Source organism: Triticum dicoccoides, chromosome 2A (assembly GCF_002162155.2).
Source record: "Triticum dicoccoides isolate Atlit2015 ecotype Zavitan chromosome 2A, WEW_v2.0, whole genome shotgun sequence".
In the NCBI taxonomy this organism is placed as follows: domain Eukaryota; kingdom Viridiplantae; phylum Streptophyta; class Magnoliopsida; order Poales; family Poaceae; genus Triticum; species Triticum dicoccoides.
This window is the reverse complement of record NC_041382.1, coordinates 234485911-234557999: the sequence shown is the minus strand read 5'-3', so window position 1 is coordinate 234557999 and position 72089 is coordinate 234485911. Positions and strand designations below refer to the sequence as shown.

At 46.0% G+C, this 72089-nt stretch overlaps 1 protein-coding gene across 1 annotated transcript; it reads right to left on the bottom strand.

Annotated features, from left to right (window-relative positions):
- Positions 1 to 46664: 46664 nt before the first annotated feature.
- On the bottom strand, positions 46665 to 52587 carry LOC119354339 (L-ascorbate oxidase homolog). Its single transcript, XM_037621072.1, has 8 exons — positions 52171 to 52587; positions 51946 to 52055; positions 48595 to 48865; positions 48357 to 48459; positions 47927 to 48272; positions 47449 to 47814; positions 47289 to 47367; positions 46665 to 47170 (listed from the first exon to the last, which is right to left on the bottom strand). The coding sequence occupies exons 1-8, from the start codon at positions 52318 to 52320 to the stop codon at positions 46958 to 46960; spliced, it is 1638 nt and encodes a 545-aa protein (XP_037476969.1). The 5' UTR covers positions 52321 to 52587; the 3' UTR covers positions 46665 to 46957.
- Positions 52588 to 72089: the final 19502 nt, after the last annotated feature.

Below are 72089 nucleotides of genomic sequence, written 5' to 3'. Positions count from 1 at the left end.
ACAAAACTCCCCCTTCAAAGGCCGGTCTACTACGTGTCCACTGTCCTCACTCCATGAAAATCACGGTACCCGCATTATCAAAAGATTGCATACGCGGTATTCATGGCATCCCGGAAGCTACACATTACTTTCAAGAGTGTTCCATAACAGTAGCCTCGGAAGTACCACTCAACGATATTATCAACAACCGCGACGCAACGGGTCGGATCACAAAATGGGCCATCGAGCTCCTCCCGTTTGATATAACCTATAAGCCACGGCGAGCTATTAAATCGCAAGTTTTGGCCGACTTCGTCACAGAATGGACGGAGGCCGAGCTCCCTAAAGAGTACGACACATATTCAAACTGGATCATGCATTTCGACGGCTCCAAAATGTTGGCCAGACTAGGGGCCGGCGTCGTCTTGACGTCCCCCACAGGAGACACAGTTCAATATGTGCTCCAGATCATGTACACGGACTCCAACAATGCAGCCGAATATGAGGCCCTCCTACATGGTCTCCGAATGGCAGTATCCATGGGCATCCAATGCCTAGAGGTACGTGGGGACTCAAACCTCGCGATATCCCAAATAAACAGAGACTTCGACGCCAAGGATCCAAAAATGGCAGCTTACCGCAACGCCGTCCTAAAAATGTCAAATTGGTTCGAAGGGTTGGAGTTTCATCATATAGCCCGAGAAAACAATCAGGCAGCGGACGTCCTGGCACGCATTGGAGCAAAACGCGATGTAGTCCCCCCCAACATCTTTTTAGAAAGACTGTTCAAGCCATCCGTAGCATGGGAGGGGGAACCCGCAGATAATAGCCCGGACCTAACCGCACCACTCGACGCCGAACAATCTGACATAATTGGAGGCCCTGCCACCGAAATTACACCTTTAGCCCACGTAATAATGGCGGTCATCGCCCCATGGACAGAACCGTTCCTAGCCTACCTTACTAGGCAGGAACTCCCAGAGGACCAAAACGAGGCACGTTGCATAGTGCGGCAATCTAAAGCCTATAAAGTCCACGAGGGAGAGCTTTATAAGACAAGCACTACCTGAGTCCTTCAAAGGTGCATCTCTGAAGAGGAAGGGCGGAACTTGCTGGCTGAAATTCATGCCGGACTCGGTGGCCACCACGCTGCAGCTCGGTCCCTTGTAAGCAAGTCTTTCCGTACGGGCTTTTACTGGCCGACGGCCCGAGCAGACGCTCAGGACTTTGTCCAACGATGCGTCGGCTGCCAGCTTTTTGCAAACCAAAGCCATATGCCACCCACCGCCCTCCGAACTATCCCCATCACTTGGCCCTTTGCGGTCTGGGGGCTTGACATGGTTGGACCCCTTAAAGGCGGAACCCACAAGAAAAAATACTTACTGGTCATGGTGGATAAGTTCACCAAATGGATAGAAGCTAAGCCTGTTAAGACGGCCGAATCCGGACCTGTGATAGACTTCATATCCGGGGTTGTACACCATTACGGCGTCCCCCACAGCATCATCACTGATAACGGCACAAACTTCACCTCCGATGAGGTAAAACTTTGGTGCAAAAACATGGGCATCAAGCTCGACTATGCTTCCGTCTATCACCCACAAACTAATGGCCAGGTCGAACGTGCAAATGGTCTTATCATGAGCGGCATTAAACCCAGACTAGTGCGGTCCCTCAAGGAATCTAACACGCACTGGGTAGAGGAGCTCGACTCTGTACTCTTGGGACTGCGGACCACGCCGAATCGCACCACCGGATACACACCATTCTTTATGGTGTACGGCGCAGAGGCAGTTCTGCCCTGCGACATAATTCATGACTCACCTTGAGTGCGCATGTACGAAGAAAGAGAAGCCGAGCTCGATCGGCAGGACAACTTGGACGCCTTGGAGGAGGAGCGTGACGTGGCAAAAGTCCGTTCCGCATTTTATCAACAGCAGGCTCGAAGATATCAAAGCAGAGAAGTACGGGCCAAAAATTACAATGTTGGCGAACTAGTTCTACGCCTGCCGGATAAGAAAAAGGACAAACTCAAGCCCAAGTGGGAAGGTCCATTCATAATCGACCAAGTCCTGATTGGTGGAGCATACCGCCTACGAGATGCGTCGGATAACCGACTCGAGCCGAACCCATGGAACGCCGCCCGTCTCCGAAGATTCTATGCCTAGCGCCGGACTCTGTGTTTGTCTCCTTCCTTTGTCCATTTTTTACATTTTCCGTCTTACATTTCTCTCCTTCCCCTCTTTTCTCTTATAGCCCTTAAAGGCTCATTAAGTGACGCGCTACCCGCGCTCATTAAACCTGGGGGCTTCTTTAACAGAAGCTTATTTATATGGGCTTCACGCCCAACACATGCGTCAAACTTCCGCATGTACCTTTTCTTCACCATTATATGCATCGCTATGACTTAAATTTTGGCCAAGCTGGGTTGCCTGGCTCCTGTGCTTACCCCTACGTTCCCGATTGTTCGGCTAGGCGGTAAAGGGAGCACCTCTGCGATTGTTACTGCCGGATCAGCCGGATGTGTACCTCAGACTGGGTGAAGCCGAAAGCTAGCATTCTTAAGGGAATATTCGGTCGGTGAACTAAAAGACGACCTTTTTTACTTATTTATATACATGCCCCCAGATGATTTTCCTGCATTTGCAGTCTGGACATGCACTTTAGGGCATGCCTCCCAGAGAAAGGAACCCCTAATGGAACTATTCTCTTTGGAAGATGTTTCTTACTAACCATGTAATATAACATAACTAGTTGGGCACTTGTCTGATAAAGCACTAATGACCCCTACGCCTGGTCTCCATGCATACCCCGGTTCGTACATAACCGGTAGGGTGTTCGGACACACTCCGGACCGTCAGGTCCCGAGGTAGAAGCGAAAAGGTCGGCAATGACAAACGATCTACAATCCGGCTAGAAGGCATTACACATGTCAATTAACAATTACATAGTCACTCTGACTGATTGTATTCCTCTTCTATACCATCTAACAGGCTGTCTAATTTACAGTCCTGTTGGGAATACTTTGCGGCCAATTCTACTTGGCCGTATACTAACCATACAGGAATCTCCTTCCCATCAGGCCCCACAGGTCCGAATTCGGCCATGTGGTTTGGGTCAGACCTCGTAAACCGGGTCTTCACCATGGCCCAGGCCTCCCTAGCACCTTGCCGGCAGGCCGATATCTTCCACAACCGGAAGCGCCGCCGAGCTGCCTTAAGCTTCTCCGCAAGCTCTCCAAGGCCCTCGGGCATGGAGTGGGACGGCCATAAGGCTTGGGCAACGCCTCGCGTTGCCTGCCGAACTCGCTCGTGCAGTTGCAATAGCTCGGGAAGAAGGTCACCCGTAGAACCGGGCATCTCCTCTGCAGGACGACCTGTTAGCATACCTACAGACATTACTCTGTTAGTCGACTTCCTCGCAAAACTCTTTTTTCAAAAGATTCGCTTAAGCACTTACTAAATATGCCGCGTCGAAGCCGCTGATTCTCCTTAGTGGAGTCCGACAGCTGGCCACGAACATCTCTAAGTTCAACGTCCAGCTTGGTGTTGGCATCCTGAAGATCATTCTTCTCTCGCCTCACCTTTGTCAGCGTACTCTCACCGGCCTTTAGCCGGCGTAAGAGTTGTTGTCTCTCCGGATCGAGTCCGGCGGCATCTACAATATGATTTGTCAGATTTGCACCCACGCCACAAAATACTAATCTTTCGAAGTGTATCTTACTAGAGGGGGTCTCTTTGGGCTCCCCTGCCGCGGCTAGTGCGGCCTCCAGTTGGGCTTTGCACTCTTCCAGCTCCTGGGACAGTACGGTATTCTTCTCTGTAAGAACATGCATAACAAATGATCCTTAAATCAGTTACTCTAACTGTTTCAAGTCTCGGGGGCTACTGGTATATATATATTTGACCAAAATTTTCTTACCCGTATGTCTTCTACATACTGCTCCGTGGCTCTGGCTAAACCATTTTGAGCGGCACGGAGGTACGCATCTCCCGAATTGAAGGCATCTAACGCCTCTTGGGAGAAACAAGCGTCGCGAAGAACTGTCCGGCAACGCCTGTGGTTCATGGCACTCTCCACCTCAGAATTCGTGGCAGAAAGCCTGTCCGCATCCTCTGTCGGAGGAGCGTCCGGTGGGCGCCTTATGCTCGCCTCCGCTTCCGGGCCAGACGTTGGAGCCTAGCTGGTGGAGGCGCGATTGGCAACCTCTCCGGATATAGTCCGGCGAGGTTTCTTTGTCCTGAAGATAGCACGAACGTTAATATGCCCTGAAGAAATAACACCAGGGAAATAGAGGGTGCGCTATACCTTTGCGCCGGCATCTCAGCCCGGACCACATTCCTTTTTACCCCACGGGGCCCTGCGGCCCCTCGTTGGCTAGCCGCTGCAGGTTCGGCCTCCCGCCTCGGAAATCTCCCCTGCAAAACGCGGTTGTCGTCAGAAAAACTGAAATATGTGAGAATGGAATCCTTCTCAAGGGGATGAGGCTCCGGTCTCTGTCACCTGGGACGTCGGGATTAACCCTGGGTAATCAGCCGTAATGGCCACCAAGGTATTGTCCTTGCTTAGCTGATGGAACACCCCGTCAATAAGCTCCACCGATATGTCCGGATCCTCTTCGGAGTCCGGATCGAGGGACCATTCTGGATCCTCGGGCTGTGGAGGACGGCTGTTTATATCCTTTACCTCCTGATGCAGTTCCTGCGTTGAAGTCGTTAGACTTATATATTTAATCATGGGAATATAAAACGAACGGGCAAGCACAATTGTCCACTTACCCAACTTGGAGGGTTGTACATAGTAAATCCGCCCTGCGGGTTGACACGGCGGAATTCCTCCTCTTCTCCCTTGTACAAAGAGGATAAGATCTTTACTAGAGCGGTAGCTGAGGCTCGCCCCTTACGACCGTAACGGGTGGCGTCATCCTCCCCATTAAAATCCCGCATGGGGTGGCCTCTATATTGAAGTGGCTGCACCCCCCGCATGATGCATGCGACCATGACTCCAATCATGGTTAGTCCGGAATGAGCCAATAGTCTTATCCGGCCCATCAAGTAAAGGACGTCTCTGTCGCTTTCTCTCTGAGATCTCCGCAGACGCCAGCTCAAGTGTTTCTTTAATGGAGCATTGCTGAACTCAGGGAGACCGACCCGGATAGGGTTCGGTAGCGGGACATCATCTATATAAAACCATTCCGAAGGCCAGTCCTCGGACGCCTTCTTTGGGGTCCCGGATAGGTATCCGGTCCCGGCGATGCGCCATACTTCGGCTCCGCCCACTTGATATATAGACCCCTCTTGAGAACGGGGCACCAGGCAGAATATCCTCTTCCACAGCGCGAAATGAGCCTCAACACCCAAAAATAGCTCGCGAAGGGCGACGAAGCCCGCGATATGCAATATAGAGGCGGGCGTGAGATTGTGCAGCTGGAGGCCGTAGAACTCCAGAAGCCCACAGAGAAACGGATGAACTGGAAATCCCAGTCCCCTTACTAGATAAGGGACGAAGCACACCCGCTCTCCCTTAGAGGGATTGGGGGTGCTCTCCGCTTGTTTTCCGCCATTATAGGTGGCGAGTCCGGCTCGGACCGGGACCATATAAGCTTGAGGGAGAAATCCCTTGGCCTGAAGCGACACTAACTCGTTGTGCGGGACGAAGCAACTCTCCCAGTCTCCGGGTTTAGGACTGGAAGGGCGAGGGGAGGAGCTGCGAGGGGAGGAGCTGCAACGGCTGGCCATGTTGGAATGGACCTTTGCTGGAGGCGCTCCGATGATTACTCACGGAGAGGAGAAGGTGTGGTTTGGATCTGAATCCCCATCCCGTTAAATAGGCGGCTCGTTTATGTGGCTAGGGGTGTGGATGTAAAAACGCCCCGGCTTTTTCGCATTCATTTGACACATGGAAGACGGCCATTATTGGGCGTGGAAGCCAAGGAGCGCTACATTACAAAAATCGGACATTATTCCTACAGGAACACAGAATTTGGAGAAGAACCCGCCTTGCAATGCCGAAGACAATCTGCGCGCCGGACTCGTCGTCATTGAAACCTGGTTCGGGGGCTACTGAGGGAGTCCTGGATTAGGGGGTGTTCGGATAGCCGGACTATACCTTCAGCCGGACTCTAGGACTATGAAGATACAAGATTGAAGACTTCGTCCTGTGTCCGGATGGGACTTTCCTTGGCGTGGAAGGCAATCTTGGCGATGCGGATATTCAAGATCTCCTACCATTGTAACCGACTCTGTGTAACCCTAACCCTATCCGGTGTCTATATAAACCGGAGGGTTCTAGTCCGTAGGACAACTTCATCATACAACAATCATACCATAGGCTAGCTTCTAGGGTTTAGCCTCCTTGATCTCGTGGTAGATCTACTCTTGTACTACCTATAGCATCAATATTAATCAAGCAGGAGTAGGGTTTTACCTCCATCGAGAGGGCCCGAACCTGGGTAAAAACATCGTGTCCCTTGTCTCCTGTTACCATCCGCCTAGACGCACAGTTCGGGACCCCCTACCCGAGATCCGCCGGTTTTGACACCGACACTTGTCATCATTAACAGGGTTTACTGTAGCATAACTATCGGGGTGTTACAAATCTCCCCCACTACAAGAAATCTCGTCCCGAGATTTAAGAGGTGGAGTAAGGAGGGAAGTTCTGGTTACGAAATTCTAATGGATCTTCTCGGTCTTGGTTGCTCTTCTCTGAGGGGTTGTTCCTTCTCGTTGATTTCTTCGTTCCTCTCCATCAATGCATCATGATGAAGTTGTCATTCTTCCTTTTGGACCTCTACCGTAATTACAAAGGGAAAAGGGGTAACTTCAGAAGAACGGACCTCTACAAGGTTGCTTATCTTAGGGGTAACTCAGGGGAGGTAGCGTAAAGTATCTCTCAAGTGGAAATTTGAGAAAACATCGAGAGTAAGTAAGAAGGTATCATAAGAAGTCTCGAGCGGGCAGGCAATCATTTGATACCTAATCCAAAAGTGAAAAGGGATTTAGAGCAACGAAAAGAATATTGTGTCTGATACCAAAATAGATCGCTAGTCGTGATTTAAAAACGAAGCCAAGCGCGAGGAATAACTTTTGGAAAATAGGGATGTATAGAAGAGTCAGGTTTTGATCCTGTGGAACTGTGGGTTAGGGACCCACCATGTGGGATAAAAGTGGAAAGGGCGCTGACATCTTGCACGATCATGTAAGTAAGGCATGTCAGGAGATAGCCTGTCAGTTATGTCGGCAACAACGTCGGTACCAGGGGCGAGGGACAAAGAGAACCATCCTCCCGCTCGTTGAATAAGGCGGACCAATAGGCAAAGTTCTCGTCCATCGGTGGTTACCAGAATGTCATCAACAATAGTAACAGGTTCTTACTGACAGAGTTGTACACCGAGGTGCTTACAAAAGCAGTGACTTATTACTTCTTAGATCATATAAACCTCAAGAAGGTTAAACAAAACAATGGAAAGGAAAATGTGATTATCAGACTAAACAGAACAATGGAAAGAAAAATGTGATTATCCGACTAAACAGAATAATGGAAAAGAAAATGTGTTTAAACACATAATTCAGGGGGTATATCCTTCCCAAGGACAAGCAGCGCATGATATCCATGACAGGATATAATTGTAGAAAACCCTTTAGGAAAGGGGAGAGAAATTTCATGACATTACCCATACAACGGTGTTTGTATAAAGAAAACTTAGCATTGTGCTTCCAATGCTCTTGTTGAGGTTTGAGTACCACAGTCATGCTTACAGATAACATTGGCATGGTCTTCATGCAAAGATCAGACTTTGGATACACAAAGGATTCATCAAGAACAACATATAGAACAAGTCTTTCAATTCCCTCATGGAAGAATGGTTCACCTTACTAAAAAGGAAACTATAACAACAGGTCCTACGGCCAGGTGTGCTAGGCACGACATCACCTTACTGGGTCACATAAAGACCAATGTTATAACTCTTGGAAATATGTTCCAACCATCATATTTGACCGAGATTCAGATCTAATTGGTGTCAGGATAACTCGGACTCAGGATGCCTGAGAAGAAAGGTGCAACACAAATTGTCGAGATGACATTGTAAGATTCTCGGGAAATGGACTATGGAAGCGAGTTCCTAAACAAGAGTTCATCATTAAACCAAGTTGAGGATGAGGAGGTGGCTGATGGACTCAATGACAATTCATCGAGACTTCCCTAAAGATGGATTTCCACAGCTATGTGAACAAGGAGATAACATTAGTCAGATCAAGTAATATAATGTTGTAGGCTCGAGGGAAACATACACAATTGAACAACGATAGAAAGGTGCACCAGGAAATCTAGACTAGGTAGCACGATCAATGTTTGAATGATGATTCAACAAGCAATAGACTTAGAATGAAACCATCAACCAATAACTTCAAAGAATTAGGGTTGCTAGAAGTTTAGAATTTACACAGCACAGACCATTTGTTGGTATTCTGGTTAGAAACAACACGGGGACCAAGGAATGAACGGATATGGCAAGAAGTATCACCTGTATCAAGAATAATTAAGAGGTGGTGAAATTCTCACAACATTCTTGACATAAATGATGGTAATACTCCAAGGTAAAGAACAAATGCTGGATAGCAAGAATCTCAAGGTATAACACGAAACACGAACAAGTTTGTGTTGAACGGAAGGAAATAAAGTGGTCGATGATAACACAAATCATCAAGGGCAAGGATGGTATTTCTCATCATGAATTCAATTGATATCCTGGAAGAGCTCAGAATGCTGATGATGATCATGACAAATTTTGTCGAGAGGCTCCATGAAGAATCAATTGAACAACGGCTACATCAAGCAACATGACTAATGCAGAGAAAGATTATTGGAACCACGGATACGATACCAACTCGGAATCAAGCTTGTTGTTTAAGGTGAAACGATGAGACAAGGAAGATCGATGTAAGCTTAGATCATCGCCGAAAGTGGTTCTCCGAAAATAAGGACCAGGTAACCCAATTAAAATCAACACGATACTGATATAGCCGATCAGGCTAGAAATGACGTGAATGAGTACAAACTCGTAAGTAAAGAAGACTACTAATAGTTGTTTAATCAAGATGCGGACTCGATTCAGTTATTAGTGTCCTTGAGTGTTTAATGACTCAGAGCCCATGAAAAATTTGGAATTGGTGAGAATGTAGTACTTGATGGAGAACTCATAAGAAGTTATGCAGTTCCATGATAATCTCGAGATACCAGGGTGTAATACTCGACGGAAGATCAAAGTAAAGGTAGGAATGGTGTATTGATCCATAGAAGACAAGTGCTTAAACTTGCCCGAGAAATGGGGTCAAAGAAGAACATATGGTCAGAACCACAATTGCAAAGGATCAATTCACTGATACCAATGGATATTATATCAAGGAAATAGTTATTTTTACAAGAAGCTTCCATGATAGGATCTACATCATGTCCATGGGCATGAACACAAAGGTTCAAGGTCAACTCCCACTTCCTCAACGCATATCCTTCCATTCACCTCTCGCATTTCAAAAATGACATTAGTTGTTGAAAGTTTTACATGGTGCAATACCAGATAAGTATGACCCATGAAATCTTTCGGGTTCACACGGATTAGGGAAGGCGTTGGTTCAACCCATCAGGGCATCTTAGGAACATATATCACAAACTTCAGAATAAATAATACAAGCTCGAAAGTAGAGTATGGTTATCAAAGCAGAGGATACAAATTACCAAAGGCATTATATACCCATGGAAATGCTCACAAGGTTATTGAATATGAAGGACAATGTCGGGTAATAATCCAACAAGGGGTCTTGTGGTCTACAATGGAGCTGATGCGAGTATCGGTACTCTATCAGAGGAAGAAGGAACGAAAGGGCATCAGATTATAGAAACAACTGACTAATTCAATGCTCAAATGCAAAGGAATTATGATTTCCAATTCAAGGGATCAGAAGCAAACGCTTTGATTAAGGATGGATAAGTTGAATAGCCTTAGGGATACACTCGATGGCAATTTGATTGGTCGAGATCCAACTCATGTTTAAAATGCGTCTGAGCCAGAAGGATGAATTCTAGGATCTGATTGAGGATTGCATGCATTCGCAACATATTGAATCAAGGGTCTTGAAATGATAATGACAAATGATACTAATGAACATTGCTAGTCATATGGGACGCAACCATAATACAAGCAGACAAGTATTTGTAGAGAAATAGCGGGCAGATGATTAACAGAAGATCAGATAGTATTTATCTTGTGAATCATAAGAACAACGGGGAAGAACAGATACTTGGTAAGTGCGAGGAATTATCCGTAGGGGGTATTCGTGTGGTAAAGAACTGCAAGCAGTATCTCAAAGGATTCTCAGAACAATAGAGAGAATTTTGGGGTATCTTGTAATAACAAGATCAATGGGAAATGATTGTATGAAGGACAAGTGTACGTGGTTATCCATAAAGGGTTTATCGATGGAAGAGAATTGCAAAAGCGATGGCACAAAGTCTCGAGAGAACATCGCAGAGAATCTTGGGGATCCTAAGATGCACCAAGCAATCATCTGGAGTGAGGGCTCTCCTAGAGGAAGTAGTTACGAGAACCTAGAATCGGAGTTAGTAAAATGTTTTAACCCCGAATAGAAGAGGGATCAGAATCCCAGAGTATAGACGACGAATAAAAGATCCTAATACCACCCAAGAGCGACATGGGCCCGCAAGCCACACAACCATGAGAGTAAAATTTTTGCAATGACTAGACTCAACTTTGACCAAGGAGTAGGAAGGGGGATTCCTATAGGCAGTCGACTCTGATACCAACTTGTGATGCCCCCGATTTGACCGTACACTAATCATACACGCAAATGTGTACGATCAAGATCAAGGACTCACGGGAAGATATCACAACACAACTCTACAAATAAAATAAGTCATACAAGCATCATATTACAAGCCAGGGGCCTCGAGGGCACGAATACAAGAGCTCGATCATAGACGAGTCAGTGGAAGCAACAATATCTTAGTACAGACATAAGTAAACAAGTTGCCATAAGATGGCTAGCACAAACTAGGATACGGATCGAAAGAGGCGCAGGCCTCCTGCCCGGGATCCTCCTAAACTACTCTTGGTCATCGTCAGCGGCCTGCATGTAGTAGTAGGCACCTCCAGTGTAGTAGGAGTCGTTGTAGATGGTGGCATCTGGCTCCTTGACTCCATCGTCTGGTCGCAACAAACGCGTATCGAAAGGGGAAAAAGGGGGAAGCAAAGCAACCGTGAGTACTCGTCCAAAGTACTCGCAAGCAAGGAGCTACACTACGTATGTATGCATTGGTATCAAATGGAAAGGGGGTAGCATATGTGGACTGAACTGCAGATGCCAGAATAAGAGAGGGATAGCTAGTCCTGTCGAAGACTACGCTTCTGGCAACCTCCATCTTGCATCATGTAGAAGAGAGTAGATGGTAAGTTCACCAAGTATCATCGCATAGCATATTCCTACCCGATGATCCTCCCCTCGTCGCCCTGTGAGAGAGCGATCACCAGTTGAATCTGGCACTTGGAAGGATGTGTTTTATTAAGTATCTAGTTCTAGTTGTCATAAGGTCAAGGTACAACTCCAGGTCGTCCTTTTACCGAGGGACACGGCTATTCGAATAGATAAACATCCCTGCAGGGGTGCACCACATTTCCCAACATGCTCGATCCCCTTTGGCCGGACACACTTTCCTAGGTCATGCCCGGCCACGGAAGATCAACACGTCGCAGCCCTACCTAGGCACAACAGAGAGGTCAGCACGCCGGTCTAAATCCTATGGCGCAGGGGTCTGGGCCCATCGCCCATTGCACACCTGCATGTTGCGTACGCGGCCAGTGAGCATACCTAGCAACCTCCATTACAGAGGAAGTTGCGTTACGCGGTCCAACCCGGCGCGCAACGCTCAGTCACTGATGTCATGAAGGCTTCGGCTGATACCACGACGTTGAGTGGCCATAACTCTCCCTGCGTAGTTGGTTAGTGCGTATAGGCTAGTGGCCAGACTCAGATCAAATACCAAGATCTCGTTAAGAGTATTATCTTGAAGTAACCGCGAACGCCAACCAGGGCCAGGCCCACCTCTCACCTGGGTGGTCTCAACCTGCCCCGTCGCTCCGTCACAAAGATCCACACAGAGGGCCGTCGGGAAAGTATGTCCTTTCAGCCCCCAATTTGTGAATCAACCGCGGGTACTCAACGAGCCGACCCGACTTTAGTCACAACATGTATCATGTATAATTATGTATAGTATATACCCGTGATCAACACCCAACGTGATCACGACCCGATAGTATAGCATGGCAGACTGACAAGAATGTAGGGCCACTGATTATAAACTAGCATCCTATACTAAGCATTTAGGATTGAAGGTAAGGTATCAACAACTGTAGCCACAATGACAGGCTATGCATCAGAATAGGATTAACGGAAAGTAGTATCATGCTACACTACTCTAATGCAAGTAGTAGAGAGAAGAATAGGCGATATCTGGTGATCAAGGGGGGGGGCTTGCCTGGTTGCTCTGGCAAGAAGGAGGGGTCTTCGATGATGCAGTCGATCACGAGGTATCAGCAGTGGTCTCGGGGTCTACCGGAAAGAAGTAACGAAGGGGGAACACAATAAATAACAAAGCAATCAAGCATCACAAAGCGTAACATGGCAATACGCGGTGCTAGAGGTGACCTAATGCAGTAGGAGGTGATACCGGTGAAGGGAGGAAACATCCGGGAAAGTATCCCCGGTGTTTCGCGTTTTCGAACAGGCGAACCGGAGGGGGGAAGTTGTGTGTTCGGTATGCTAGGGATGTGTGGCGGACGAACAGGTTGCGTATTCGGATTCATCTCGTCGTTCTGAGCAACTTTCATGTATAAAACTTTTTCATCCGAGTTACGGATTATTTTATATGATTTTTCTAAGATTTAAATATTATCTGAAATTTCTGGATTTAATTTTAATTTGAAAATTCACCGAAGAATTGCTAGGTGCACCCGATCCGGTGCACCCAGAGATGCACTAGCGGACGACGGGTGGGGCCAGTCAACTGTTGACTCGGCAGTTGACTAGTCAATGGGTCCAATGGGTCCCGCATGTCATTGAATCAGGGCTAGTTAACATTTTTTTAAACAAAATTGAACTGATTAAATAGTTGCCTGAGGCCCACTGTCATACACTATTTAGAGGAGAGGGTTAGGATCATTGTTAGTGCAAATAAATAAATAAATAATGGGGGGGTCTGCCCCAAACACACACATGCACATAGAGCACTCGGGCGCCGCCGGCCATGGCTGAGGCCATGGGTGTCACCGGTCGACTAGAGCTCGGCTTGCGGGGATTGCAGGGGAGGCGGCCCCGGCGCGGTCAGGTGCGGCCCCCGGAGCGACTAGGCGAGCGGCGCAGGCAGCGGCTGGAGGCGGGCTCAAAGGCGCGCAGCTGCAGGTGCAACAGCCACGGGCGACGCTAGCGGCGGCAAACGACAACGCATGGCAGCACCAGTTGCGGCAGCAAGTGGGCGAGCGGGAGCGAGCGCACGCGTAGATGGGTGCTGGGCACGGCCCGGTGGCCAGGGGGCGCACGGTTGCGGACTGGCGGGCAGGGGCACATGGTGAGGAGCTTGGGCTCCCTTCCATGATGCCAAACACGGTGGGGGTGACGTATGGTGCGGAAGTAAGCGGGAAGGGAGGGGATCCAGAGGAGGGACTCACAAGAGGCCACAGACGAGCTCGGGGAGGCCGGGGACGGTCGGGATGGAGTGAACCGAAGAAGAGATGGCAGCGGCCATGGCGAGGAGACGACGGTGATGTCAAACGTACGGGCCGCCCCGACTTGATTTGGTGCCCGGGACGGACGAAGACGGCCATGCTGGACCTCCTGGACATGTCGCTGCGTTAGCAACGGCGAGAAGCTCGGTCACCACGGAGCTCTCAAGCCCGAAATTGAGCAAAAGAGGGAGGAGGTCGATGGGGAAACTGTTGGGGAACATAGTAATTTCAAAGAAAATTCCTACGCACACGCAAGATCATGGTGATGCATAGCAATGAGAGGGGAGAGTGTTGTCCACGTACCCTCGTAGACTGAAAGCGGAAGCGTTAGCACAACGCGGTTGATGTATTCGTACGTCTTAACGATCCGACCGATCAAGTACCGAACGCACGGCACCTCCGAGTTCAGCACACGTTCAGCCCGATGACATCCCTCGAACCCCGATCCAGCTGAGTGTTGAGGGAGAGTTTCGTAAGCATGACGGCGTGGTGACGATGATGATGTTCTACCGACGCAGGGCTTCACCTAAGCACCGCTACAGTATTATCGAGGTGAACTATGGTGGAGGGGGGCACCGCACACGGCTAAAAGATCAAATCAATTGTTGTGTCTCTGGGGTGCCCCCCTACCCCATATATAAAGGAGCAAGGGGGGAGGTGCGGCCGGCCAGGAGGAGGCACGCCAGGAGGAGTCCTACTCCCACCGGGAGTACGACTCCCTCCCTTCCTTATTGGATTAGGAGAAGGGGGGAAAGAGGAGGGAGAGAGGAAGGAAAGGGGGGCGCCGCCCCCCTCTCCTTGTCCTATTCGTACTAGAGGGGGAGGGGCACGCGGCCCTGCCCTATCCGCCTCTCCTCTTCTCCACTAAGGCCCACTATGGCCCATTAAGCCCCCGGGGGGTTCCGGTAACCTCTCGGTACTCTGGTAAAATTCCGATTTCACCCGGAACATTTCCGATATCCAAATATAGAATTCCAATATATAAATCATCATGTCTCGACCATTTCGAGACTCCTTGTTTTGTCCGTGATCACATCCGGGACTCCGAACATCCTTCGGTACATCAAAACTCATAAACTCATAATATAACTGTCATCGAAACTTTAAGCGTGTGGACCCTACGGGTTCGAGAACTATGTAGACATGACCGAGAGACATCTTCGGTCAATAACCAATAGCGGAACCTGGATGCTCATATTGGCTCCCACATATTCTACGAAGATCTTTATCGGTCAGACCGCATAACAACATACGTTGTTCCCTTTGTCATCGGTATGTTACTTGCCCGAGATTCGATCGTCGGTATCTCAATACCTAGTTCAATCTCGTTACCGGCAAGTCTCTTTACTCGTTCCGTAATACATCATCCCACAACTAACTCATTAGTTGCAATGCTTGCAAGGATTAAGTGATGTGCATTACCGAGTGGGCCCAGAGATACCTCTCCGACAATTCGAGTGACAAATCCTAACCTCGAAATATGCCAACCCAACAACTACCTTCGGAGACACCTGTAGGGCACCTTTATAATCACCCAGTTATGTTGTGACATTTGGTAGCACACAAAGTGTTCCTCCGGTAAACGGGAGTTGCATAATCTCATAGTTATAGGAACATGTATAAGTCATGAAGAAAGTAATAGCAATATACTAAATGATCGAGTGCTAAGCTAACAGAATGGGTCAAGTCAATCACATCATTCTCCTAATGATGTGATCCCGTTAATCAAATAAAAACTCATGTCTATGGCTAGGAAACATAACCATCTTTGATCAACGAGCTAGTCAAGTAGAGGCATACTAGTGACACTCTGTTTGTGTATGTATTCACACAAGTATTATGTTTCCGATTAATACAATTCTAGCATGAACAATAAACGTTTATCATGATATAAGGAAATAAATAATAACTTTATTATTGCCTCTAGGGCATATTTCCATCAGTCTCCCACTTGCACTAGAGTCATGATCACCATCATCACCGGCGCGACACCTTGATCTCCATCGTAGCATCGTTGTCGTCTCGCCAATCTTATGCTTCCACGACTATCGCTACCGCTTAGTGATAAAGTAAAGCATTACAGGGCGATTGCATTGCATACAATAAAGCGACAACCATATGGCTCCTGCCAGTTGCTGATAACTCGGTTACAAAACATGATCATCTCATACAATAAAATTTAGCATCATGCTTTGACCATATCACATCACAACATGCCCTGCAAAAACAAGTTAGACGTCCTCTACTTTGTTGTTGCAAGTTTTACGTGGCTCCTACGGGCTGAGCAAGAACCGTTCTTACCTATGCATCAAAATCACAATGATAGTTTGTCAAGTTGGTGTTGTTTTAACCTTCACAAGGACCAGGCATAGCCACACTCGGTTCAACTAAAGTTGGAGAAACTAAGACCCGCCAGCCACCTGTGTGCAAAGCACGTTGGTAGAACTAGTCTCGCGTAAGCATACGCATAATGTCGGTCTGGGCCGCTTCATCCAACAATACCGCCGAACCAAAGTATGACATGCTGGTAAGCAGTATGACTTATATCGCCCACAACTCACTTGTGTTCTACTCGTGCATATGACATCTACGCATAAAACTAGGCTCAGATGCCACTGTTGGGGAACGTAGTAATTTCAAAAAAATTCCTACGCACACGCAAGATCATGGTGATGCATAGCAACGAGAGGTGACAGTGTTGTCCACGTACCCTCGTAGACCGAAAGCTGGAGCATTAGCACAACGTGGTTGATGTCGGTGTACGTCTTCATGATCCGACCGATCAAGTACCGAACGCACAACACCTCCGAGTTCAGCACACGTTCAGCCCGATGACGTCCCTCGAACTCCGATCCATCCGAGTGTTGAGGGAGAGTTTCATCAGCACGACGGCGTGGTGATGATGATGATGTTCTACCGACGCAGGGCTTCGCCTAAGCACCGCTACAGTATTATCAAGGTGAACTATGGTGGAGGGGGGCACCGCACACGGCTAAAAGATCAAATCAATTGTTGTGTCTCTGGGGTGCCCCCCTGGCCCCGTATATAAAGGAGCAAGGGGGGAGGTGCGGCCGGCCAGGAGGAGGCGCGCCAGGAGGAGTCCTACTCCCACCGGGAGTACGACTCCCTCCCTTCCTTATTAGATTAGGAGAAGGGGGAAAGAGGAGGGAGAGAGGAAGGAAAGGCCCCCCCCCTCTCCTTGTCCTATTCGGACTAGAGGGGGAGGGGCGCGCGGCCCTGCCCTATCCGCCTCTCCGCTTCTCCACTAAGGCCCACTATGGCCCATTAAGCCCCCGGGGGGTTCCGGTAACCTCTCGGTACTCTGGTAAAATCCCGATTTCACCCGGAACATTTCCAATATCCAAATATAGAATTCCAATATATAAATCGTCATGTCTCGACCATTTCGAGACTCCTTGTTTTGTCCGTGATCACATCCGGGACTCCGAACAACCTTCGGTACATCAAAACTCATAAACTCATAATATAACCATCATCGAAACTTTAAGCGTGTGGACCCTATGGGTTCGAGAACTATGTAGACATGACCAAGACACGTCTTCGGTCAATAACCAATAGCGGAACCTGGAAGCTCATATTGGCTCCCACATATTCTACGAAGATCTTTATCGGTCAGACCGCATAACAACATACGTTGTTCCCTTTGTCATCGGTATGTTACTTGCCTGAGATTCGATCGTCGGTATCTCAATACCTAGTTCAATCTCGTTACCGGCAAGTCTCTTTACTCGTTCTGTAATACATCATCCCGCAACTAACTCATTAGCTGCAATGCTTGCAAGGCTTAAGTGATGTGCATTATCGAGTGGGCCCAGAGATACCTCTCCGACAATCGGAGTGACAAATCCTAATCTCGAAATACGCCAACCCAACAGGTACCTTCGGAGACACCTGTAGAGCACCTTTATAATCATCCAGTTACATTGTGACGTTTGGTAGCACACAAAGTGTTCCTCCGGTAAACGGGAGTTGCATAATCTCATAGTCATAGGAACATGTATAAGTCATGAAGAAAGCAATAGCAACATACTAAACGATCGAGTGCTAAGCTAACGGAATCGGTCAAGTCAATCACATCATTCTCCTAATGATGTGATCCCATTAATCAAATGACAACTCATGTCTATGGCTAGGAAATATAACCATCTTTGATCAACGAGCTAGTCAAGTAGAGGCATACTAGTGACACTCTGTTTGTCTATGTATTCACACAAGTATTATGTTTCCGGTTAATATAATTCTAGCATGAACAATAAAAGTTTATCATGATATAAGGAAATAAATAATAACATTATTGCGTCTAGGGCATATTTCCTTCAGTAACAAAGGGGAAAGAGGGAGGGCGATCTAGGGTTTCGCGGGGGCGCGGTTGTAGGGGGGTTTGGGGGCCTGGATGGCCTCCACGCATCCATGGCAGCCATGATGGCTGCCACGCCCCCCATCTCCTGTAGCGATGAAGAAGGAGAGAGGAGGTGGGCTGGGCTAGCCATTTGGCTAGATGGGCCAAAGGTTCAGTAGTTTAGGTCCCCACCCTCCAGCCGGGCCCATGGACCTCGCGAATGAGGCATGTGCTCCCGCAGTAGAGGAGGTGCCGCTAGTCCTCGTTGCCGAGCCCCAGGCTCCAACTTGGGCAAGGCACATAGTCCACTTCCTCCAAACCGGAGAGCTTTCCGGCGACCAAGATGAAGCTGAAAGAGTAGCCCGGAGGGCCAGTATGTATTAGTTTGTCGATAACACTCTATATAGAAGGAGGCCCAACGGTGTGAAATTGAAGTGCGTTTGCCGAGAAGAGGGAAAGGAACTGCTGGCTGAGGTACACAAAGGCATGTGCGGCTCCCACATAGGATCAAGGGCATTGGTTGGGAAAGCATTCCGGCAAGGATTCTATTGGCCCACAGCCCTCCAAGATGCGGTCGAGCTAGTCACCAAGTGTGAAGCCTGCCAGTTCCATTCCAAGAAAACCCACCTACCAGCCCAAGCTCTTCAGACAATCCCTCTATCATGGACTGATGACCCACAAGTATAGGGGATCTATCGTAGTCCTTCCAATAAGTAAGAGTGTCGATCCCAATGAGGAGCAGAAGGAAATGATAAGCGGTTTCCAGCAAGGTATTCTCTGCAAGTACTGAAATAAGTGGTAACAGATAGTTTTGTGATAGGATAATTTGTAACGAGCAACAAGTAACAAAAGTAAATAAAGTGCAGCAAGGTGGCCCAATCCTTTTTGTAGCAAAGGACAAGCCTGGACAAACTCTTATATAGAGAAAAGCGCTCCCAAGGACACATGGGAATATCATCAAGCTAGTTTTCATCACGTTCATATGATTCATGTTCGGTACTTTGATAATTTGGTATGTGGGTGGACCGGTGCTTGGGTGCTGCCCTTACTTGGACAAGCATCCCACTTATGCTTAACCTCTATTACAAGAATCCGCAACTACAACAAAAGTATTAAGGTAAACCTAACCATAGCATGAAACATATGGATCCAAATCAGCCCCTTACGAAGCAACGCATAAACTAGGGTTTAAGCTTCTGTCACTCTAGCAACCCATCATCTACTTATTACTTCCCAATGCCTTCCTCTAGGTCCAAATAATGGTGAAGTGTCATGTAGTCGACGTTCACATAACACCACTAGAGGAGAGACAACATACATCTCATCAAAATATCGAACGAATACCAAATTCACATGACTACTAATAGCAAGACTTCTCCCATGTCCTCAGGAACAAACGTAACTACTCACAAAGCATAATCATGTTCATAATCAGAGGGGTATTAATATGCATATAGGATCTAAACATATGATCTTCCACCAAATAAACCAACTAGCATCAACTACAATGAGTAATTAACACTACTAGCAACCTACTAGTACCAATCCCGGACTTGGAGACAAGAATTGGATACAAGAGATGAGCTAGGGTTTTGAGAGGAGATGGTGTTGGTGAAGATGTTGATGGAGATTGCCCTCTCCCAATGAGAGGAGCGTTGGTGATGACGATGGCGATGATTTCCCCCTCCTGGAGGGAAGTTTCCCTGGCAGAACAGCTCTGCCGGAGCCCTAGATTGGATCCGCCAAGGTTCCGCCTCGTGGCGGCGGAGTTTCGTCCGAGAAGATGGCTTATGATTTTTTCTCATCGAAAGACTCCATATAGCAGAAGATGGCCATCGGAGGGCCACCAGGGGGCCCACGAGGTAGGGGCGCGCCCAGGGGGGTAGGGCGAGCCCCCCACCCTCGTGGGCAGGGTGTGGCCCCTTTGGTGAACTTCTTGCGCTCAGTATTTTTTATATATTCTGAAAACGTCTTCCGTGAAGTTTCAGGACTTTTGGAGCTGTGCAGAATAGGTCTCTAATATTTGCTCCTTTTCCAGCCCAGAATCCCAGCTGCCGGCATTCTCCCTCTTTATGTAAACCTTGTAAAATAAGAGAGAATAGGCATAAGTATTGTGACATAATGTGTAATAACATCCCATAATGCAGTAAATATCGATATAAAAGCATGATGCAAAATGGACGTATCAACTCCCCCAAGCTTAGACCTCGCTTGTCCTCAAGCGAAAGCCGAAATCAAAAAATATGTCCACATGTTTAGAGATAGAGGTGTCGATAAAAGTAAAATACAGACATGAGGGCATCATGATCATTCTTAGAACATCAACTTATATAATTCTTGTCATATGATTTCTTATGCTAGAGTAATAATTCAATCACAATATCAAGTATGAACCGTAAACTTAATTGAAAACTAACAAACTATAACCTCAGTCATTGGAGCAATTGCAATTTATCATAACATAGGAAAGAGTCAATATATAAGAGCTTTTTAGCAAGTCCACATACTCAACTATCATATAGTCTTTCACAATTGCTGACACTCACGCAATACTTATGGGTATGGAGTTTTAATCGGACACGGAGAAAGATAGGGGCTTATAGTTTTGCCTCCCAACGTTTTACCTCAAGGGTAATGTCAACAATAATAGTTCATGAAAAATCACATCCAATTAGCCATATATACTAGGATCTTTCCAACATACTGTGCTTGCCAAAGGATAAAATGTAAAAAGGAAGGGTGAAGATCACCATGACTCTTATGCAAGGTAGGAGATAAAAGTAAAAGATAGGCCCTTCGCAGAGGGAAGCAGAGGTTGTCATGCGCTTTTATGGTTGGATGCACAAAATCTTAAAGCGAAAGAATGTCACTTTATATTGCCACTTGTGATATGGACCTTTATTATGCAGTCTGTCGCTTTTATTTCTTCCATATCACACGATCGTATAGAGCTTATTTTCTCCCACACTAATAAGTCATACATATTTAGAGAGCAATTTTTATTTCTTGCACTGATGACAACTTACTTGGAGGATCTTACTCAATCCATAGGTAGGTATGGTGGACTCTCATGGCAAAACTGGTTTAATGGTATTTGGAAGCACAAGTAGTATGTCATATTTTAGTGAGTGCTCACAATCATAAAAGATGTCCAAGATAGTATATTTATATGTGAAGACCTCTCGTTCTTTATTACTTCCTATTAATTGCAACGATGACCAAAACCATGTTTGTCAACTCTCAACAACTTTTATTCATCATACTTTTCTATGTGAGCTCATTACTCTCCATAAGATCCATATGATCTCTTTGTTCCCCTTTTATTATTTCTCTTTTCTTTTATTCACTTAGGATCATGGAAAAATAATCAAGCCCTTGACTCAACACTAATCTTTATTATATATAGCTCACAGACTCGATTTCATAGAGGGATCATAAAGCAAAACTCAAAACTAGATCATGCCATAAACTTTATTCTACTAGATCAAGATATTACCAAAAGGATCGAACTAAGAAAAATGGTAAAGATAAAAGTGATGGTGATACGATACCGGGGCACTCCCCCAAGCTTGGCAGTTGCCAAGGGGAGTGCCCATACCCATGTGATTATGTCTCTCTTTTCGGGGATGGTGATGTGATATTCTTGGCGATGATGCCCCTCGGGATACGATTCTCCTCCTCGAGCTTATTGACTTGGTGCTTGAGGTCCATTATTTCCTTTCGAAGTTTTCCTGTAATAGCCAAAGCTCCCTGCACCCAAGGGTGCTGCATAGCTGCGGGAGAACCAGTGACACTCTTTTTCATATTCTCATTAGAAAGAAATCTAACATTGGAAGGGATAACCGAGTTTGGAATAGCCGAGCTCTGCAGTTCTCCCATTGTGAATCCAGCTCGGAAGCGGGAAGTGACTTCTTGATCCTCTTCCATGGCATCTATCCTCTTCAAATCAGCCTCCATCTCTTCCTCCGTTGCTGGCCCAAAGAGGTCAACATTGTTGTTTGTCATTGATCTCGGTGCCGGATGAGACACCCGGCTCTCCCCGACTGACTCTTGCGAAGACATCTGGATCTAATATGCAGCAACAATAGCTCGAAACACAAACAGAGGATAATTGCGTGATACGGGAGTCAAAACCCCCGGGGGATTATATAATGAATTTTTACCAACCAAATTACGTGTCGTGTAAGAAAACGGAGTCCGGAAAGTGCACGAGGTGCCCACGAGGTAGGGGGCGCACCCTCCACCCTCATGGAGCCCTCGTGTCCTTCCCGGACTGCTTCTTATTTTTCTATTTTTCTAAATATTCCAAAACGGAGAAATATTGCCTTAAAAACTATTTTGGAGTCGGTTAACTTACCGTACCACATACCTATTCCTTTTTGGAGTCTGAAACGTTCCGGAAAGTGTCCCTTATGTATTCCTCTGGGGTTACGGTTTCAATACCATTGGTTTCAACATTTATGGGATTACCTGAGATATAATGTTTGATTCTTTGATCGTTCACCACCTTCGGATTTGTGCCTTCGAAGTTGTTGATTTTTATGGCACCGGAATGATAGACCTCCTCGATAACGTAAGGACCTTCCCATTTAGAGAGAAGTTTTCCTGCAAAAAATCTTAAACGAGAGTTGTATAGCAATACATAATCACCTACATTAAACTCACACTTTTGTATCCTTTTATCATGCCATCTTTTAACTTTTTCTTTAAACAACTTGGCATTTTCGTAGGCCTGGGTTCTCCATTCATCGAGTGAGATAATATCAAATAACCTCTTCTCACCGGCAAGTTTAAAATCATAATTGAGCTCTTTAATAGCCCAATATGCCTTGTGTTCTAGTTTGAGAGGTAAGTGACATGCTTTTCCATAAACCATTTTATACAGAGACATACCCATAGGATTTTTATATGCATTTCTATAGGCCCATAATGCATCATCAAGTTTCTTGGACCAATTCTTTCTAGACCTATTGACAGTCTTTTGCAAAATTAATTTGAGCTCTCTATTACTCAATTCTACTTGACCACTAGACTGAGGGTGATAAGGAGATGCATTTCTATGATTAACATCATACTTAGCAAGCATTTTACGGAAAGCACCATGAATAAAATGTGAACCACCATCAGTCATTAAATATCTAGGGACTCCAAATCTTGGAAAAATAGCTTCTTTAAGCATTTTAATAGAAGTGTTATGATCAGCACTACTAGTTGGAATAGCTTCTACCCACTTAGTAACGTAATCAACAGCAACTAAAATATGTGTATATCCATTAGAGGCAGGAAAAGGTCCCATATAGTCAAAGCCCCAAACATCAAATGGTTCAATAACGAGTGAATAGTTCATAGGCATTTCTTGATGCCTACTAATATGACCAATTCTTTGACATTCATCACAAGATAAGACAAACTTACAGGCATCTTTGAAGAGAGTATGCCAATAAAAACCAGATTGCAATACCTTATGTGCAGCTCTATCTCCAGCATGGTGTCCTCCATAAGCTTCGGAGTGACACTTGCGTAGGATCAGTTCCTGTTCATGCTCAGGTACACAACGTCTAATAACACCATCTACTCCTTATTTATAAAGATTTGGGTCATCCCAAAAGTAATGTCTCAAATCATAAAAGAACTTTTTCTTTTGCTGGTATGTGAAACTAGGTGGTATGAATTTGGCAACAATGTAATTAGCATAATCAGCATACCATGGAGCAGTATGAGAAGCATTTATGACATTTAATTGCTCATCAGGAAAGCTATCATCAATAGGTAGTGGGTCATCAAGCACATTTTCTAACCTAGACAAGTTGTCTGCAACGGGGTTCTCAGCTCCCTTTCTATCAACAATATGTAAATCAAATTCTTGTAGCAAAAGAACCCATCTAATAAGTCTAGGTTTAGTATCTTTCTTTTCCATAAGATATTTAATAGCAGCATGATCAGTGTGAATAGTTACTTTAGAATCAACAATATAAGTTCTGAACTTATCACAAGCAAATACAACTGCTAAGAATTCATTTTTAGTAGTAGCATAATTTCTTTGAGCATTGTCTAGGGTTTTACTAGCATATTGAATAACATTTAATTTCTTATCAACTCTTTTCCCTAGAACAGCACCTACAGCATAAGCACTAGCATCACACATAATTTCAAAGGGTAAATTCCAATCAGGTGGTTGAACAATAGGTGCAGAGATCAATGCTTTCTTAAGTATTTCAAATGCTGATACACAATCATCATCAAAGACAAATGGTATATCTTTTTGTAATAAATTAGTCAGAGGCCAAGAAATTTTTGAGAAGTCCTTAATGAACCTCCTATAAAATCTGGCGTGACCAAGGAAACTTTTTATACCTTTGATGTCCTTGGGGCATGGCATCTTTTCAATAGCATCAACCTTGGCTTTATCAACTTCAATACCTCTTTCAAAAACTTTATGCCCCAAGACAATACCTTCATTAACCATAAAGTGGCACTTTTCCCAATTCAAGACAAGATTAGTTTCTTCACATCTCTGCAAAACTCGATCAAGGTTGCTCAAGCAATCATCAAAAGAAGATCCATAGACAGAGAAATCGTCCATGAAAGCCTCACAAATCTTTTCACAAAAGTCAGAGAATATAGCCATCATGCATCTTTGAAAGGTAGCAGGTGCATTACATAAACCAAAAGGCATACGTCTATAAGCAAAAGTACCAAAAGGGCAAGTAAAAGTAGTCTTTGATTGATCCTTGGCTGACACGGGTATTTGAGAGAAACCAGAATAACCATCTAGAAAGCAAAAATGTGTATGTTTGGATAATCTTTCTAGCATTTGATCGATAAAAGGTAAGGGGTAATGATCCTTTTTAGTGGCATTATTTAATTTGCGGAAATCAATTACCATCCTATAACCTGTAATAATTCTTTGAGGAATCAATTCATCTTTATCATTAGGAACGACAATAATACCTCCCTTCTTAGGGACACAATGGACAGGACTTACCCACTGACTATCAGCAACGGGATAGATTATACCTGCCTCAAGGAGCTTTAGTATTTCCTTTCTTACCACTTCTTTCATTTTAGGATCCAACCGTCGTTGATGATCACGAACTGGTTTAGCATCTTCTTCCAAATTTATTTTATGTTGACATAGAGTGGGACTAATGCCCTTAAGATCATCAAGAGTATACCCAATAGCAGCATGGTGCTTCTTCAGAGTTTTCAATAATCTCTCTTCCTCATGCTCTGAAAGGTTAGCACTAATAATAACAGGATATATCTTTTTCTCATCAAGATAAGCATATTTAAGAGTATCAGGCAACGGTTTAAGCTCAAACACGGGATCACCCTTGGGTGGAGGAGGATCCCCTAGGATTTCAACAGGCAAATTGTGTTTCAGAATAGGTTCCTGTTTAAATAATACTTCATCTATTTCTCTTTTTTCATTCATAAACATATCATTTTCATGGTCTAGCAAATATTGTTCTAAAGGATCACTAGGAGGTATGGCAATAGAAGTAAGACCAATAATTTCATCCTTACTAGGTAATTCTTCTTCACGGTGTTGTCTACTAAATTTAGAGAAATTAAATTCATGAGACATATCATCTAAACCGATAGTAACAACATCCTTTTTGCAATCTGTCTTAGCATTAACAGTGTTTAAGAAGGGTCTACCAAATATAATGGGACAAAAGCTATCTTGTGGGGAACCAAGAACAAGAAAATCAGCAGGATATTTAGTTTTCCCACACAAGACTTCAACATCTCTAACAATTCCCATTGGTGAAATAGTATATCTATTGGCAAGTTTAATTGTGACATCAATATCTTCTAACTCAACATGTGCAATATCATGCATAATTTCTCTATATAGGTCAATAGGTATTGCACTAGCACTGGCACCCATATCACATAAGCCATGATAACAATGATCACCTATTTTAACAAAAATAAGAGGCATGCCTACCACTGGTCTAGGTTTATCTTTAGCACAAGGTTTAGCAATTCTAGCAATTTCATCACAGAAATAAATAACATGCCCATCAATATTATCAGCCAAGAGATCTTTAACAATAGCAATATTAGGTTCAACTTTAACTTGCTCAGGAGGCGTATATGTTCTAATATTGCTTTTACGAACCACAGTTGAAGCTTTAGCATGATCCTTTATCCTTACAGGGAAAGGTGGTTTCTCAACATAAGAAGTAGGAACAATAGGATCATTATAAGTGATAGTCTTTTCTTCAACTTTAATAGGTGTAGCTACTTTCACTTCTATGGGAGGATGATATTTAAACCACTTCTCCTTGGGGAGATCAACATAAGTAGCAAAAGATTCACAGAAAGAAGCTACTATCTCAGAGTCAAGTCCATATTTAGTGCTGAATTTATGGAAAACATTGGTATCCATAAAAGATTTAACACAATCAAACTTAGGTGTCATACCTAACTCCTTACCTTCGTCGAGGTCCCAATCTTCAGAGTTGCGTTTAATTCTTTCCAATAAATCCCATTTAAATTCAATAGTCTTCGTCATAAAAGAGCCAGCACAAGAAGTATTGAGCATGGTGCGATTGTTATCAGGAAGCCGAGCATATAAATTTTGGATAATCATTTCTCTTGAGAGCTCATGATTGGGGCATGAATATAACATTGATTTAAGCCTCCCCCAAGCTTGAGCGATGCTTTCTCCTTCGCGAGGCCAAAAATTATATATATAATTGTGATCACGATGAACAAGATGCATAGGATAAAACATCTGATGAAATTCCAATTTCAATCGTTTGTAGTTCCATGACCCCGTATCATCACATAGCCTATACCATGTCAATGCATCTTCCTTCAAAGATAAAGGGAAGACCTTCTTCTTAATAACATCTCCGGGTACACCTGCAAGCTTAAATAATCCACAAACTTCATCCACATATATTAGGTGCTCATCAGGATGCATTGTTCCGTCTCCTGCAAAGGATTAGCTAGCAATTTTTCTATCATACCCGAAGGAAATTCAAAGCAGACATTTTTAGTAGGTTCATTAGGTTGAGGAGCAACTCTTTGCTCTACTGGTCGGGGTGAAGATACCCCGAACAAGCCCCTCAGAGGATTACTTTCCATAGTAACAAGTGACAGTAAATTTCAGTACACTATATAAATTTTCCTTACCAAACTCCACCTACCAAAGGCGCTTCACTACCCGGAAACGACACCAGAAAAGAGTCTTGATGACCCACAAGTATAGGGGATCTATCGTAGTCCTTTTGATAAGTAAGGGTGTTGAACCCAGCGAGGAGCAGAAGGAAATGATAAGCGGTTTCCAGCAAGGTATTCTCTGCAAGTACTGAAATAAGTGGTAACATATAGTTTTGTGATAGGATAATTTGTAACGAGCAACAAGTAACAAAAGTAAATAAAGTGCAGCAAGGTGGCCCAATCCTTTTTGTAGCAAAGGACAAGCCTGGACAAACTCTTATATAGAGAAAAGCGCTCCCGAGGACACATGGGAATATCGTCAAGCTAGTTTTCATCATGTTCATATGATTCGCGTTCGGTACTTTGATAATTTGGTATGTGGGTGGACCGGTGCTTGGGTGCTGCCCTTACTTGGACAAGCATCCAACTTATGATTAACCTCTATTGCAAGCATCTGCAACTACAACAAAAGTATTAAGGTAAACCTAACCATAGCATGAAACATATGGATCCAAATCAGCCCCTTACGAAGCAACGCATAAACTAGGGTTTAAGCTTCTGTCACTCTAGCAACCCATCATCTACTTATTACTTCCCAATGCCTTCCTCTAGGCCCAAATAATGGTGAAGTGCCATGTAGTCAACATTCACATAACACCACTAGAGGAGAAACAACATACATCTCATCAAAATATCGAACGAATACCAAATTCACATGACTACTAATAGCAAGACATCTCCCATGTCCTCAGGAACAAACGTAACTACTCACAAAGCATAATCATGTTCATAATCAGAGGGGTATTAATATGCATATAGGATATGAACATATGATCTTCCACCAAATAAACCAACTAGCATCAACTACAAGGAGTAATTAACACTACTAGAAACCTACTAGTACCAATCCCGGACTTGGAGACAATAATTGGATACAAGAGATGAGCTAGAGTTTTGAGAGGAGATGGTGTTGGTGAAGATGTTGATGGAGATTACCCTCTCCCGATGAGAGGAGCATTGGTGATGACAATGGCGATGATTTCCCCCTCCTGGAGGGAAGTTTCCCTGGCAGAACAGCTCTGCCGGAGCCCTAGATTGGATCCGCCAAGGTTCTGCCTCGTGGCGGCGGAGTTTCGTCCGAGAAGATGGCTTATGATTTTTTTTCTCATCGAAAGACTCCATATAGCAGAAGATGGCCACCGAAGGGCCACCAGGGGGCCCACGAGATAGGGGCGCGCCCCCACCCTCATGGGCAGGGTGTGGCCCCCCTGGTGAACTTCTTGCGCTCAGTATTTTTTATATATTCTGAAAACGTCTTCCGTGAAGTTTCAGCACTTTTGGAGCTGTGCAGAATAGGTCTCTAATATTTGCTCCTTTTCCAGCCCAGAATCCCAGCTGCTGGCATTCTCCCTCTTTATGTAAACCTTTTAAAATAAGAGAGAATACGCATAAGTATTGTGACATAATGTGTAATAACATCCCATAATGCAATAAATATCGATATAAAAGCATGACGCAAAATGGACGTATCATGGCCATTTCCGGTCTGGGGGCTTGATATCCTTGGCCCCTTCCACCGAGAAATAGGGGCTTTCAATTCTTGTTCGTTGCTATCGACAACTTTACAAAGTGGCTAGAAGTGACTGTCGTGAGAAAGGTGACTGCTCAGTCCGCTATCAAGTTCTTGAAAGAGTTGGTGTGCCATTTTGGAGTTCCAGCAAGGATCATTACCGACAACGACACCCAGTTCATGAGCCGCGCCTTCATGCAATATGTTCATGCCCTCGGATGCAAGATCTCATTTGCCTCTATGGCACACCCCCGGAGCAATGGACAAGCTGAGAGGGCGAACGCTGAAGTGTCGCGGGGACTCAAGACAAGAAACTTTGATACGCTGCAGAAGCACGGCAGGCGGTGGATCGAGGAGCTGCCGGTAGTTCTTTGGTCCCTCGAAACGACACCTAATCGAGCTATCAGACAGACTCCCTTCTCCCTGGTTTACGGGGCAGAAGCAGTTATCCCCATTGAACTCATTTACAGGTCGCCTCGAGTGCTTGCCTACGATGAAATAGCGCAAGATTAGCACTGGCGTGACGACGCTGTGGTACTCGAGGAAAACCGTCTCCGGGTTTCTACACGTGATGCACGCTATCAGCAAGCCCTGCGTTGCTATCGTAGCCGCAGGGTTCACGCCCGGTGTTTTGAGTAAGGTGACCTTGTCCTTAGGCGCGTTCAGTCCACCAAGGGTACAAACAAGTTGACGCCAAAGTGGGAAGGCCCTTACTGGGTAGTACGAGTCACCAGACCTGGCGCAGTCTATCTGGAGATCGGAGATGTCATTCGGTTGCAAAACTCATGGAATATTGAGCATCTCCGCAAGTTCTACCTGTAAGGCGCGACTGCCGGGCCCTGCCCGGCAGCCATCCATTTGTACAGGCCTTGCCTCAGCTGCATGTAACCCCTTGTACAAAGCCAGGGGATGACCCTGTGCAAGAGAAAATAAACTAAGTGCTGGGGGGCCCCGACCAAGTTGCATGCATGCATGAGCATTCCAAGATCACTGCATAAGCATTTCGTGAGCATTTGCATATGGATATAGATAGGATAGCATCCTGCATCCATTCTCATCTGCATGAAGCTGCAGGTTCAAGCCATGAACTTGGCTTCAACAAGGAGTTGAGAAGATAGCCTGGCATTGTGATCCCCGGCAAGCCAAATAGATAGATTCTACCTCTTGTCCATTAGTGTTTTGTAAGCTATAACTTGTGCATGAGAAAACCTCGCCGCTCTTTTGAAACTTAGGTGCTCCCATCCCTGACTCGAACGTTGCTTCGGCCAGGATGGTTGCAGTGGCCTTTGGTAAAAAAAAAGTTGGCGGGGGGCTAGTCCCTTTGTTTTTTGCCTGGTAGACACAGTTCTCCGGCAAACAAAAGGGTACCGGCAGGGTAGCCTGCCAGGGAAAACTCGTTTAATTACACTAAAGAGGCACCCCCACCTCTACATGGACATATAAAGCACGGGTTCCCGACAAGGTTCATCTTTTTCATTAATGTGCTAATACAAGTACAAGCATTACATAATAGAAACATGGACTCAAGAGATTACATTATTTGAATTAAAATTTGGCAAGTACCTACAGATTTAAGATTGAAAAAAGATAAGTGCCCCGCGATGCCCTTTCTTGTCCCTCTCCTCCTAGGCACGACTGTCGAAGGCAAGGAGGGAAAAAGGAGCGCGTGGGCAGGAGCCCAGCCCGCCCCCCTCGGGCTCCAGGAGAGGTAGCCCGGCGGGAGCGTAAGAGCACCGGGGAACGCGCCGATGGAGAGCACGGCGGAGGCGACCCGTCGACCACCGCCACCAGGGCCAGCAGGACGCGGCAGGGCTAATGGAGCTACAGCCCGAGAGGAAGCCTTTCGAGGTCCAACTGGAAGACTGCTGGAGCAGCCAGGGGGCACCATCCCCACCTCTGCATCCAACTCCCCGGCAAATCACATTGCCGGGAAGGAGGTGCGGATGCAGATGACGGTGCTGCTGCCTGATGAAGATGGTGTGGGCGGCCATCAGCCGGAGTCAGAGTCGTCGCCCTCCCGCCTGCTGTCGTCACTGTCCTCCTCGTCGCTTTCACTCGCGGAGGAGCTTTTGTCATCGGTAGAGCTCTTCGGGCAGCACCCTAAGCGACCTCCCAACCGCCCAAAGATCTTGACGGAGAGAATGCCGCTCTCCACTAATTTGAACTGGAGGGCGTGCCTGTCCGAGAAGCCGTGGGCACGAGTGAACGTCTTCCAACCACGACGGAGGTACATCACGTGAGAGGCAAGGAAATCAACATCAACCCACATGTTGTCGTTCCCATAACCCCTCATGTGCAAGCTCAGAGCGCGCGGTTGTTCGAGCTCCATCTCCCACGCAAAGGGAGTTGGAAGGCGAAGATGACCACACAGGGGCTTGTACAGCCTGCTGATGAACTCTCGAGGCTGGTCCCCGACATGGCCTTCCATCGGGGGAGGAGCCACAGGTGGGGGCGCGGCCAAGGCGCCGCCCCGCTCTTCTCCTCCTCCTCAAGCACCATGGCGACCTCAGCCTCGCCCCCTCCCCCCTCCCCTCACGGTGGGCTCCGCCACCGCAGGATCCAGAGGAGGAGGGATGCGCTATCGAGTAGAAGCCCTCGCCACTGCCCCTGGGACACCACCATGCCCTTTCCCCCTCACCATGACTGGAAGGGAGGGATAAGAAGAAGAAGAAGAAGAAGTGTGTGCGGAGAGGCACTGCCCCTTCCCCTTTTATGGGACGGCGAGGCAGGGGGCTGGCTCCTCACACAAGAAAGGGTCGCCCCGCCCCTCCAATGCGGCCTCTCTGCACCCTCTGTGGCTCTAAGAATCAAGGCCGACCCTCTGCGCCAACCATCGGCACCCGGTTTTCGGCCATGGCACTCCTTCCCGTGCCCTCTGCATCCACCACCTACCACGCCCAATGCATGCAAAACACGTGGCGGGTGCGTTCGAAACAGGAAGCAAGTGGGAAGGTAGTTTCCGCCCCATGATCATGGGGTGAGGAGAATCCGCAGGCCATGATCAAAGTTCTTACACAACATTGCACACGACGCGCTGGGAAACTGGAAACTGGCGTGGACCCAAGATTAATGAAGAAGCAAAGAAGACTTCAACAGGCCAGCCTCTTCAGCACCCCCGCATGTGCACCTATTAGGCCCTACCGCAAAGACGCTCGACAACGCGATCGGGGCAGGCCCGAGGGCTTCTGTCGGTGCAACAAACCCTGGGTCTGTTGCCCGGACTGTGCACATGCATGGGAACAAGAGTACAACACCAACCCAAGCCAGAGTACCAGGGACCAAGAGCTTCGAAGGACCAACATGCAGATCGAGAGGACCAAAGTCAAGCCAGAGAAGCCAGATACCACCGGGAGAAAAGCCTTCCTTGCCGGGCAGGCGAGCTCGACAAGGACGGGATCACCCCCGGAAGCGGACGACCAAGACGTCCCGGCAGGGCCTGCCAGGACTCATGGAGGTGGAACCACCTCACCAACTACTCCGTCACGACCCACGTCATCAATCAGTGCGGTATCAAGCCGCAAAGTGACTAAGTGGCAGCCATTCGCCACATGGCGGCCTCTTTCTATAGGAAATGCCCACATTTGACACGCGTCCTGCGACGTGTAAAGCAAGAAGGCGTGAAGCTGGCAAGACGAGCCCCGCAGGGCTTGCCAAGCAAGCAATGACATGATGTTGAGCGGTGCATTTAATGCACCCTGGCAGCCTGCAGAGTTAGGTATGATTGCATTGTTCGCCGTCTTATCAGTGCATAATGACTACTTTGCCATTGTGGTGACCCCTTAATCTGTAAAAGGAGGGCCATGTCAACTGTAGAAAGGGTTAGAAGGTTGGATAACTCACACCCCCATACACGTGTAGCCACTGCCGCCCCCTGCCGGGCGAGTGTACTATGCTCCACCACCATTCTTTCACCATCAATCCACCAAAGTAGGAGCAGGGTTTTACGCCTCACGACGGCCCAAACCTGGGTAAAATTGCCAATGTGATCTCTGTCGCGCTGCCCCATGCTCGTCTGCTCTTTGTGCAACGTGACCTCCCCCTGCTGAACCAGCAAGGGGACCTCTGGTCCCATAGGTGGCCATGGTTTCCTGCGACAATTTAGGTCCCCAACATTGTCTTCAGAAGTCAATGTTTCCGGCTGGAGACCTTTCCTTGCAAGAAAAGTTAATTCTTATTAACCACCCACATCTTAGGGGTGGCTTAGAAGCAATGAGTCTAAGCGCAACATCTGAGAATTTTGGCGTTGGAGCCCTAGCAAATAGTTTTACAGGAGGTGAATAATACTCAAAAGAATATGCAGAAAAGTTCTTTGATCTGTGAACATAGCGGTTAGATGAAACACGCTCATATTCATGAGTCTGGTGATAATTTCCCTGCAAAACATTGGCGTTAGGGTGACCTTGTGAGGTCCTTTGTCTGTATGAAGCCTTTGGGCCATATAAAGCCTCTCGTCTGGGGTTTGTCTTCTTCCCCGGTGGTGTCATGATGACATTCACGGGAAGCTTCTCAAGGCAACTTTTAGGAACGCAAATCTTCTTCATGGGCGGCTCATTCTTGCAATTAGTACCAATAAACCTGGCAAACACTTCACCATTCTGATTCTTGAACAGTTTATAGTTTGAGTCAAATGACTCACCAATGACAATAGGGTTAGCACAGGTGAAGCCAGATAAGGTGGATGGATCCACTGAACGGCCCTTTGCAGCAACCCATGTGGTTTTGGGGTACTGCTCAGGCTTCCAGTAAGAACCATCAACATTCATTTTCCTCTCAAAACCAACACCCTCTTTCCTAGGATCTCGGTTCAGAATCTGTTTATTGAGGACATCACATAGGGTCTGATGCCCTTTGAGGCTTTTGTACATGCCTATTTCAAGCAATGTCTTCAACTTGGCATTCTCATTAGCAATAGCAGTGGTATCCTCAGAAGAGGGGTTAGTTACCACATCAATAGTTGAAGATATTGCAACTTCAGAAGCAGTAGAACATTTAGTAACGGAGACAACATTGTCACGCTCAAGACATTTTTAAACAAGGTGGCACAAAATCTTCCTAAGCAAAACTGATCTGTTGAGCGAGTAGTGAAATGTTCTATTTTTGAAGGTCGTCGTGAGACGCTCTCAGATTCTCTAGATCTTGCTTCCTTCAAAGATAATCATAGGAAAGCTTCTCATGAGTGGCTGAGAAGGTTTCATGACGACTTTCAAGTTCTTCATACTTAACACGGAGATTTTTTATGTCTTCGATTAAGGATTGAGTTCGATTCATTTCCTCGTCCAACAGGTCATCACTTTTGTCTAGCAATTTTTGAATGTGTTCCATAGCAGTTTGTTGTTCAGTTGCAATTTTAGCAAGAGTCCTATAGCTGGGTTTGGATTCACATTCAGAGTCATGTTCACTTGAGGTTTGAAAGTAAGCATCGCGTGAGTTTACCTTGGCACCTCATGCCATGAAGCAGTAGGTTGGACCAGAGTCGTCCTCATCATTGGCTTCAGCGTCTGCGGCGTGACCATTGTCTTTAGTGTTGAAGATGGACTTGGCGACAAATGCCGAAGCTAGAGCCAGGCTTGCCGCACCTGAGTTAGACTCCTCCTCAGACTCCACCTCTACCTTGTCGGAAACAGACTCCTCCTCTGAATCCATCTCCTTGCCAATGAACGCACGAGCCTTGCTAGATGAGCTCTTCCTGTATGATGAAGACTTTGAGGATTTCTTCTTCTTGTTGTCAGAGTCATATTCCTTGCTCTTCTTCTTTTTCTTTGCTTCCTTGTCCCATTGAGGACATTCAGATATGTAGTGGCCTGGCTTCTTGCATTTGTGGCAAGTTCTCTTCTTGTAGTCACGAGAGGAAGCCTCATCATTCTTGGAACTGGATCTTGAAGACTTTCCGAAGCAATTCTTCTTGGAGAACTTCTGGAACTTTCTCACAAGCATTGCTAGATCTTTGCCAATGTCTTCAGGATCATCAAAACAGCAGTCAGATTCTTCTTCAGATGAGGAAACAACGTTTGCCTTCAAAGCACTGGATCGACCATAGTTGAGGCCATAGATATCTCTCTTCTCAGACAGCTAGAACTCATGTGTGTTGAGCCTATCAAATATGTCAGACAGATCAAGATCTCTGAAGTCAGGGCGTTCTTGGATCATCAGGGCCAAAGTGTCAAATGAGCTGTCAAGTGATCTCAGGAGCTTCTCATAATTTCATGCTTGGTGATCTCAGCGGCGCCGAGTGCGCGAAGCTCATTTCTGATATCAGTGAGGTGGTCGAACGTGAGCTGGACATTCTCATTGTCATTTCTCTTGAATCTGTTGAAGAGATTGCGAAGCACATCTATTCTTGAGTCTCTTTGTGTTGAGACGCCTTCGTTGACCTTGGACAGTCAGTCCTAGACTAGCTTCGCAGTTTCCAGAGTGCTCACACGGCCATATTGTCCTTTGTCAGATGACCAGAGATGATGTTCTTGGCGGTTGAGTCCAGTTGCGCGAACCTCTTGACATCAGCAGCGGTGACGCCTTCACTGACTTTGGGAACGCTAGTCTTGACGACATACCAGAGGTCTATATCAATGGCTTCAAGATGCATGCACATCTTATTCTTCCAGTAGGGGTAATCAGTGCCATCAAAGATGGGACACGCGGCGGAGACCTTGATTATCTCTGCAGGGTCGACATAGCTAAAACTCCGGGTGGTTAAACCGAATCACATGGAACAAGGGATCACCTTGCTCTGATACCAATTAAAAGTGCTAGTTATCGACTAAAGGGGGTGAATAGGCGATTTTTTATGAAAGTCTTCAAAACACGAGGTCTTTGAAGACAGACAATCAAATGGAACCTATATGATATGCAGTGGAAGATAAACTACTCTAGACAGACCATAGTCAAGTAAGCAATATAATGAAAGCATGAAGACTAATAGCAGCTAGGTAGTACAGACCGGAATGGGAGACAATATGAAGCCAAACATGTAATAGTGTTCGCACAGTGAAGTCAAACAGATCAGGCAAACGAGCAATGACTTCACGAAGAAAAACTGAAATGTAAAAAAGGTGGGGAAATAGAACCAGTAGCTTGGTGAAGACAAGGATTTGGTAGACCAGTTCCAGTTGCTGTGACAACTGTACGTCTGGTTAGGGAGGCTGAGATTGAACTCAGAAGACCACGTCTTCACCTTATTCCCCTTGAGCTAAGGACACCCAGTCCTCGCCCAATCACTCTTGTAAGTATTCAAGGTAGACTTCCAAACCTTCACAAACTCTATTCACCGGCGATCCATGATGACTCTTGGATCGTCAGAACGTGACGCCTAATCGGCTGGAGGATGCACAGTCCTTAAGTGTAACAAGTCTTTAGGCACACGGACAGAAAGACATCAGTGATGCCTAACACTCTTTGGCTCTGGGTGTTTTGATCTTTGTCCTCGCAAGGATTTCTCTCTCAAAGGCTTCAGAGGTGGGTTGCTGTCAAACGACAAAAGCCGTGCACTAACTCTGAGCAGCCATCAATTTATGATGGAGGGGTGGGCTATTTATAGCCAGCAGGCAACCCGACATGATATGTCCGAAATGACCCTGGGTCACTAAGGAACCGACACGTGTCCAACAGTCGGATTTCAAACACACACAACAGCTTGACTTGGGCTACAAGCAAAGCTGACTCATCCAACTCTGGATAATATTTGCTCTCATTATCTTCACTCAAAGACATAGGATTTGGGTTGAGCATCACGTTAGTCTTCTGACTTTGTTCACTTGGACCCCACTTAACAGTTCAATGGTTCCTATAACTCAATAAAGAAGAAAATGAAACTACAAAAGAAACTATGTCTTCGCACTCCATAGTCTTCAAGTGAATGTCTTCACATGTCATTATCTTCGACGTGAATGTCTTCATGAACCACCATTGTCTTCAACATCTTCATACATTTTTAAGGGACATCTCTGGTAGGTAAACCGAAACAATGAGGGACTTCTACCTGTGTTATCCTGCAATTCTCATAAACACATTAGTCCCTCAATCACTTTTGTCGTCAACACTCCAAAACCAACTAGGGGTGACACTAGATGCACTTACACTACTATGACCCAAAAGTTCGCATTGAGTGCATAAGGTGTTGGGGAATGTTGCAGAAAATAAAAATTTTCTACGGTTTCACCAAGATCTATCTATGAGTTCATCTAGCAAGAGTGATCTGAGTGCATCTACATACCCTTGTAGATCGCGAGCGGAAGCGTTCAAGAGAACGGGGATGATGGAGTCGTACTCGCCGTGATCCAAATCACTCATGACCAAGTGCCGAACGGACGACACCTCCGCGTTCAACACACATACGGAGCGGATGACATCTCCTCCTTCTTGATCCAGCAAGGGGAAGGAGAGGTTGATGAAGATCCAGCAGCACGACGGCGTGGTGGTGGATGCAACAATGATCGCAGCAGGGCTTCGCCAAGCTTCTGCGAGAGGGAGAGGTGTAGCAGGGGAGAGGGAGGTGCCAAGACTTGAGGTGCCGTTGCCCTCCCTCCCACCCTTTATATAGGCCCCCTAGGGGGGTGCGCCGGCCCTAGGAGATGGGATCTCCTAGGGGGGGCGGCGGCCAAGGGGGAGGAGTGCCCCCCAAGGCAAGTGGAGGCGCCCCCTCCCCTAGGGTTCCCAACCCTAGGCGCATGGGGGGCCCAAGGGGGGCGCACTAGCCCACTATGGGCTGGTTCCCTCCCCACTTCAGCCCATGGGGCCCTCTGGGATGGGTGGCCTCACCCGGTGGACCCCCTGGACCCTTCCGGTGGTCCCGGTAGAATACCGGTGACCCCTGAAACTCTCCCGATGGCCGAAACTGCACTTCCTATATATAATTCTTCACCTCCGGACCATTCCGGAACTCCTCTTGACGTCCGGGATCTCATCCAGGACTCCGAACAACTTTTGGGTTACTGCATACTCATATCTCTACAACCCTAGCGTCACCGAACCTTAAGTGTGTAGACCCTACGGGTTCGGGAGACATGTAGACATGACCGAGACGGCTCTCCGGTTAATAACCAACAGCGGGATCTGGATACCCATGTTGGCTCCCACATGCTCCTCAATGATCTCATCGGATGAACCACGATGTCAAGGATTCAAGCAACCCCGTATACAATTCCCTTTGTCAATCGGTACGTTACTTGCCCGAGACTCGATCGTCGGTATCCCAATACCTTGTTCAGTCTCATTACCGGCAAGTCACTTTACTCGTACCGTAATGCATGATCCCGTGACCAGACACTTGGTCACTTTGAGCTCATTATGACGATGCATTACCGAGTGGGCCCAGAGATACCTCTCCGTCATACGGAGTGACAAATCCCAGTCTTGATCCATGTCAACCCAACAGACACTTTCGGAGATACCCGTAGTATACCTTTATAGTCACCCAGTTACGTTGTGACGTTTGGTACACCCAAAGCACAACTACGGTATCCGGGAGTTACATGATCTCATGGTCTAAGGAAAAGATACTTGACATTGGAAAAACTCTAGCAAACGAACTATACGATCTTGTGCCATGTTTAGGATTGGGTCTTGTCCATCACATCATTCTCCTAATGATGTGATCTCGTTGTCAATGACATCCAATGTCCATAGTCAGGAAACCATGACTATCTGTTGATCAACGAGCTAGTCAACTAGAGGCTTACTAGGGACATGTTGGTGTCTATGTATTCACACATGTATTACGATTTCCGGATAACACAATTATAGCATGAATAAAAGACAATTATCATGAACAAGGAAATATAATAATAATCCTTTTATTATTGCCTCTAGGGCATATTTCCAACAGTCTCCCACTTGCACTAGAGTCAATAATCTAGTTACATTGTGATGAATCGAACACCCATAGAGTTCTGGTGTTGATCATGTTTTGCCCTAGGGAGAGGTTTAGTCAACGGATCTGCGACATTCAGATCCGTATGTACTTTACAAATATATATGTCTCCATCTTGAACATTTTCACGAATGGAGTTGAAGCGACACTTGATGTGCCTGGTCTTCTTGTGAAACCTGGGCTCCTTGGCAAGTGTAATAGCTCCAGTGTTGTCATAGAAGAGTTTGATCGGCCCCGACTCATTGGGTATGACTCCTAGGTCGGTGATGAACTCCTTCACCCAAATTGCTTCACGCGTTGCCTCCGAGGCTGCCATGTACTCCGCTTCACATGTAGATCCCGCCATGACGCTCTTCTTGCAGCTGCACCAGCTTACTGCTCCACCATTCAACATATACACGTATCCGGTTTGTGACTTAGAGTCATCCAGATCTGTGTCGAAGCTAGCATCGATGTAACCCTTTACGACGAGCTCTTCGTCACCTCCATAAACGAGAAACATGTCCTTAGTCCTTTTCAGGTACTTCAGGATATTCTTGACCGCTGTCCAGTGTTCCTCGCCGGGATTACTTTGGTACCTTCCTACCAAACTTACGGCAAGGTTTACATCAGGTCTGGTACACAGCATGGCATACATAATAGACCCTATGGCTGGGGCATAGGGGATGACACTCATCTCTTCTATATCTTCTGCCGTGGTCGGACATTGAGCTGAGCTCAATTTTATACCTTGCAACACAAGCAAGAACCCCTTCTTAGACTGATCCATATTGAACTTCTTCAATATCTTATCAAGGTATGTGCTTTGTGAAAGACCTATGAGGCGTCTTGATCTATCTCTATAGATCTTGATTCCTAATATATATGCAGCTTCTCCAAGGTCCTTCATTAAAAAACTCTTATTCAAGTAGGCCTTAATGTTGTCCAAAAGTTCTATATCATTTCCCATCAAAAGTATGTCATCTACATATAATATGAGAAATGCTACAGAGCTCCCACTCACTTTCTTGTAAACGCAGGCTTATCCATAAGTCTGCATAAACCCAAATGCTTTGATCATCTCATCAAAGCGAATGTTCCAACTCCGAGATGCTTGCACCAGACCATAAATGGATCGCTGGAGCTTGCATACCTTGTTAGCATTCTTAGGGTCGACAAAACTTTTCGGCTGCATCATATACAGTTCTTCCTTAAGATAACCGTTAAGGAATGCCATTTTGACATCCATTTGCCATATCTCATAATCATAGTATGCGGCAATTGCTAACATGATTCGGACGGACTTCAGCTTTGCTACGGGAGAGAAAGTCTCATCGTAGTCAACCCCTTGAACTTGTCGATAACCCTTAGCGACAAGCCTAGCTTTATAGATGGTCACATTACCATCCGCGTCTGTCTTCTTCTTAAAGATCCATTTATTTTCTATGGCTCGCCGATCATCGGGCAAGTCAGTCAAAGTCCATACTTCATTTTCATACATGGATCCTATCTCGGATTTCATGGCTTCCAGCCATTTGTCGGAATCTGGGCCCGCCATCGCTTCTTCATAGTTTGAAGGTTCACCGTTGTCCAACAACATGATTTCCAAGACAGGGTTGCCGTACCACTCTAGTGCAGAACGTGTCCTTGTGGACCTACGAAGTTCAGTAGAAACTTGATCTGAAGTTTCATGATCATCATCATTAACTTCCTCTCTAGTCGGTGCAGGCACCTCAGGAACATTTTCTTGAGCTGCGCTACTTACTGGTTCAAGAGGTAATACTTCATCAAGTTCTACTTTCCTCCCACTTATTTCTTTCGAGAGAAACTCTTTCTCTAGAAAGGATCCATTCTTGGCAACAAAGATCTTGCCTTTGGATCTGAGGTAGAAGGTATACCCAATAGTTTCTTTAGGGTATCCTATGAAGACGCATTTTTCCGACTTGGGTTCGAGCTTTTCAGGTTGAAGTTTCTTGACATAATCGCATCCCCAAACTTTTAGAAACGACATCTTAGGTTTCTTCCCAAACCATAATTCATACGGTGTCGTCTCAACGGATTTCGACAGAGCCCTATTTAAAGTGAATGCGGCAGTCTCTAAAGCATAGCCCCAAAATGATAGCGGTAAATCGGTAAGAGACATCATAGATCACACCATATCTAATAGAGTGCGATTACGATGTTCGGACACACCATTACGCTGAGGTGTTCCAGGCGGCGTGAGTTGTGAAACTATTCCACATTTTCTTAAGTGTGTGCCAAATTCGTGACTCAAGTATTCTCCCCCACGATCTGATCGCAAGAACTTGATTTTCCTGTCATGTTGATTCTCAACCTCACTCTGAAATTCCTTGAACTTTTCAAAGGTCTCAGACTTGTGTTTCATTAAGTAGACATACCCATATCTACTCAAGTCATCAGTGAGGGTGAGAACATAACGATAACCACCGCGAGCCTCAACACTCATTGGACCGCACACATTAGTATGTATGATTTCCAATAAGTTGGTTGCTCGCTCCATTGTTCCTGAGAACGGAGTCTTGGTCATCTTACCCATGAGGCATGGTTCGCACGTGTCAAATGATTCGTAATCAAGAGACTCTAAAAGTCCATCTGCATGGAGCTTCTTCATGCGTTTGACACCTATGTGACCAAGGCGGCAGTGCCACAAGTATGTGGGACTATCATTATCAACCTTACATCTTTTGGTATTCACACTATGAATATGTGTAGCATTACGCTCGAGATTCATTAAGAATAAACCATTCACCATCGGAGCATGACCATAAAACATATCTCTCATATAAATAGAACAACCATTATTCTCGGATTTAAATGAGTAGCCATCTCGTATTAAACGAGATCCTGATACAATGTTCATGCTCAAAGCTGGCACTAAATAACAATTATTGAGGTTTAAAACTAATCCCGTAGGTAAATGTAGAGGCAGCGTGCCGACGGCGATCACATCGACCTTGGAACCATTCCCGACGCGCATCGTCACCTCGTCCTTCGCCAGTCTCCGCTTACTCCGCAGCTCCTGCTTTGAGTTACAAATGTGAGCAACCGCACCGGTATCAAATACCCAGGAGCTACTACGAGTACTGGTAAGGTACACATCAATTACATGTATATCACATATACATTTCGTGTTGCCGGCCTTCTTGTCCGCTAAGTATTTGGGGCAGTTCCGCTTCCAGTGACCACTTCCCTTGCAATAAAAGCACTCAGTCTCGGGCTTGGGTCCATTCTTTGGCTTCTTCCCGGCAGCTTGCTTACCGGGCACGGCAACTCCCTTGCCATCCTTCTTGAAGTTCTTTTTACCCTTGCCTTTCTTGAACTTAGTGGTTTTATTCACCATCAACACTTGATGTTCCTTTTTGACTTCTAGCTCTGCTGATTTCAGCATTGAATATACCTCAGGAATGGTCTTTTCCATCCCCTGCATATTGAAATTCATCACAAAGCTCTTGTAGCTCGATGGAAGCGACTGAAGGATTCTGTCAATGACCGCGTCATCCGGGAGATTAACTCCCGGCTGAGTCAAGCGGTTGTGTAACCCAGACATTGTGAGTATGTGCTCACTGACAGAACTATTTTCCTCCATCTTACAGCTGAAGAACTTGTCAGAGACTTCATATCTCTCGACCCGGGCATGAGCTTGGAAAACCATTTTCAGCTCTTCGAACATCTCATATGCTCCGTGTCGCTCAAAATGCTTTTGGAGCCCCGGTTCTAAACTGTAAAGCATGCCGCACTGAACGAGGGAGTAATCAACAGCACGTGTCTGCCAAGCGTTCATAACGTCTTGGTTCTGTGGGACGGGTGCGTCACCTAGCGGTGCTTCTAGGACATAATCTTTCTTTGCAGCTATGAGGATGATCCTCAGGTTCCAGACCCGGTCCGTATAATTGCTGCCATCGTCTTTCAGCTTGGTTTTCTCTAGGAACGCGTTGAAGTTGAGTACAACGTTGGCCATTTGATCTACAAGACAGATTGTAAAGATTTTTAGACTAAGTTCATGATAATTAAGTTCAAATTATTCAATGAACTCCCACTCAGATAGACATCCCTCCAGTCATCTAAGTATAACATGATCCGAGTTAGCTAGGCCGTGTCCGATCATCACGTGAGACGGACTAGTCAACATCGGTGAACATCTTCATGTTGATCGTATCTTCTATATGACTCATGCTCGACCTTTCGGTCTTCTGTGTTCCGAGGCCATGTATGTACATGCTAGGCTCGTCAAGTCAACCTAAGTGTTTGCATGTGTAAATCTATCTTACACTCGTTGTATGTGAACGTTGGAATCTATCACACCCGATCATCACGTGGTGCTTCGAAACAACGAACTGTCGCAACGGCGCACAGTTAGGGGGAACACTCTCTTGAAATTATTATGAGGGATCATCTTATTTACTACCATCGTTCTAAGTAAACAAGATGCAAAAACATGATAAACATCACATGCAATCAAATAATAGTGACATGATATGGCCAGTATCATATAGCTCCTTTGATCTCCATCTTGGGGCTCCATGATCATCTTGTCACCGGCATGACACCATGATCTCCATCATCATGATCTCCATCATCATGATCTCCATCATCGTGTCTCCATGAAGTTGCTCGCCAACTATTACTTCTACTACTATGGCTAACACGTTTAGCAATAAAGTAAAGTAATTTACATGACGTTTCTCAATGACACGCAGGTCATACAAAAATAAAGACAACTCCTATGGCTCCTACCGGTTGTCATACTCATCGACATGCAAGTCGTGATTCCTATTACAAGAACATGATCTCATACATCACATATATATCATTCATCATTCATCACAACTTTGGCCATATCACATCACAAAGCACTTGCTGCAAAAACAAGTTAGACGTCCTCTAATTGTTGTTGCAAGTTTTACGTGACTGCAATAGAGTTCTAGCAAGAACGTTTTCTTACCTACGTAAAAGCCACAACGTGATTTGTCAACTTTTATTTACCCTTCATAAGGACCCTTTTCGTCGAATCCGCTCCAACTAAAGTGGGAGAGACAGACACCCGCTAGCCACCTTATGCAACTAGTGCATGTCAGTCGGTGGAACCTGTCTCACGTAAGCGTACGTGTAAGGTCGGTCCGGCCCGCTTCATCCCACAATACCGCTGAAGCAAAATAAGACTAGTAGCGGCAAGAAAGTTGACAAGATCTACGCCCACAACAAATTGTGTTCTACTCGTGCAAAGAGAACTACGCATAGACCTAGCTCTGATACCACTGTTGGGGAATGTTGCAGAAAATAAAAAAATTCTACGGTTTCACCAAGATCTATCTATGAGTTCATCTAGCAACGAGTGATCTGAGTGCATCTACATACCCTTGTAGATCGTGAGCGGAAGCGTTCAAGAGAACGGGGATAATGGAGTCGTACTCACCGTGATCCAAATCACCGATGACCAAGTGCCGGACGGACGGCACCTCCGCGTTCAACACACGTACGGAGCGGATGACGTCTCCTCCTTCTTGATCCAGCAAGGGGGAAGGAGAGGTTAATGAAGATCCAGCAGCACGACGGCGTGGTGGTGGATGCAGCAATGATCGCAGCAGGGCTTCGCCAAGCTTCTGCGAGAGGGAGAGGTGTAGCAGGGGAGAGGGAGGCGCCAAGACTTGAGGTGCCACTTCCCTCCCTCCTCCCTTTATATAGGCCCCCTAGGGGGGTGCGCCGGCCCTAGGAGATGGGATCTCCTAGGGGGGGGGGGGGGGCGGCGGCCAAGGGGGAGGAGTGCCCCCCAAGGCAAGTGGAGGCGCCCCCTCCCCTAGGGTTCCCAACCCTAGGCGCATGGGGGCCAAGGGGGGGGGCGCACCAGCCCACTATGGGCTGGTTTCCTCCCCACTTCAGCCCATGGGGCCCTCTAGGATGGGTGGCCTCACCCGATGGACCCCCGGGACCCTTCCGGTGGTCCCGGTACAATACCGGTGACCCCCGAAACTCTCCCTATGGCCGAAACTGCAATTCCTATATATAATTCTTCACCTCCGGACCATTCCGGAACTCCTCGTGACGTCCGGGATCTCATCCGGGACTCCGAACAAATTTTGGGTTACTGCATACTCATATCTCTACAACCCTAGCGTCACCGAACCTTAAGTGTGTAGACCCTACGGGTTCGGGAGACATGTAGACATGACCGAGACGGCTCTCCGGTCAATAACCAACAGCGGGATCTGGATACCCATGTTGGCTCCCACATGCTCCTCGATGATCTCATCGGATGAACCACGATGTCGAGGATTCAAGCAACCCCGTATACAATTCCCTTTGTCAATCGGTACATTACTTGCCCGAGACTCGATCGTCCGTATCCCAATACCTTGTTCAGTCTCGTTACCGGCAAGTCACTTTACTTGTACCGTAATGCATAATCCCGTGACCAGACACTTGGTCACTTTGAGCTCATTATGATGATGCATTACCGAGTGGGCCCGGAGATACCTCTCCGTCATACGGAGTGACAAATCCCAGTCTTGATCCGTGTCAACCCAACAGACACTTTCGGAGATACCGTAGTATACCTTTATAGTCACCCAGTTACATTGTGACGTTTGGTACACCCAAAGCACTCCTACGATATCCGGGAGTTACACGATCTCATGGTCTAAGAAAAAGATACTTGACATTGAAAAAACTCTAGCAAACGAACTATACGATCTTGTGCCATGTTTAGGATTGGGTCTTGTCCATCACATCATTCTCCTAATGATGTGATCTTGTTGTCAATGACATCCAATGTCCATAGTTAGGAAACCATGACTATCTGTTGATCAACGAGCTAGTCAACTAGAGGCTTACTAGGGACATGTTGGTGTCTATGTATTCACACATGTATTATGATTTTCGGATAACACAATTATAGCATGAATAAAAGACAATTATCATGAATAAGGAAATATAATAATAATTCTTTTATTATTGCCTATAGGGCATATTTCCAACATAAGAGCTCCTGGGCTAGAAGTTGGGCTTTGTTAACCTGGGAGGAGTTGAGTTGCTTATTTTGAAAATCCTGAGATCCCACCTTCTCATAATTCATTCTAGCGCCACTAATGCTGGCATTAACATGCCATTCAAGTCGAGCAAAAACTGAAGGCCGAGATTGCTACGCCTGCGAAACAATGTTGTTCTGTCGGGAGTTTGAATTTTTGTCATGAACACCAAAAAATCTTGGAGATTTGACAGCATCCACAAAAGATTTGGAAGGGTTTTTCGAACGAGATACCATCGTCCATTCCTTGTCTTGCTCATTGCAATAGAGCTCAAACTCTTTACGGAAATTCGGACCCCCATTGCCCCAAAGGAAGAAATGAAGATTAATTTTTTTATTGGAAATGTTACCTAGATCGAAAAGCGAACATCCTTGGAAGCAACAGAGAATTTGAAACACCAATCCCAAAGAAAAGAGACCTTGAATCTCGCTGCATTACCTCCCAGACATGATTGTAGAATGAGACCCACTGTATCCGGATTAAGTCTGATTTTTGATCTTGAAAATTGTGTTACCAGGAAGAATTCTCTTGAGTGGAGTGCCTTCAAGATGTTTGACTGTCGATCCCAGATTCTTCCTGATCTTGTCTTCAAATTCTAACCTAGCTTGGATTGTCTTCAAATTCTTACCCAGCTTAGAACGGAAGGTCAGAAAGGGCCATGTTTGTGGACGAGACCGATCGGAGTGATCAGAGTCAGAAAATTTGGGTGTCTGACGCCGCCGGAGTGGCGTACGTCAGGGAGAAGGTGGCTGACGCAGCCGGAGTGGCGTACGTCAGGCGGCTGGTGGCCGCCGCTGGCTGGGCCGACGGCGGGGGCTGGGGCTAGGAGGGGAGGGCTAGGAGCGGATCCTCTGTACTCATTTTGATGGGGTATTATAGAAAATCTGACAGCCAGATAAGTTCTCACGAAATCAGCTTGACAAAGCATACTCTTTTGTCTATATTTATTAAGGACCGGAATAACGAAGCTAAGATGCTACTACATGACTAATTATACCCACCACCAAAACAATTGTAGAAAGAATCAATCTGGCACTAAAAGTTCAATTGCAAATGTACGACAATCTGCCTTCAGGTAACTCTTCTTTCTGAGCCTTTTTCTCATGGTAACTTTTTTTTTTTATGTCTGCTCCAGGCCAAGCTGTCATCCTCTCATGACAAACTTGGGTTGGCCGTGTGGCTTAACTCATCAGAAAGGCCTTGTTCTGCGGCCGGCAGCTCGGCCGCACAGGAGGGCGTTCTTGGGGATCGGGAACTCGTCGCGCCACGACGTGGACGGCGTCCAGACGCGGAGGTAGAACTGCTGTCCCAGGTACTGCCTGGCCCAGGTCTCCGATCTCACGTTCCACATGCCCACGTTGTCAAGGGGCATGTAGATTGCAGTCCATGCATTGGGGTAAACCTGACGGAAACGCACACAGGTAAAATGAGTTCAGTCATCATCGCCAACTCCGAGAACAAATACAAATGGAACACAACTCAACCTTCCTGACTGTCGAGCGTTTTCAGAAGAGCCATACCTGAACAGTGTACCGTGAAACGCCATCCCTCAAGTTGTAGATCTGCCTGCTTGCCGGCGACCATTTTCCTCCATTCATTCTGCGTCCAAAAATTTAGACCCGCTCAGATACAGATCACCAAAGTAAACAAAGCCACAAAGACAGGAAAACCAATGCATACCCGACAACCCAGAAGGCGTAGCCGTCGATGTGCCACGACTGCACCTCGTTCTCAGAGTTCTCAAACACAATCTCGACGTAGCCTCTGTAGTCGGCCCCCATGACCGATGTCCGAAGGTAGGCACCGCCGTATGTCGGGCTGTCGGAGATGGTGCCCACCGAGAACACGCCGGCGATCTTGTAGTAGTCGGCGATCTTGAGGGGCGTGTCTGCGTTGACGTGGGACACGCTGTTCACCGCGTACCTCTGCTTGCCGTTGATGGTGGCCGCCGAGTTGGCCAGCCTGATGGTCCTGGTGGTGGGCACCTGGCCGTAGTGGTACGAGCCCTGCGGGTTGGGCCTCGGCCCGCTCGCCGTCAGGTTCCATCTGGTTGCGAGTATAGGCAGAATGAGGTCACATTGTCCTTCATGGTTACAGTCCTAGTCCGAATTTGTAGTTGTAGTAGGAAAAGAAACTGATGAGCGATAGTACTACGTACCTGATAGAGCGGGCCTGGTTGAGCGACCAGTCGATCTGGGTGGTGGGGCCTCCTGGCAGAGGGCCGGGAGCCTTGCCGGCGGAGTTGGCGTAGTGCAGGACGGCGGTGGTGGATATGATCTTGGTGGTGAAGCGCGTGGAGACGACGATGGAGTAGTCGAAGCCAGGCTGGTCCGCGGTGAGGAGCACCGAGTAGGACTGGCCAAGGTGCACATCCAGGGAGGAGTAGGCGGTCTGCATGGTGTGCGAGCCCTCCACCTCCACCAGCTTGATGGTGTGCCCCTGGAACCTGATGTTGAGGGACGTGGCCAGCCCGACGTTGGTGATCCGGAAACGGTACGTCATGCCTGCATGCAACAAGTTTCAGACTTGACTTCTTCTGTCACAAGACCAGCACGTCATTCAGAAACTGAATTATCCGGGGTGTTTACCGGGCTGGACGGTGAAGGTGTAGCCGTTCCAGCCGCGACCGTTGATGAGCAGGCCATCGGGGAAGCCAAGTGCCTTGCCACTGTCGAGCATGTACCTCAAATCCTGCACAAGAAGAACGAACGCCAACAAATTGGTTACTACTCTAAATTTTGTAGAATATATACTAATCTTTTTTTTGCGAGAAAGAATATATACTAATCTAATGCTCTGGCCGCGTGGCAAGAGGTAACTGCTTACGGTATGGTTGGTCTTGTACCAGTCGCCGATGAGGACGGTGTAGTCGGCGGCTGGTGGCGGGAAGGGGACCGGGATCCTGGGGCGGCTGAGGACGCGGATGCCGCCGAAGCCGCCGGCGGCCTTGTGGAAGGCGAGGGAGGGGAAGTAGAAGTAGGTGCCGATCTGGTCCTTGGCCTGCAGGATGTAGGTGAAGTTGGCGCCCGGCGGGATCGGGCACGTCGTCCCGGCCACGCCGTCCTCGAACGAGTTCCGCCGCTGCTGTATCCCGCTCCTGCATTGCGTTGCAACCATCCTCGCCTCATCAGTTCTGGATGGACTTGCATCATTCGTTTTTCTTTCTCATGTTTGCTCACAAATACACACAGTCTGGAAGTTAGTCGATTTCCAGTGAAGCGCAAATCGGATTGCTCTCGTGTTTTTGACTGATGGAGCATCTTTGCCACGCTGAAACTGGCGCCTCAACGAGTCAAAAAAGTACTACCTGTACGTGTAAGTAGTACTACTAATAGCACTGAAATACTCCACCGGTGTTGCGTTGAAACTTTGGAGCCCCTTACGACATGGGCACGAGTGTTGGTCGGACTACTCAACAGCGGTATCTTTACTATTAACTTTACTACTTTACTGATCTAAACGGTCTTATATTTGTTTACAGTGAAAGTATCTAGCTCGGGGGCGCCCTCGACGCTTGCATGTTCTCTGGTCCGTGAACTTGTCACCCGCCACGAATTGATACGTATGCTCACCCTTGCACTATCTTTTACTGTATTTTTATTTTAGGTGATGACATTTTGCAGCGAAGCTAAGCTGTCTACTGACGGAGCGCCCATCTGTGTGTTACTAATGGCTTGCGTGACCACTATCGAAACACTTGCGACTCTCTGTGCGGGCCGGGAGCGGGACCGACCAGGTATTCTGCCCCGCGCTATAACGTAGCGTCGCGGCCATGCAAACTTGTCGGTGCACCTAACTCTGTTTCTAAACATATACGGTAGTACTCCCTCCATTCCATAATATAGTGCGCCCGCGCTTCCCGAGGTCCAACTTTAACCATAAATTTAACCAACGAGACCAACTACGGCGAGAGAAAAAATTATATAATTGAAAACTTCTTTCAAATACGAATTCACTGATATAATTTTTGCTCCCGTCGCAATCGGTCTTGGTAGTTAAATTTATGGTCAAAGTTGAAGCACGTGGATAGAGGAAGCACTACATTGTGGAATGGAGGGAGTACTTATAACACAGTGCTGCAGGCCCTACCGTCACTATCATGGTTCGTTGATTGCAATTTTTTTTGTTGATGGCTTACCCAGCTGACCACTTGGTCACTATCATGGTTCCTGAGCAGTAGAATCTAGCGACACATCCATAGCGTCGCTCTCATCCCCGAAATAACTGACATTTTCATTACAAAGAAAGAAAGAAAGAAAACAATGTGGGATGCTGGTACTGCCATCTTCCCCTAGCTAGAGAAGGGTGTCAGCTTTGAGGAAGAAAAAAAATGATTTATTTGAGGTGGGCTTAAACAGGAGGGAGGGCCCGTGAGGCGTCATAACTTTTGAGCACAAGAGGACACGGGCGCGCCGAATCTGCAGTCCGCCCGCTACAGCTCCACCGGTACGGCGGTGGCCTCGCTCGGCTCGGCTGGCACCCACCCACGCGCTCGCGGAAGTGCACATGGTCACCGACGGCCGACGCGCGCGTGAGGTAGAGGGAAGCTCGTGGTAAAAAGCATGGCAGCCACCCCCGCCCGTGACCGTGATCACGCTTAGATCACGAGACGAGATGCGGTGTACCTGCCCCTGCATTATTCCATCCCGACCCAGCCCAGCCCAGCAACGCCCTAGCTTGGATCACGAGGTGGGTACGAAACAAAACAAAACAAAACAATGTGGTGCTTTGCTTTGCCCTGCCTAGATCAATCAGACTTGCTAAAACTCTGCTGCACTGCATCGACCGCATTCAACCCTTGTCTGATGCGCCTCCCTGTGCATGTGCCATTGCTGCTGCTCTTACTAGTAGATCGCAAAGATTTGGAGTATGTTCTCCTAGGGGCCTGGTGGTTTGGAGTATTTTCATGCATATCCTTCGCTTTTCCTGCTCCAAAATAGCGCCTTGGTCCTTATTATGCCGCTAGCTACCCGTATTCTGGCCGCACAAAATAAGCATGACATGACATGCCCCGTCGATTAAGGAACACTTGTCCTACACAGCTATACTACTACTACTCCCGAGTGAACCAGACACGGCGCTTTCATTGCCCACTAAAATGAAATGAGACGCACCCCCTACTTTGAAGATTAGTAACTGCGCTGTCTCACCGACAGACTAAAAGCGGTACTTCGTACGTACTTGAGGATTTGCCGTGAATATGACACTCTACTTTCCAATTCCATGCAGTGGCCAGGCTGCATATAGAATTAATTAAATACTCTATCCACATCGCCTAATCATATAGCCGATATACTCAGTTTGGTAGGACATGTGGATTAGTCGGTGTAATAGTGTTAAACTAAGGGCATGTACAATGGTTGATAAGATAGTTTTATCATAAGTCTTGCATGTAACTTAGAGATGACAAAAAATCATGTCTACAATGGCCCATTTCTTAGCCTTTTCTTCAATAGCTAGCTATTCCTCAAAACATGATGAGACAAATTGTGTTAAGAGATTATCTCTTGTCTTCTCTTAAATAAGAAAAGACAAGCCTTTTCTTATAATTTGTTTATTCTCCACCTCATCATTTATCCTATGTGGCAGTCCTAGAATAGAACCATTGTACATGCCCTAAGCACGTCTTAAAGTTGCATGCGGTAGGTACACTGGAGCAAGCTCGACCGGAAAAAAATTATATGAGACCAGGTCTCATATAAATCAGGTGAGACCCGCCCTGATGAATGACATGTGGCATTCATAAATCACAAAGCATTTAATCTCTCCCCCCCTGATTTCAGGTGGGGGTGGGATGGATGCTTTGTGATTTGTGAATGCCACGTGTCATCCATCAGGATGGGTCTCACCTGCTAATCCGTGAGACCTGGTCTCATAGAATTTTTTTCCAACTCGACCACACTCGAGCATAGGCACTACAACTGGGCAAGGATATCCAGTTCAACTTCAACAGCCACGGCATTTATTTACTTGGATATCTAAAACGGATGATGGATATCTAAAACTTGTAGCAAGATCATTAAAACATTGCCATACTCTTTTGCGGGGCATACGCAGTAAGATATTACGTATTCAATTGATGGCCGGGCACGAATTAACTTCCAACAAGTGGTACTACGTGTAATAAGAGGAGCAGACGAAATCTAAATGGAGGGATTCGTGAGTTATGAGGTGTACCAGGAGAGGAGGAATGGCTCGTTGAGCTTGTTGAAGACATTGACGACGAGGTTGTCGTTGGTGACGGCCTCTATCTGCGGCCCGGGGAACTGCCCATTGATCAGTATCCCCTGCCAACAGATTTATTCATTCATTCAGCATACGGTTGGGGTGATGCTAAAACTCAATGTGGTGCCACAGTAGAGAGAAGAAAAACAGAGAGAGAATAATGGAATGCACCGAGACCTGCTGCTTGACGCCGAGCGGGTAGATGTCGCCGTAGCTGACGTTCCACGTGAAGAACCGGTACGGGTCCTCGCCGGCGACGAGGACGGAGAGGAGCGGGAGGCCGAGGAGGAAGGAGAGGACAGCCACGGCGCTGCCACCCCTCGCCATCTTGCTCACCGCGCCGCCTACCTAGACGCTTTCTTGCAGCAAATGGAAGTATGGGAAAGGAGATGTGAGGGACTTGTGAGTGGGATGGGTGCTCTTGTTCTTATGTTGGTGGAGTCGTCAGCATGAGGGCACTGCTCGAATCGAGTGGTGAGTGATTTTCGTCGAGGAGGCGGAAAGGAGAAGCGAGGGGAGTGCGTCCCAGGAGCGGAGGTAGTGTTGTGTGGTAGAGTGGTGATGCTGTGGATTCTTGGCTGTGTGTCCTCCCGTGGGATGTCGGGGCACCCTCCTTTTCTAGACGGTCGTTGAGGGAGGAATGAAATTGGTAAACCCACATTAAAGATAGATCATGTACTTGTATGTCAACGTGCTAGATTTGGCGGTGTCAGGCATCATTTACATTTTTTGTATTTCTATGTTGCAATAGGGTATAAATATTCCTATTATGTAAATTGTGATTTATTTGTTTATAATGTAATATTCTTATTATGTAAATTGTGATTTATTTGTTCATAATGTAATTGTGTAAATAAATATTTATCAAATCATGCCCATGATTGTGTAAATAAATGTTTATAAAATTCTCTCCTTGATTTTGTAAATAAATATTTCATAAGTAAATAAAGGTAGAATCGATGCAGAATGCCATTCAACCTCCCCTTCTGCAGCAGCCACTTTTGGCTAGTGACCGAGACCTCCGTCAATCGCCGCATTTAGACCCATCTGTCAGAGAGGGCATCTGATAACCCACAAGTATAGGTGATTGCAACAGTTTTCGAGGATAGAGTATTCAACCCAAATTTATTGATTCGACATAAGGGAAGTCAAAGAGTATTCTCAAGTATTAAGAGCTGAGTTGTCAATTCAACCACACCTGAAAACTTAATATCTGCAGCAAATTGTTTAGTAGCAAAATAATATGATAGTAGTGGTAACGGTAGCAAAAGTAATATTTTTGGTTTTATAGTGATTGTAACAGTAGCAACGGAAAAGTAAATAAGCGAAGAACAATGTATGAAAAGTTCGTAGGCATTAGATCGGCGATGAAGAATTATGTCGGATGCAATCGATCATGCAACAGTTATAACATAGGGTGACACAGAACTAGCTCCGGTTCATCAATGTAATGTAGGCATGTATTCCGAATATAGTCATACATGCTTATGGAAAAGAACTTGCATGACATCTTTTGTCCTACCCTCCCGTGGTAGCGGGGTCCTATTGGAAACTAAGGGATATTAAGGCCTCCTTTTAATAGAGTACCGGACCAAAGCATTAACACATAGTGAATACATGAACTCCTCAAACTACGGTCATCACCGGTAATGATCCCGATTATTGTCACTTCGGGGTTAACGGATCATAACACATAATAGGTGACTATAGACTTGCAATATAGGATCAAGAACTCACATATATTCATGAAAACATAATAGGTTCAGATATGAAATCATGGCAATCGGGCCCTAGTGACAAGCATTAAGCATAGCAAAGTCATAGCAACATCAATCTCAGAACATAGTGGATACTAGGGATCAAACCCTAAGAAAACTAACTCTATTACATGATAAATCTCATCCAACCCATCACGATCCAGCAAGCCTACGGCGGAATTACTCACACACGGCGGTGAGCATCATGAAATTGGTGATGGAGGAAGGTTGATGATGACGATGGCGACGGATTCCCCTCTTCGGAGCCCCGAACGGACTCCAGATCAGCCCTCCCGAGAGAGTTTAGGGCTTGGCGGCGGCTCCGTATTGTAAAACGCGATAAATCCTTCTCTCTGATTTTTTCTCCCCAAACACGAATATATGGAGTTGGAGTTGATGTCGGTGGAGCGTCAGGGGGCCCACTGAAGCAGCACAAAGGTTGTGGAGGAGCAAATCCACCTTGCTACTACAATGTGTACAGCACAAGTGTTAAATGAACAGCTTCAACGTGTTGCGCTAGATATCGCTCTAGAGGCGAATGCAGGTTGATAGGGCAGCAAGAGTTCAATCCAGAACTCTTAGGGCACAAGATTTACTCCAAGATCTTAGATAAGAACAACAAGTTCTATTATAGGTAGGGGTACATAGTCTGGTTACAAAGTAGAGGTGAGGACCTCTATTTATAGGGCTTTGGGAAGCCTTCACATACTTCTACTTATAGCTGGAATACTCTAGAAACATTATTTAAGGTTCACCATTCTACTCATAGCTACTCACAACTAGAAGACTCTAGAAAATAGTAGGTAGGATAAAGAAAAGCAAAGAAATACTAGACCACAACGGAAGTATCTAGAAGTAGCCAAACAGATTTGACATATGATTATATTTTCATGTTCCTCATCTATTGTTCCTCATCATTCTCCCCTGGTTGTTTGGAACTCACCCTCGAGTTATCTTCATAGAGCGCTTCTTTTGGATGGTAGAGAGTCAAGTCCGCAACATTGAAAGTGTTGGAGATACCCATATCGCTTGGAAGATCTATCACATAAGCATTATCATTTATCTTCCTCACGATAGAGAAGGGTCCATACCTTCGCTGCCTAAGTTTCCCTTTAACACCTAAAGGCAGCCTCTCTTTTCGGAGGTAGACCATCACCTTATCACCGGCTTGGAATGATTTTAGCCTCCTTTTGCAATCAGCAAGTTGTTTATATTTCTGATTTTGTGCTTCCAAAGAACCGCGAATCTCTTCAAATAACTCGGTGTAATTATCAGCAAAGGACAATGTTGATTTTGAGTTTCCCCTTGATGGTAGCTTCACCAGGTCCACCACATGTGATGGAACTTTACTGTAGACAATGGAAAAAGGGCTCCTTCCTGTGGATCTTGAAGGAAATATGCCCTAGAGGCAATAATAAAGTTATTATTTATTTCCTTATATCATGATAAATGTTTATTATTCATGCTAGAATTGTATTAACCGGAAACATAATGCTTGTGTGAATACATAGACAAACTAAACGTCACTAGTATGCCTCTACTTGACTAGCTCGTTAATCAAATATGGTTATGTTTTCTAACCATAGACATGTGTTGTCATTTGATTAACGGGATCACATCATTAGGAGAATGATGTGATTGACATGACCCATTCCATAAGCTTAGCACCCGATCGTTTAGTATGTTGCTATTGCTTTCTTCATGACTTATACATGTTCCTATGACTATGAGATTATGCAACTCCCGTTTGCCGGAGGAACACTTTGTGTGCTACCAAACGTCACAACGTAACTGGGTGATTATAAAGGTGCTCTACAGGTGTCTCCAAAGGTACATGTTGGGTTGGCGTATTTCGAGATTAGGATTTGTCATTCCGATTGTCGGAGAGGTATCTCTGGGCCCTCTCGGTAATGCACATCACTTAAGCCTTGCAAGCAATGCAACTAATGAGTTAGTTGCAAGATGATGTATTACGGAATGAGTAAAGAGACTTGCCGATAACGAGATTGAACTAGGTATTGAGATACCGACGATCGAATCTCAGGAAAGTAACATACTGATGACAAAGGGAACAATGTATGTTGTTATGCGGTCTGACCGATAAAGATCTTCGTAGAATATGTAGGAGCCAATATGAGCATCCAGGTTCCGCTATTGGTTATTGACCGGAGACGTGTCTCGGTCATGTCTACATTGTTCTCGAACCCGTAGGGTCCGCATGCTTAACGTTACAATGACAGTTTCATTATGAGTTTATATATTTTGATGTACCGAAGGTTATTCGGAGTCCCGGATATGATCACGGACATGACGAGGAAACTCGAAATGGTCGAGACATAAAGATCGATATATTGGACAGCTATATTCGGACACCGGAAGTGTTTCGGGTGATTTCGAAGAAAACCGGAGTGCCGGAAGGGTTACCGGAACCCCCCGGGGAAGTATTGGGCCTTAGTGGGCCTGAAGGGAGAGAGAGGGCAGCAGCCCAGGAGGTGGCGCCCCCCCTCCCATGGGGAGTCCGAATTGGACCAGGGGAGGGGGCCGCGGCCCCTCTTTCCCTCTCCCTCTCCCTCTCTTTCCTTCCCCCTTCTAGGACTCCCCCCTCCTTGGCGCGCCCCAAGGGCCGGCCGGCCTCTTCCCCTTGCTCCTTTATATACGGGGGCAGGGGGCACCTCTAGACACACAAGGTGATCTTCGTGATCGTTCTCTTAGCCATGTGCGGTGCCCCCTCCACCATAATCCTCGATAATATTGTAGCGGTGCTTAGGCGAAGCCCTGCGACGATAGAACGTCAAGATCGTCACCACGCTGTCATGCTGACGGAACTCTTCCCCGACACTTTGCTGGAACGGAGTCCGGGGATCGTCATCGAGCTGAACGTGTGCTAGAACTCGGAGGTGCCGTAGTTTCAGTGCTTGATCGGTCGGGCCGTGAAGACGTACAACTACATCAACCGTGTTGTGCTAACGCTTCCGCTTCCGGTCTACGATGGTACATAGACAACACTCTCCCCTCTCGTTGTTGTGCATCACCATGATCTTGCGTGTGCGTAGATTTTTTTTTGAAATTACTACGTTCCCCAACAGTGGCATCCGAGCCTAGGTTTTATGTGTTGATGTTATATGCACGAGTAGAACACAAGTGAGTTGTGGGCGATATAAGTCATACTGCTTACCAGCATGTCATACTTTGGTTCGGCGGTATTGTTGGATGAAGCGGCCTGGACCGGAATTACGCGTACGCTTACGCGAGACTGGTTCTACCGACGTGCTTTGCACACAGGTGGCTGGCGGGTGTCAGTTTCTCCAACTTTAGTTGAACCGAGTGTGGCTACGCCGGTCCTTGCGAAGGTTAAAACAGCACCAACTTGACAAACTATCGTTGTGGTTTTTGATGCGTAGGTAAGATTGGTTCTTGAGCTTGTAGCAGCCACGTAAAACTTGCAACAAGTAAAGTAGAGGACGTCTAACTTGTTTTTGCAGGGCATGTTGTGATGTGATATGGTCAAGGCATGATGCTAAATTTTATTATATGAGATGAACATGTTTTGTAACCAAGTTATCGGCAACTAGCAGGAGCCATATGGTTGTCGCTTTATTGTATGCAATGCAATCGTCCTGTAATGCTTTACTTTATCACTAAGCGGTAGCGATAGTCGTAGAAGCATAAGATTGGCAAGATGACAACGATGCTACGATGGAGATCAAGGTGTCGCGCCGGTGACGATGGTGATCATGACGATGCTTCGGAGATGGAGATCACAAGCACAAGATGATGATGGCCATATCATATCACTTATATTGATTGCATGTGATGTTTATCTTTTATGCATCTTATCTTGCTTTGATTGACGGTAACATTATAAGATGATCTCTCACTAAATTTCAAGATAAAAGTGTTCTCCCTGAGTATGCACCGTTGCCAAAGTTCGTCGTGCCCAGACACCACATGATGATCGGGTGTGATAAGCTCTACGTCCATCTACAACGGGTGCAAGCTAGTTTTGCACACGCAGAATACTCAGGTTAAACTTGACGAGCCTAGCATATGCAGATATGGCCTTGGAACACTGAGACCGAAAGGTCGAGCATGGATCATATAGTAGATATGATCAACATAGTGATGTTCATCATTGAAAACTACTCCATTTCACATGATGATCGGTTATGGTTTAGTTGATTTGGATCACGTGATCACTTAGAAGATTAGAGGGATGTCTTTCTAAGTGGGAGTTCTTAAGTAATATGATTAATTGAACTTAAATTTATCATGAACTTAGTACATGATAGTATCTTGCTTGTTTATGTTTGATTGTAGATAGATGGCCCGTGTTGTTGTTCCGTTGAATTTTAATGCGTTCCTTGAGAAAGCAAAGTTGAAAGATGATGGTAGCAATTATATGGATTGGGTCCGTAACTTGAGGATTATCCTCATTGCTGCACAGAAGAATTACATCCTGGAAGCACCGCTGGGTGCCAGGCCTGCTACTGATGCAACTGACGACGTTAAGAATGTCTGGCAGAGCAAAGCTGATGACTACTCGATAGTTCAATGTGCCATGCTTTACGGCTTAGAACGGGGTCTTCAACGACGCTTTGAACGTCATGGAGCATATGAGATGTTCCAGGAATTGAAGCTAATATTTCAAGCAAATGCCCGGATTGAGAGATATGAAGTCTCCAATAAGTTCTATAGCTGCAAGATGGAGGAGAACAGTTCTGTCAGTGAGCATATACTCAAAATGTCTGGGTATAATAATCACTTGATTCAACTGGGAGTTAATCTTCCGGATGATTGCGTCATTGACAAAATTCTCCAATCACTTCCACCTAGCTACAAGAGCTTCGAGATGAACTATAATATGCAAGGGATGGATAAGACAATTCCTGAGCTCTTCGCAATGCTAAAAGCTGCGGAGGTAGAAATCAAGAAGGAGCATCAAGTGTTGATGGTCAACAAGACCACTAGTTTCAAGAAAAAGGGCAAGGGGAAGAAGAAGGGGAACTTCAAGAAGAACAACAAGCAAGTTGCTGCTCAGGAGAAGAAACCCAAATCTGGACCTAAGCCTGAAACTGAGTGCTTCTACTGCAAGCAGAATGGTCACTGGAAGCGGAACTGCCCCAAGTATTTGGCGGATAAGAAGGATGGCAAGGTGAACAAAGGTATATGTGATATACATGTTATTGATGTGTACCTTACTAGAGCTCGCAATAGCACCTGGGTATTTGATACTGGTTCTGTTGCTAATATTTGCAACTCGAAACAGGGACTACGGATTAAGCGAACACTGGCGAAGGACGAGGTGACGATGCGCGTGGGAAACGGTTCCAAAGTCGATGTGATCACCGTCGGCACACTACCTCTACATCTACCTTCAGGATTAGTATTAGACCTAAATAATTGTTATTTGGTGCAGCGTTGAGCATGAACATTATATCTGGATCTTGTTTGATGCAAGACGGTTATTCATTTAAATCAGAGAATAATGGTTGTTCTATTTATATGAGTAATATCTTTTATGGTCACGCACCCTTGAAGAGTGGTCTATTTTTGATGAATCTCGATAGTAGTGATACACATATTCATAATGTTGAAGCCAAAAGATGCAGAGTTGATAATGATAGTGCAACTTATTTGTGGCACTGCCGTTTAGGTCATATCGGTATAAAGTGCATGAAGAAACTCCGTACCGATGGACTTTTGGAACCACTTCATTATGAATCACTTGGTACTTGCGAACCGTGCCTCATGGGCAAGATGACTAAAACGCCGTTCTCCGGAACTATGGAGCGAGCAACTGATTTATTGGAGATCATACATACTGATGTATGTGGACCAATGAATATTGAGGCTCGCGGCGGGTATCGTTATTTTCTCACCTTCACAGATGATTTAAGAAGATATGGGTATATCTACTTAATGAAACATAAGTCTGAAACATTTGAAAAGTTCAAAGAATTTCAGAGTGAAGTTGAAAATCATCGTAACAAGAACATAAAGTTTCTACGATCTGATCGTGGAGGAGAATATTTGAGTTATGAGTTTGGTCTATGTTTGAAACAATGCGGAATAGTTTCGCAACTCACGCCACCCGGAACACCACAACATAATGGTGTGTCCGAACGTCGTAATCGTGCTTTACTAGATATGGTGCGATCTATGATGTCTCTTACCGATTTACCGCTATCATTTTGGGGTTATGCTTTAGAGACGACCGCATTCACGTTAAATAGGGCACCATCAAAATCCGTTGAGATGACGCCTTATGAACTGTGGTTTGGCAAGAAACCAAAGTTGTCATTTCTTAAAGTTTGGGGCTGCGATGCTTATGTGTAAAAGCTTCAACCTGATGAGCTCGAACCCAAATCGGAGAAATGTGTCTTCATAGGATACCCAAAGGAGACTGTTGGGTACACCTTCCATCACAGATCTGAAGGCAAGACATTCGTTGCTAAGAATGGATCCTTTCTAGAGAAGGAGCTTCTCTCTAAAGAAGTGAGTGGGAGGAAAGTAGAACTTGATGAGGTAACCATACCTTCTCCCTTATTGGAAAGTAGTTCATCACAGAAACCGGTTTCTGTGACACCTGCACCAATTAGTGAGGAAGTTAATGATGATGATCATGAAACTTCAGAACAAGTTACTACTGAACCTCGTAGATCAACCAGAGTAAGATCCGCACCAGAGTGGTACGGTAATCCTGTTCTGGAAGTCATGCTACTAGATCATGATGAACCTGCGAACTATGAAGAAGCGATGGTGAGCCTAGATTGCGCAAAATGGCTTGAAGCCATGAAATCTGAGATGGGATCCATGTATGAGAACAAAGTGTGGACTTTGGTTGACTTGCCCAATGATAAGCAAGCAATTGAGAATAAATGGATCTTCAAGAAGAAGACTGACGCTGACGGTAATGTTACTGTCTACAAAGCTCGACTTGTCGCAAAAGGTTTTCGACAAGTTCAAGGGATTGACTACGATGAGACCATCTCACCCGTAGCGATGCTTAAGTCTGTCCGAATCATGTTAGCAATTGCCGCATTTTATGATTATGAAATTTGGCAGATGGATGTCAAAACTGCATTTCTGAATGGATTTCTGGAAGAAGAGTTGTATATGATGCAGCCGGAAGGTTTTGTCGATCCAAAGGGAACTAACAAAGTGTGCAAGCTCCAGCGATCCATTTATGGACTGGTGCAAGCCTCTCGGAGTTGGAATAAACGCTTTGATAGTGTGATCAAAGCATTTGGTTTTGTACAGAATTTTGGAGAAGCCTGTATTTACAAGAAAGTGAGTGGGAGCTCTATAGCATTTCTGATATTATATGTGGATGACATATTACTAATCGGAAATGATATAGAATTTCTGGATAGCATGGAGGGATACTTGAATAAGAGTTTTTCAATGAAAGACCTCGGTGAAGCTGCCTACATATTGGGCATTAAGATCTATAGAGATAGATCAAGACGCTTAATTGGACTTTCACAAAGCACATACCTTGACAAAGTTTTGAAGAAGTTCAAAATGGATCAAGCAAAGAAAGGATTCTTGCCTGTGTTACAAGGTGTGAAATTGAGTAAGACTCAATGCCTGACCACTGCAGAAGATAGAGAGAAAATGAAAGATGTTCCCTATGCTTCAGCCATAGGCTCTATCATGTATGCAATGCTGTGTACCAGACCTGATGTGTGTCTTGATATAAGTCTACCAGGGAGGTACCAAAGTAATCCAGGAGTGGATCACTGGACAGCGGTCAAGAACATCCTGAAATACCTGAAAAGGACTAAGGATATGTTTCTCGTATATGGAGGTGACAAAGAGCTCATCATAAATGGTTACATTGATGCAAGCTTTGACACTGATCCGGACGATTCTAAATCTCAAACCGGACACGTATTTACATTAAATGGTGGAGCTGTCAGTTGGTGCAGTTCTAAACAAAGCGTCGTGGCGGGATCTACATGTGAAGCGGAGTACATAGCTGCTTTGGAAGCAGCAAACGAAGGAGTCTGGATGAAGGAGTTCATATCCGATCTAGGTGTCATACCTAGTGCATCGGGTCCAATGAAAATCTTTTGTGACAATACTAGTGCAATTGCCTTGGCAAAGGAATCCAGATTTCACAAGAGAACCAAGCACATCAAGAGATGCTTCAATTCCATCCGGGATCTAGTCCAGGTGGGAGACATAGAGATTTGCAAGATACATATGGATCTGAATGTAGTAGACCCGTTGACTAAGCCTCTTCCACGAGCAAAACATGATCAACACCAAGACTCCATGGGTGTTAGAATCATTACTGTGTAATCTAGATTATTGACTCTAGTGCAAGTGGGAGACTGAAGGAAATATGCCCTAGAGGCAATAATAAATTTATTATTTATTTCCTTATATCATGATAAATCTTTATTATTCATGCTAGAATTGTATTAACCGGAAACATAATACTTCTGTGAATACATAGACAAACTAAATGTCACTAGTATGCCTCTACTTGACTAGCTCGTTAATCAAAGATGGTTATGTTTCCTAACCATAGACATGTGTTGTCATTTGATTAACAGGATCACATCATTAGGAGAATGATGTGATTGACATGACCCATTCCATTAGCTTAGCACCCGATCGTTTAGTATGTTGCTATTGCTTTCTTCATGACTTATACATGTTCCTGTGACTATGAGATTATGCAACTCCCATTTGCCAGAGGAACACTTTGTGTGCTACCAAACGTCACAACATAACTGGGTGATTATAAAGGTGCTCTACAAGTGTCTCCAAAGGTACATGTTGGGTTGGCATATTTCAAGATTAGGATTTGTCACTCCAATTGTCGGAGAGGTATCTCTGGGCCCTCTCGGTAATGCACATCACTTAAGCCTTGCAAGCAATGCAACTAATGAGTTAGTTGCGAGATGATGTATTACAGAACGAGTAAAGAGACTTGCCGATAACGAGATTGAACTAGGTATTGAGATACCGACGATCGAATCTCGGGCAAGTAACATACCGATGACAAAGGAAACAACGTATGTTGTTATGCGGTCTGACCGATAAAGATCTTCGTAGAATATGTAGGAGCCAATATGAGCATCTAGGTTCCGCTATTGGTTATTGACCAGAGACGTGTCTCGGTCATGTCTACATTGTTCTCGAACCCGTAGGGTCCGCACGCTTAATGTTACGATGACAGTTTCATTATGAGTTTATATATTTTGATGTACCGAAGGTTATTCGGAGTCCCGGATATGATCACGGACATGACGAGGAGTCTCGAAATGGTCGAGACATAAAGATCTATATATTGGACAACTATATTCGGACACCGAAAGTGTTTCGGGTGATTTCGGAGAAAACCGAAGTGCCAGAAGGGTTACCGGAACCCCCCGGGGAAGTATTGGGCCTTAGTGGGCCTGAAGGGAGAGAGAGGGTAGCAGCCCAGGAGGTGGCGCGCCCCTCCCATGGGGAGTCCGAATTGGACTAGGGGAGGGGGCGCGGCCCCTCTTTCCCTTTCCCTCTCCCTCTCTTTCCTTCCCCCTTCTCTCTTCCTAGTTGGACTAGGAAAGGGGAGTCCTACTCCTACTAGGAGGAGGACTCCCCCCTCCTTGGCGCGCCCCAAGGGCCGGCGGCCTCTTCCCCTTGCTCCTTTATATACGGGGGCAGGGGGCACCTCTAGACACACAAGTTGATCTTCGTGATCGTTCTCTTAGCCGTGTGCGGTGCCCCCCTCCACCATAATCCTCGATAATATTGTAGCGGTGCTTAGGCAAAGCCCTGCGACGGTAGAACATCAAGATCGTCACCACGCCATCGTGCTGACGGAACTCTTCCCCGACACTTTGCTGGATCGGAGTCCGGGGATCGTCATCGAGCTGAACGTGTGCTAGAACTCCGAGGTGCCGTAGTTTTGGTGCTTGATCGGTCGGGTCATGAAGACATACGACTACATCAACCGCGTTGTGCTAACGCTTCCGCTTCCGGTCTACGAGGGTACGTAGACAACACTCTCCCCTCTCGTTGCTGTGCATCACCATGATCTTGCGTGTGCGTATGAATTTTTTTGAAATTACTACGTTCCCCAACAGATCTATGCTTGGAGAAGAGATAAAGCCAAATCCCATTGTTCCTTTCTTTCTCCACAAATCCAATGGATTAGATTACCCAAAAACTTGTTCACAACTTCAGTTTGTCCATCTGTTTGTGGATGAGCAGTGCTAGAAAATTTCAATTCAGTGTTGAATTGCTTCCACAAAGTGAGCCAAAATGCAGCAAGAAACTTGCTATCACGGTCTGAGACAATAGACCTTGGAACTCCATGAAGTCTGACCACTTCTCGAAAGAATAGGTTTGCCACATGATGAGCATCCGTTGTCTTGCGACATGGGACGAATGAGCCATCTTAGAGAATCTATCCATGACCTCAAATACAGTAACACTTCCTCATCTTGTTCTTGGCAAGCCCAAGATGAAGTCCATAGAAATGTCCTCCCATGGAGCAACAGGAACAGGAAAAGGCATGTATAACCCTATGTTCTGGACTTGGCCTTTGCAGGTCTGACATACGGGGCACCGTTGAACGAACTTTCCAGCATATCTCTTTAGTTGTGGCCAAAAGTAGCGAGCTTCCAGGTTAGCGATAGTCTTGTCCCGTCCAACATGTCCACTAAGATCACTTGAATGGAGCTCTCTAACCAGGTTGTCTCATAGAGAACTTCTTGGAATGCACAAACGATCATTTTTGAAGAGATATCCATCTTGCATCAAATGGTCATCACCTAATGGTTGGACCCTTGCGTGCTTTACCCAAACATGGCCAAAGTCTTTGTCACCCTCATACAACTCCTTTATTTGATCCATGCCCGGAAGTTCAGCTTCAAAAGAAGTCAAGAGGCATGCACGACGACTCAAAGCATCGGCCACTCTGTTAGTTATTCCAGATTTATGCACGATGAGATATTTAAACCACTCCAGATATGTTGCCCACCTTGCTAGCATGCGGTCAACATGCTTTTGATTTCTAAAATGCTTCAAGGATTGATGGTCGCTATAAACAATGAACTCTTTAGGTAGCAAATAGACTTCCCAAGTTTTCAACGCTCTAAAAACAACATATAATTCTTGCTGATAGGTACTCCATTTGTGTCTAGCTTCACTTAACTTCTCACTAAAGAAAGCAATGGGCTTCCTTTCTTGAGATAGGACAGCTCCAATGCCTACTCCACTTGCATCACACTCCAACTCAAAAGTCTTGTTGAAATCAGGTAGCACCAAGACATGAGCTTGTGATAGCTTTTGTTTAATCTCATTGAAACTAGCTTCAAATGCTTCTGTCCATTGGAACTTTCCTTTCTTCAAACACTCGGTAATTGGTTCCATGATAGTGCTGAAATTCTTCACAAATCGCCTATAGAAAGTTGCAAGGCCATGAAAGCTTCGTACCTCAGAAATGTTCTTAGGAGTTAGCCATTCTCAGATTGTTTCAACCTTAGAATCATCAACATGAATGCCGTCACATGTTATGACGAATCCTAGCAAAAGAAGTTGTGTTTGTAGGAAAACACATTTCTTCAAGTTGACGTATAGCTCATTTTCTCTTAGTACTTCTAGCACCTTCCGAATGTGATCGAAGTGTTCATCCTCATCCTTGCTATAGATCAAGATGTCATCGAAATAGACCACAACAAAGTGGGATAAGAAGGGTCTAAGGACTTGATTCATTAAGTGCATAAAGGTACTTGGTGCATTTGAGAGTCCAAATGGCATGACTAGCCATTCAAATAACCCTTCCTTTGTCTTGAAGGCGGTCTTCATTCATCCCCGGGTCTTATATGGATTTGATGATATCCACTTCTTAAATCTAGCTTCGTGAACACTCTTGCTCCACTAAGCTGATCCAACATATCATCCAGACAGGGAATAGGGAATCTATACCTTACGGTGATCTTGTTAACGGCTCTACTATCCGTACACATGCGCTAAGATCCATCTTTCTTTGGCGTGAGTAGGGCTAGTACAACACATGGGCTAATACTTTCTCGAATGTGCCCCTTTTGCAACAATTCCTCCACTTTCTCCTTCAATATATCATTCTCCTTTGGGCTCATTTGATAGTGTGGAAGATTAGGAAGACTTGCTCCCAGAATTAAGTCAATTCTATGTTGAATTCCTCTCATCGGTGGCAAGCCATGTGGCTCCCCAAGTATGTTCTGAAATTTTGCCAATAAACCATGTACCTTTGTTGGAATTTCAACAGTCAGGTGCTCTTCTCCCTTTACAACAAGTGCAGCACACAAATCTGCCTCCTTCAAGTCTTCCGTAAACTCATGAGAGGTATGGGAGATAGTTAACATAGTTTTCCCCTCCTCCTTAGAGGTATTACCTTCGGTTTTGTTTGGTAGGATAATGATCTTTCTCTTGTTCCAAATGAAAGAGTAAGAATTTTCCTTGCCCTTGTGTGTAGTATCCACATCAAATTGCCAAGGCCTCCTAAGAAGAACATGGCTGGCATCCATGTCAACCACATCACACAAACACATTTGAGCGATAATGCTTACCCAAAGAAAGTGGCAGGTGGCATTGTTTGGTGATCCTCATATTCACTCCTTTCTTGATCCATCCAATAGTGTAGGGATTTGGATGGTCATGGATTTCAGGCTTTAAATGGTCCACCTACTTCTAGGTGATAATATTCTCGCAACTGCAACTATCAATCACTAGTTTGTATACCTTGCCATTCATCGTGCATTTGCTCTCAAATATTTTCTTCCGTTGTGTGTCATCGAGTTGTGGTGTGGAACATAGGACACGCTGGATCACACATACCACCTCTTCACCTTCTTCTTAACAAACCTCTTGTCCGTCTACATCTTCAGATTCATATTCTTCCTCATCGTTTTCACCATCATGGATAGTCGTGTTAAAAAAATTCCTTAGTGGGCAACCGCTGGATATGTGTCCCTGTTTACCACATTTATAGCACTTTGGGCCTTCATTTTGCCTTACCCTTGCCTCTAGTTTGTTTCGGGATGGGTTGTTTTGTCTTTGGTGGAGTGGCCTTTTCTTCCACTCTATTAGGTTGGCTCCTAGATGAGCCTTCGGTATGAGGATATGGAGCCTTATTTGTCTTTCTCATCCTCACAAACCTCTTGGCCTTTAAGGCTAGAGCTTGTGCTTGATCAACGGACTAGATTTGTTGCATCATCAATCAATCTTGAATAGCATCATTGAGACCATTGATGTAGCTTGCAACTTGTTGCTCTTTAGTTTCAGCAAGGTTGCACCTCACTTGTAGCCTTAGAAACTCCTCCGTGTAATCTGAAACAGTCCTATTTCCTTGAGCACAATTTTGAAATTGGATAAATAGGATATGGTCATAATCAGCGGGCAAAAATCTCCCTTTTAAGAGGCCTTTCATTTGTCGCCAAGTTCTAACACGAGGTTCTCCTCTCAGCCTGCGCTCCTCTTGAACGCGATGCCACCATGCACCGGCTCCTCCTTTCAGCTTGTATGTGACCAAAGGAACTTTACGATCTTCCGGAACCTCCATGACCTCAAAGAAAGTCTCCATTTCATATAACCAATCCAGGCACCCTTCAATGTCAACATTTCCATTAAAACTTGGGATATCAGCTTTCACCTTGTATGTATCTCTTGCATATGTAGGATTGGGTGCTCTCTGGTATGCATAGAGATTTGGTTCTTCAAGGGCATCATCATATTCTTCACCTTCAGAAGCTTCAACATAAATTGGCCTTTTTGAAGCACGTTGAACAACATGTTGTGGCGGTCTTGCTCCAATATTACCTCTCCTTCTTCCTTGACGAACATCTTCCTCTTTTTTAGATGAATCTCCTTCATTAGTAGTAGGGGGGACACCCTTTCGTATCATCTCAACCAGCTGGTCAAATATCCTATTAAGATCTTCACGCAACTCTTTGATTTGTTGTTCAGCAGCATCCATCCTCTTCTCCAATTGCTCCATTGCTTGCTCCAACTTGCTCTCGAAGAGGACAACAAGAATGAGTATGGGTCAATGAGGCTCTGCTACCACCTGAAGTGGCAAAAAGGTTGTGGAGGAGCAACTCCACCTTGCTACTATAATGTGTACAACACAAGTGTTGAAGGAACAGCTTCAACGTGCCGCGCTAGATATCGCTCTAGAGGCGAATGTAGGCTGGTAGGTGTAACGCCCACGATGCGGCTATATCTCCCACGTGTCGAAGCACGACTTAGAGGCACAACCACATTGTAAGCAATGTCGCAAGTGGGGTAATCTTCACACAACCCAGGTACTGAATAAGAAAAGAGGTACATAGTTGGCTTACAATCGCCATGTCACACAATGCATAAATATATCATTACAATTATCCAGATACAATCAAGGTCTGACTACGGAACCAAAAATAAAGACGACCCCAAATGCATAATGTCCCCGATCACCCCAACTGGGCACCACTACTAATCGTCTGGAAAGGAAACGTAGTATCGTCCTAAGTCCTCATCGAACTCCCACTTGAGCTCAGTCGAATCTCCTGGAGCGGTATCATCGGTCCCTGCATCTGGTTTTGGAAGTAATCCGTGAGTCAGGGGACTCAGCAATCTCACACCCTCGTGATCAAGACTATTTAAGCTTATAGGAAGGGTAAACGATATGATGTGGAGCTGCAGCAAGCACTAGCTTATATGGTGGCTAACATACGCAAAGGAGAGCGAGAAGAGAAGGCAAAGGCACGATCGATAAACTATGATCAAGAAGTGATCCTAGAACAACCTATTTTCAAGCATAACACGAGACCGTGTTCTCTTCTCGGACTCCGCCGAAAAGAGACCATCACGGCCACACACTCTGTTGATTCATTTTAATTAAGTTAAGTTTCAGGTTTTCTACAACCGGACATTAACAAATTCCCATCTGCCCATAACCGCGGGCATGACTTTCGAAAGTTCAAATCCCTGCAGGGGTGTCCCAACTTAGCCCATCACAAGCTGTCACGGTCAACGAAGGATATTCCTTCTCCGAAGACAATCCGATCAGACTCGGAATCCTGGTTACAAGACATCTCGACAATGGTAAAACCAGTCCAGCAAGACCACCTGTTGTGCCGACAAATCCCGATAGGAGCTGCACATATCTCGTTCTCAGGGCACACCGGATAAGCTAAGCGTACAGGAGCCAACGTAACCCAAGTTGCCAAGGGACGGCCCCGCATGGTGCTCTAGGTTGGACCAACACTTAGAGGAGCACTGGCCCGCGGGTTTAAATAAAGATGACCCTTGAGTCCGCGGAACCCAAGGGAAAAGAGGGTAGGTGGCAAATGGTAAAATCAATGTTGGGCATTGCTGGAGGAGTTTTATTCAAGGCGAACTGTCAAGGGGTTCTTATTATAACCCAACCGTGTAAGGAACGCAAAATCAAGGAACATAACACCGGTATGACGGAAACTAGGGCGGCAAGAGTGGAACAAAACACCAGGCATAAAGCCGAGCCTTCCAACAATGAGCTATGGCCAAATCACTCAATAGCAGGTTCAAACAAGCATGGAAAAAGTGCAAAAGATATCAGGTTATAGACTTAGTGAAAATAACAACATGTCAGGAATTTAACATTAGGAAGCAATGTTTAGAGCAAGATAACAACATGCTATAGGAACATATCATGGCAAAGCAAGGCATGGCATGAAGCTACTCAAAGCATACAACAAAAGTCCCTTACTGACCATAAGTCAAAAGGGATCAAAAAATACAATGGCGACCATGTGAACATAGCAACTTTCGTTAACAGATTCAGACTTAGCAGAAAACTGGAACATGGCAAAACAGATTCACGTAGGCATGTTTACGAGCTCGATGCACTCACCACAAGGCATTGCATGACAAACTAAGCATACACCCAGCAAGTAGACATGGCATAGAAGCTAAACATGGCAAGAACACTCTCATCGCATGGCTGGATCAAATACAACAACCTCGGCAAAATTGCTTAACATGTAAACATTCTGCCAGGAACATTTTATAGCAAAAGTAGAGCAAGATTAGTCATGCTAGGGTGCTCCATAATTGCAAACAAAGACTTGGATGGATAGAGCACAACAATGTCTCAAAATCATCCTTACTGAACATGCTCAAAAGAGGCATGGATCACTCTATAGCAACAAGAATACATGGCATAAAAAATATAATCAGGGAAAAGACTTGGAAGATTTCTAAGTCCCTGAAATCAGCAACATTACGAGAGCTACTTTGCATGCTTGTGCTAGTCACCACAAAGATCACAAAAATACATGGCATACACCCCTGTAAAGATGGCATGGCATACTTCAAAACACATGTAGGGCTCAAGTTCATAGGAGGCACACATTAATCATGGCAAAAATGACAAATGTCCAATTACTGATAAGAATCTGAAACTAACATTGCATAGCACTCTTGCAACAGCATTTAGGGAATCAAGATGAACTCAAATGAACATGGTGCAATGGAATGAAATGAAGTACTCGTCGAGACGAACAATTTGATATGCTACACGCCCAAAACAGAGCCACATGTGCTGAGTTATGATGCAATGAAAAACGCTAACAATTACTGGGACTGAGGCAAAAATCAACCATCTCAGATCTAGGGTTCGTCCGGGCACGCGAACCGAGGACGATCGAGATCTCGCCGGAATCACTGTAGATGGCCGGAGGAGACGGAGGTTGCTGGATCCGGCGACGCGGGGCTTGCCTGTGGCCGGACTTGGCGAGGACGGCGATGGCGGCGGCGGTGCCAGGCGGTGAGGGGCGCGGCGGCCTCGGGGCGGCACGGAGGAGGAAGGCGGCGGCGCGAGCTCCGGGCGGCGGGGACGAGGAAGCCGGGCGGCGGAGACGTTTCGGGCCGCGGGGGCCGGCTCTCGGCCCTGCGGGCCTCGGCGGAGGAGGGGGAACTGCGATGCCACGGGGCACACAGGGAGTGGCGGCGGTGAGGTTGTCCGGCGGCGGGCGGACGCGTCTGGCCGCACAGAGGTGAGGGGAGCTAGGGTTAGGGTGGTTTGACCCGGGATTTCGGGGAAGAGTCTATATTTATAGGTAGAGGGAGCTAGGAGGCTCCAAATTGAGCACGGTTTTCGGCCACACGATCGTGATCGAACGACCTAGATGATGGAGGGGGTTTAGGTGGGTTTTGGGCCACTTTGGAGAGGTGTTGGGATGCAACACACACGAGGCCTTTACGGTTCCTCGGTTAACCGTTGGAGTATCAAACGAAGTCCAAATGGCATGAAACTTGACAGGTGGTCTACCGATAGTAAACTAAGGCCACTTGGCAAGTCTCGTTCCAATCCGAGAACTTTTAATAACTGCACACGAAAAGAGGTAAAAGGGGACACCGGAGAACATAGGGGAGTCGGAATGCAAAACGGACAACGGGGAAAATGCTCGGATGCATGAGACGAACACGTATGCAAATGCGATGCACATGATGACATGATATGAGATGCATGACAAAGACAAAAGCAACACGAAGTCAACAACCCGACAACGAGGAAATATCATAACTTAGTGCCAGAAATGGCAAGAGTTGGAATACAAATATGGCAGGTTACATATGGGGTGTTACAACACTCCACCACTATGAAAGGATCTCGTCCCGAGATCTAGGACTGGAAAAACTCCCGGTACTCAGAACGGAGGTGATCCTCGCGTTCCCAGGTGGCTTCACGGTCGGAATGATGTGACCACTTCACTTTCAGGAATTTGATAGACTTGTTGCGATTCCTGCGCTCAGTTTCTTCAAGAATAGCAACGGGATGCTCATGATAAGACATGTCTTCCTGGAGATCAATCTCTTCGAAGTTGATGGTGCGGTCAGGAGTCTTGAAACACTTGCGGAGTTGAGACACGTGAAACACGTCGTGCATGTTTGCAAAGTTGGATGGAAGCTCAAGTTGATAGGCAAGATCGCCTCTTTTGCCAAAGATCTTGAAAGGACCCACGTATCTAGGGGCAAGCTTCCCTTTGATACCGAAGCGACGAGTACCTTTCATTGGAGAGACGCGGAGGTAGACATGGTCTCCGATCTCAAAAGCCAAGTCACGATGTTTGCTATCATAGTAACCATTCTGGCGCGATTGCGTGGCTTTGAGATTTTCACGAATGACTTTGCACATTTCTTGAACCTCTGTGATCAAGTCATTGCCAAGAAGTTGACGTTCACCAGTCTCTGACCAGTTAAGAGGAGTACGACACTTCCTGCCATAGAGGATCTCGAATGGGGCCTTGCCCGAACTCGCTTGAAAGCTGTTGTTGTAGGAGAACTCGGCATATGGAAGGCAATCTTCCCACTTCATACAGAAAGAAATGACAC

Coding starts and splice junctions, on each gene's coding strand:
- LOC119354339 (XM_037621072.1), bottom strand. CDS start 52,320: ATGGCGAGGGGTGGCAGCGCCGTGGCTGTCCTCTCCTTCCTCCTCGGC. Junction 48,273..48,356: donor CACCTTCACCGTCCAGCCCG/GTAAACACCCCG, acceptor TGTTGCATGCAG/GCATGACGTACCGTTTCCGG. Junction 47,815..47,926: donor AACCAGGCCCGCTCTATCAG/GTACGTAGTACT, acceptor ACTCGCAACCAG/ATGGAACCTGACGGCGAGCG.